General features: G+C 34.3%; 1 long non-coding RNA gene across 2 annotated transcripts; it reads right to left on the bottom strand.

The window, feature by feature from the left end:
• Positions 1–15,621: 15,621 nt before the first annotated feature.
• On the bottom strand, positions 15,622–50,312 carry LOC148956022 (uncharacterized). 2 transcript variants are annotated; one of them, XR_016141853.1, is made up of 3 exons: positions 50,269–50,312; positions 37,553–37,689; positions 15,622–20,868 (listed from the first exon to the last, which is right to left on the bottom strand). It is a non-coding gene; the product is annotated as an uncharacterized LOC148956022 (long non-coding RNA). The 2 variants fall into 2 exon arrangements; XR_016141856.1 differs by lacking the exon at positions 50,269–50,312 and adding an exon at positions 50,190–50,219.
• Between the last annotated feature and the right edge of the window lie 21,777 nt (positions 50,313–72,089).

A 72,089-nucleotide genomic window follows, 5' to 3' on the forward strand; every position in this document is an offset into this window, starting at 1 on the left:
TCAAGCTGCCCACCTGATCAATCTTTACATTAGCCAACTTCACCTTTTCATCTTCACTTATTCCTAGCCTTAGTGACTTAGGCTTCTTAACATTAATTTTCAAACCTATTCTAGCACCCTGAACTCGCAAAACCTCTAAAACTTCATTCATTTTACTCACTAAGTCCAGGAGACTTTTTCTTCCCCATTTGAGTCCGTGGTCTTCCATTGCCTTTCCTGTGCTCCTTAAGATAAAGTCCATCAAAATGATCCATATAAAGGGGGATAGAACACAAACCCTGCTTAACTCCTGAATTAATACGAAACCAGCTGCTAACCTCATTTCCTACCTTAACCGCCGCAGTGTTATTCTCGTACATAGCACTAATCACTTTAATGTATTTGTCTGGTATACCATACAAGGATAAAACCTTTGCTAAAGCTCTTCTATCAACGGAATCGAACTCTTGATCATAATCTATAAAATTAAGGACTAAAGGTGTTTAATAACTCAGGTACTTCTTAATTAATAGCCTAAGAGTGAAAATAAAGTAAAAATATCCTTCATACTTTTTAAAACCGTATTGCTCTTCTCTGAAAACTTTGTCTACGGCATCTCTCATTCTAAAAAGTATCATATTACTATGTAATTTACTACCTTCAGAGACCAGATTAATCCCTCTATAATTACCACACTCACTTTTATCACCTTTCTTATAAAGTGGCAGAGCCACCATATTTAAGGGGGAACAAAATGGAACGGTTCCCGGCTATCTCTTCCATGTTAAATATTTTTAACTTGTCTGGCGACAACAGACGCATAAAGGCATCAATTTTGGGTTCTATCTGTTCCCCTGATCTAGCAACATATTCTGAGTTTGTAATTTTTTTATTTTTTTTCTGGGCTTTCTAAATTAGGCTTTTTCGTGCAAATTCCATTTCAACTGGTCTAAAAGAACGGTACATACAAGTTTAATAAAATTAACATAGACTCGTAGAGGATTTTGAAAGGAACAACTTGACTTTTAATTTTTTTTCATAATTAATTCAAAAAAGACATTTTCATAAGTTTATTTGTTTCTACTAAAAGTTGTTACCATCAGTTTTACATTGGAAACTCCTGAGCAGTTGCATATCTAGTTTCAATAGGCGGGCATAAATACCAGTCTTCAGGTTATAAACGGTCAGGGTTTCAACTTGTCTCGGCTGGCATGATAAGTGAATGTTTCAACATATTATGCAAATGGAAATGCTCCGTCAAATTAGGTTGCAGTCCAAGATTTTGAAAGAAGAGAATGGCAAATAAAGAAGAACTTGGCCTAGTTAGTTCACAAAAGTACTTTTTGAAATACAAGGGCGCCGGCAGAATTTTTTCCGGGGGGGGGGGGCAAACGCCATAATATCAGTGGTGGTTGGGTGACATGGAATATATTCAGGAATCTTTTGTCGTGGGTATAAGTTTATTTTTAAATACTTATAGAAAAGAACGCTCAAATAAAAAGAGCAACTAAATTGCCTGCAAAATGAAACAAAATAGGCTACAGCAAATTTTAAACCGCAAGGATTCCTGGTAAAAGGATCACTTTGTTTAGTCAATAATATATTTAATTATTATGCATTTAATTTTAAAAGAAAATCAAACTCAAACCAAAATTACAGATAGATTGCTTTCGCATATTATAGGAGACACATGCCTTTACACAATTTCCTACGCCTTTAAGCTCTCTACACAAGGAGTAGAGATGTTCCAAAATCATCCTGCCAGCACAGATACCACGTTTTGATTTTATAACGGCCATGTAAAATATACCTCTTTCATAACAGTACAATTCTTCCCCTCAAACTTAAAACCGTTATATATTCATGCATTAAGAAAAAAGTAGAATAATGAAATAAAAACAAAATTTAAACTTACTATCCAGCTGTCAAATTGACCCTCTTTCTTTTTATTGATCTATTCAACTAAAAAAATGAACAAGTTCAAAAACATTTTCGTCACAAGGGAATCAAATAGTTTGTGAAAAAAAAGAAACTGGAAGTAAAGAGTGACTTGGATCAATATTCACCAAAACTAAATATTTAATTCTCGTGACAATTGCTACACCAGCATTATTGGCTTTTAATGCTAATTATAAATATGTATAGTTATTTTATTTTATTATTACCCACCCAAAACCAAAAATCTGAGGAAAATGGCCTTATTTTTTAAAAAAGGCCCCGCCCCCCCCGAAAAAAAGCAAGCAATCTTATTGAATAGCTCTTCATTGGGTAAATCATATCAGAGAAAAATTCAAATTCTGAGAAGCTAATTGATTAAAAAATATGAATAAATATATTTTAGGCTTTCCAGTTATAAAAAAAGTAATGCCACCCGGCGGCAGTACAGGATTTAACTAAGTTTATTTACTATATTAGTAATGAATTGAGGCTATGTTTGGTAATCTGTAATTCTGGATCAGTTATAATGAGGGGGGTGAGTCATTATATAGGTAGGGGTAGGGTAGATTCCTAAAAAGTGAGTTTTAATAGACAAACTGCTTACTCTAAACGAGGTTTCAGATAAATTTTGAAAGAGGTAGGGGGAGTAGGAATTAATTAAATTGTTTTGCTATACAGCAAAAATGTTACTTTCCCATTGCTACCAGCACAGAGGTGGATAGCAGGGCATGTAATCATCAGCCCCACCAGAAAATTTCTTTGGGGGTGGCAAATACTGCAAGGAACTTTTTTTCAGCAATTTTAAATTGTGTTATTTTCTTGTTCTAGTTCTATGAAGTACTTCAATGTATTGAAACAAATCTATGTAATGAATTTACAGATAAGAAAATCCTATTTTAGAAGTTGTGATGGCTTCAGTAATGTAGAAGATCAAAATTCTCACAGAATTTCCATCCACACAAATAATAATACTTCTGCTCTTCCAACCGAAATTATTTTGTAGCAAAATCAACAAGGACTTCTTACCGAAATTACTATTCATCGCTAATTTTTTAAGTAGCCTATATTCAAATTTTATCCAAAATCGAAATTAAAAATTTAAACGTAGGACGGTTATAATACACGTACAATTATGAATTACACATTTTAAAAGCAATTAACCAGGGATTTAAGGGACAGGTACCTTAAATTATATCTTGGTTAGGCCTGGGTATGATTTGGAAAACAATCAGAAGTTAAATAAAAAAAGAGCTTTTCAACTGAAAGTGAGAAACAGATTTGAAACCTATTTGAAAAGACTATTCTTTACATGAATCAGGCTGTTTCCTCCTTAGCTCCTTGCTCTTTACTGTGAAGTTTGGCATTTTTTCCAAATTTTAAAGAAAATTTGCAATTGGAAAGATAAGATTTTCAAAGCACTAAAAATACTTTTTTTTAATAAGCAAGGTGTTGAGAAGGGGGCAGTCCCGCTTATATACAAAGTAATTTATATTTGCTTTAAGTTTTAAACTTGGTCCTCACTTTAGTTGAACATTCTTTCCTATTTGTTTAATTACATTTCATGAAACTGTAAAGTTTATGAACACAGTACTTTTGGTAACGCAGAAAAAACGATCAATATTTCAATGATATATGTCAAACAGTTCGTGGTAATTAACTGTAAGTACGGAGCGACCCTGCTCAATAGTAACCGAAACTCTAAAAACTGAATTTTGATACCAATTGATATATCAAAAGAATTGGCTTATTATGCTGATTCCAAATATATACGCTTCATTAAGTTTAGTTTGACCCATCAAAAGCTACGAGCCTGGGAAAATTTGTGTGATTTTCAAAAAAGGGGGAAAGACCCCTTCGAAGTCATAGAATTTTAATGAAAATCACAACATCATGTCCGTCAAATTTTTGAAATTACTAAGATTTATGTAGTTTTCAGCAGAAAAAATGCAATTCCAAACGAAAACGGACTTTATTAATCAATATTGTTTGGATTTGTAAGCAAGATCAAATTTTCTAGAGTATCATATTGAATTTGACTAAGGTGACATTTAAAGTAGCATATCAAATAGTAACTCGAATCAAAGGTTCGAATTACGACACAAAAAGAAAATAATTTTCTATTTTGAGCAACAAAGAGAACATGAAATTTGGGTTGATTGAGTTGAATAAATTTTAATTTAAGCGTCTACAAAATGCGGACGCAAAAATTGTCTAGCAACATTATATTTGAATAAAACTATTATTGGCAAATTTGTTTCGTAATACATTTCTTTTGTGATTTTCCTTAGCTAGAAAATTTTTGAAGCTGCTACTCTATTCTTAAAAATACCAATGCTCAACATATGTGTTACCCACTGTATCTAATGTTTTCCCAACTGATACCAAATTCGCTTGTGTGATTTTTGTTGATACACATAACAAACATTTTTTGGTCAATCTCAAACAATTTTTTTCATAGTGCAGTGTATGTAAGAGTTGCCTTTATATCAGTTGAACCTCCCCCTCATCATGCCCTGAAAGTTTCAACCTAAAAGCCTAATAGCCAAGCGAACTTAGTAGCAAACTTTGACATCTTAGTATTTATTAAATAAAAAAAAAACAAGTTTCTTTTAACTGAAAGTAAGGAACGACGTTAAAACTTAAAGCTAACAGAAATTATTCCGTATATGAAAGGGGCTGTCCCCTCCTCAACGCCTCGCTCTTTGCGCTAAAGTTTGACTTTCTCACAACTCAATTTATTTAAAACAATAAAATTTTGTTTTAATTGCAAATTTTTTTGTTTTAATTGCAAGTTTTTTATTTTTCAAAAAAATAGAGTTGTGAGAAACTCAAACTTTGGCGTAAAGAGCGAGGCGTTGAGGAGGGGAAAGCCCCTTTCATATACGGAATAATTTCTGTTCGTTTTTAGTTTTAATATCGTTCCTTACTTTCAGTTAAAAAAACCTTGTTTTTTATTTAATTTTTGAACGTTTTTGAATGAATGCAGGTTTTGATTTTGGCTCACCATACATGAATAATTAAAACAAAATATGCATATTAATTTTACTTTTATTTGGTCAAATGGCTTTTTCAAAACTTGTTTAATTTTATTTACGAACGTTTTTATTAGTAATAAATATACGTAACTTACGAATTAACTTACGTAACGAACTTATATAATCATATATTTTTAATATGCATATTAGGGGGTTCGCCCCCTAGTCAATATTTTGCTCTTTAAGCTAAAGTTCGAATTTTGTTCCAATTCTTTAAAAATGACCCCTTAATCACAAAGGCCGTTAATTAGAATAAATAGCTCTTATGAAAGTAGTAGAAGATCTTTGGCTTAAAGAGCGAGGTATTGACTAGGGTGTGAACCTAATCATATACGTAACATTTTCTGTTCATTTTAAGTTTTGATGTTGCTCCTTACTTTCAGCTGAAAAACTTGTTTTTTTTATTTAATTTCTGATCTTTTTCTTTAATAATGCTGGGAAATCCGGCGCCCCCTTCATAGCAATGTTCCTTCCCCTATGAAAGCTTCCTTCATGGAAATATCCTCCCATATAACCACCGACCCCCCCCCCCCCACCTACCAGAAAAAATCCCCCTGAAAATGTCTGTATACTTCACAATAACCAATACTATATGCTAACATTGGGTAAAGTTCATAACTTTCAGCCCTCCGCCCGGGAACTTGGGGGGATTTAGTCGTCCTAAAAGACATGGTTATCATATTTTCGACCATGCTGAACAAAATGGCTATCTCAAAATTTTGGGAAAAAATGAGCGTGGGAGGGGGCCTAGTTGCCCTCCATTTTTTTGGTCACTTAAAAGGGGCACTATAACTTTTAATTTCCGTTCCAATGAGCCCTCCCACGGTATTCTAGGACTACTGAGTCGATACGATCACCCCTGGGAAAAAAAAAATAAACAAAAAAACAAATAAACACACATCCGTAATCTTTCTTCTGGCAAAAAATGCAAAATTCCACATATTTGCAGATAGGTGCTTGAAACCTCTACAGTAGGGTTCTCTAATACGCTGAATATGATGGTGTGATTTTCATTAAGGTTCTATATTTTTTAGGGGGTCTTTCCCCATTTTTTCTAAAATCAGCAAAATTTCTCAGGAGCGTAACTTTTGATGGGTAAGACTAAACTTGATGAAACTTATATATTTAAAATCAGCATAAAAATCTGATTCTTTTGATGTATCTATTGGTATTAAAATTTCGTTTTTTAGAGTTTCGGTTACTATTGAGCCGGGTCACTCCTTGCTTACGGTTCGTTATCACGAGCTGTTTGATTACCCTGATCCTTAGTCAAACAGTTCGTGGTAACGAACTGTAAGTAAGGAGCAACCCGTCTCAATGGTAACCGAAACTCTAGATAACGGTATTTTAATACAAATAGATACATCAAAAGAATCAGATTTTAATGCTGATTTCAAATATATAAGTTTCATCAAGTTTAATTCAACCCATCAAAAGTTAGGCGCCTGAGAAAATTTGGCTGATTTTTGAAAAAAGGAGGAAAGACCCCCTAAAAGTTATAAAAGATTAATGAAAATCACACCATCATATTCAGCGTATCAGAGAACCCTACTGCAGAGGTTTCAAGCCCCCATCTACAAAAATGTGGAATTTTGCATTTTTTTACCAGAAGAAAGATCACGGGTGCGTGTTTATTTGTTTGTTTGTTTGTTGTTTTTTTTTTTTCCAGGGGTGATCGTATCGACCCAGTTGTCCTAGAATATCGTGGGAGGGCTCATTGGAATGGAAATTAAAAGTTCTAGTGCCCTTTTTAAGTTACCAACAAAAATGGAGGGCAACTAGGCCCCCTCCCACGCCCAAAGTCACCTGATCAAAATTTTTAGATAGCCATTTTGTTCAGCATGTTCGAAAATATAATAAGCATGTCTTTTAGGATGACTTAATCCCCCGAAGTTCTCGGGGGGAGGGCTGAAAGTTATGAACTTTACCCAATGTTAACATATAGTATTGGTTATTTGGAAGTATACAGACGTTTTCAGGGGAGATTTTTCCTGGTAGTGGGGGGGGGGGTCGGGGGTTATGTGGGAGGATCTTTCCATGAAGGAAGTTTTCATGGGGGAAGGGACATTGCTATGAAGTGGACGCCGGACTTCCCAGCATTATTTAAAAAAAGATCAGAAATTTAATATAAAAAAACAAGTATTTCAACTGCAATAGCAGCAACATCGAAACTTTAAACGAACAAAAAATATTACCTATATGATTGGGTTCACCCCGTAGTCAATACCTCGCTCTTTAAGCCAAAGATTTTTTAGTACTGTCATAAGAGCTATTTATTCTAATTAACGGCCTTTGTGATTAAGCGGTCATTTTTAAAGAATTGGAACAAAATTCGAACTTTCGCTTAAAGAGCAAGGTATTGACTAGGGGCGAACCCTAATAAACGTATTAAAAATATATGAATATAGAAGTTCGTTACGTAAGTTAATTCATAAGTTACGTATATTTATTACTAATAAAAACGTTCGTAAATAAAATTAAACAAGTTTAGAGAAAGCCATTTAACCAAATAAAAGTAAATTAATATGAAAATTTTGTTTTAATTATTCATGTACGGTGAGCCAAGATCAAAACCTGCATTTATTCTAAAACGTTCAAAAATTAAATAAAAAAAAACAAGTTTTTTAAACTGAAAGTGAGGAGCGACATTAAAACTTAAAACGAACATAAATTATTCCGTATATGAAAGGGACTGTCCCTTCCTCAACGCCTCGCTCTTTACTCTACAGTTTGAACCTTTCACACAACTTCACTTTTTAAAACAGTAAAAAACTTTAGCGTAAAGAGCGAGGCGTTGAGGAGGGGTAAACCCCTTTCATATACGGAATACTTTCTGTTCGTTTTAAGTTTTAATGTCGCTCCTTACTTTCAGTTTAAAAAACTTGTTTTTTTTAATTTAATATGAAAAGAGGATAAACATAATAGCTAGGTCCTACTTGAGGACGTTTACAGAATTTTACCTCAGGAGACACTAACATCTCGTGAAAGGCAAAGATTTCAAGAAGGGCAAGAATACAAAAAAACTTGTGCCCTTGGAGAGGAACGATTCTTCTAATTCATCATCTTTCATAAAGCATGTTTTTGCTGAATGCTTATACTTACTCAAATGTTTTCCTAAAGCTAACTCTGTTGGGATACTTTCAACTGTAGGATGCTTGTGTACCCCTATTTGTCACCTTTTTTTGGATAAAGTTAAATTGGAAGCAAGTCTAAAATTCAATATATAAATTTTCAAAAGGTTATAAGAATTTTACTGGTAAAGTGTTTAGGTTAAATGTTTAGTGTAAGTTTCATATTTAGACCCTTACTATTTTGTGACACAACCAGGTTCGAACATTTTTCCCTTTCCTAATGACAAATCCTGTGTAAACAATCAAAAAATTGCATAATCTATAAATTGTCAAATAATTTACCCTAAATAATATGGGCACCAGAAGGGGGGCCATGCCCCCCCCCTGGAAATTTGGTACTATAAGTCATTATAAGGAAACCAAAGGAAAGAGAGCAGAATAAAGGAGCTATCGACGTTCGTTCCTGATAAAGCAAAGACCTTGCGATCAACTCGCCGAAGTACAGCTCGTCAGGACTACCTTGAGCATGGCACTCCCCGCCAAGAATATCTAAAAACGAGTTTCACCCGGCGGTCGGTTGCCACATAGAATAGATTGCCAGGAGAGGTAATCATGAAAAATCCTTCCCTTGACACATCCAAGAGAAGGTATAACAAGTGCCTCAGTGTTAGAAAATGAGGTAACTACCCCGACTAGCGGCAAATCATCATTTGTGACGGAGCCCAGAAGCCTGTAAAAAAGAAAAAGAAAAAAAGAAAGAAAACCCATGGAAAAAATGTGTACTGCTCCATTGTTGGCTGCATGCCAAAAGATTTTGACCCTTAATAAGGAAAACATAAGTTCTAATTTGTGACTGAGCTACCCTTTTCTAGTTTTCCAGAAACATTTTTGCTATATGATTTGGTTCGAGGAACAAAAAACAAAAAACACATCAAGTTCTTGATAGTAACGAATGGTAAGTAAATAACGATCCTTGTCAATGACGAAAGTATAAGAGCCTAACTAATGATAACACTAAATCAAAGAATCAGCTTTTATGGCGATCCTAAATATGTAATTGTTAATTATTAATTAGTGCAGTTATTAGTACACAAGAAAGTTTCTACGATTACAGAAAAAAACTGAATAAGAGGTAATTTCGGTAAACATATGCCTTCAACTTTTGCTCACTTTGCAAGAGCACCCATGAGCTAGTTTATACAGCCACCATAATCAAAAATGTTCTCATGAACGGAATAATGGTAATTATCCCCCCCTGAACGGATACGTTTTTTGGTTTTTTCCAGGAGTGATTGTATTTACCTATTTGCCACTTTGAAAAAGATTTAATTTTCTACGGCTATGAAGTATAAAGGTGTCAAATATATTGGTTTTTGGTATTCAAAATTAAATGGAAAATATCTAATAAAAATTTTGATTTTCTTAATCTTAGTTTCAACGTTTTACTTTGACCAAACTACTTTGATAATGCGTTACTTTTTATAAACATTGAGTAGTCTAAAGGTATTATATATTTTGGTGTTTGATAACCAAATTCAAAACTGTTGATATTGTTAAAAAATATCCGTCCAACGCTTCGACATTGCTCAACAGAACAGACATCTGGGAGTTTACATCTTAGCTTTTATAAGTAGGCTATTTTTCGTCTATTGTTTTGTAATTACTCACTTTTTTCATTTTCATATACTTTTACTTTAATTGATATACTTTTTCCATTGCCTTTAGAAAAATAATTGCCTCTAAGCATCATTAAATTTAAAAAAAAAAACAAGAATTTTCAACTGAAAGTAAGGAGCAACATTAAAACTTAAAACGAACAGAAATTATTATGTAGGCCTCTATGAATAGGGTTGCCCCCTCTTCAACACCTCGATCTTCATGCTAAGGTTTTTCGGCACTTTAAAAACAGTTATGTATGGCTCTAATTAAACGACCTTTGTGTTTCAGAAGTGGTTTTTAAAGAATTGGGACAAAATTTAAAGAACGAGTTGTTGAAGAGGGGGTAACTCCCCTCAAATACGTTATAATTTCTCCTTACTTACCGTCAGTTATCTAAAACTATTTGATTAACATCAAAATCCAAACAGAGATCATTGAAATATTGATCTTTTTTCTGCGTTACCAAAAGCATTGCATTCATAATTCTTCACAGTCTCATGAAATATAATCAAACAAATAGAAAAGATTTTTCAACTTAAGTAAGGAGCAAGTTTAAAACTCAAAACAAATTGAAATTACTTCGTATATTAGGGGAACTGCCCCCTTTTCAACGCCCTGCTCATTAAACGAAAGTTTTTTAGTGCTTTGAAAAATCTTTTTTTTCCAATTGCAAATTTTCTTTAAAAATTTGAACAAAAGCAAAACTTCACAGTAAAGAGTAAGGAGTTAAGAATGAGACAGACTTTTGATCTTTTACATAACTGAAACCATTACAAGCTCTGCAATAGGATGTTCTTATCGATAAATACATTGCATTCATTTGTTTAAATACATTGAAGTAATTCATATAAATAGAACAAGAAAAATAATACCATTTGAAATTGCTGAAAACTAAGTTCCTAGCAGTATTTGCCACCCCAAAGAAATTTACCGGCTAGGCTGATGGTGGCCTGCCTTGCTTTTTCCCCCCTCTGTGCTGGTAGATATGGGAATTTAATATTTTAGCTGTAGAGAGAAACATTTTAATTAATTCCGACTCCTCTCTATCTCTTTTAACGTTTATCTGAAGCCTCATGAAGAGTAAGCAGTTTGTCCATTAATATGTACTTTTTTAGAAATCTACCCTACCCCCACCTAAAGAATGACTCATCCCCCCCCTCATTATAGATGATACGCAATTACAGATCACCAAACGTAGCCTAATTTTATTACAAATAAAGTGAATCAACCTGGTTGAAGCCAGTACTGCCACCGTTTAGCATTACTTTTTTTGCAACTGGGAAGTATAAAATATAGTTATTGGTACTTTTAAACCAATTAACTTCTCATAATTTTAAGTTGATTGCAAATTCGTCCTCTTTGGAGTAAAGTCGTAGTTTGGTGCCATAAAATGGCAGAAAACTAGACTTTCCTCTGGCCCAACATGTATGGTCATTTAAAAAAGAGCTTTCAATTTACATTTGAATGAGCTCCCTCCCTATTGTCTTGGACATTCACTTTGATACAATCCCCCCTGGGAAAAAGCAAAACAAACAAACATCCATCGACGATGTTTCTTCTGAAAAACAAATGCGAAACTCCACATTTTGAAGATTAGAGCTTGAAACCTCTATCGAAGAGTTTTTTGACATGATTTTTTTATGAAGGGATTTTCAATAAGATCGCTCACATTTCTGGGGGTGTTCCCCTTTTTTTTCGAAACTAGCCACATTTTCTCAAATTTTTAGTTGTGGGTGGGTAACAACAAACTGAAATAATTTTATATATTTAGAATCAGCATAAAAAGCCAATACCGTTGGCCTAGCAATTGTCAAGAGAATTCCTTTTTTAATTTTGGTGGATGTTGGCTTAAGTCACTTTTTACTTCCAGTTTTTTTTTATCACAAACTATTTGATAAGATTCTCCTGAGACAATTTTTTTTTTAACCTGTTCATTTTATCTAGTTGAATAGGCTAATAAAAAGAAAGAGGATGACAGCTGGATAGTAAGTTTAAATTTAGTTTTCTTTCGCTGTTCTGTAAATTTTGTAAATGTCTGAATATAAAAGGGATTTAAGTTCGAGGTGGAGAATTGTCCTGTTATGAAAGAGGTACATTTTACATGAAAGATCTTAAGCCGAACTGGCCAGTTATGACAAAAAACCAAACAGAGAAAAATCTTAGTGAAAAAAAAAACAACAAACGAGACTGCAGCCAGTGGAGAGAAAAGAAACGACAAATGCAAAACAACGCGGAGCGGATATTTCGCCTGTATCCAAACAAGGCGTCTTCAGCACGAGAGAAACGGAAGAGAAACAATATAAAAAAAAACAATAAAACCACCACCAAAAAAAAAAAAATATATATATATATACAATTGGCGCAAACTGATCCGCGTAGGGAAAAGATGCTATTATAGAGACAAAAGTTGCTCTATAATAGCATCTTTTCCCTACGTGGATCAGTTTGCGCCAATTGTATATATATATATATATTTTTTTTTGGTGGTGGTTTTATTGGTTTTTTAGTTTTAGCTTGTTCTTTTTTTTTTTCTTGTTCCTCTTCTGTTTCTCTCGTGCTGGAGACGCCTTGTTTGGATACAGGCAAGATATCCGCTCCGCGGTGTTTTGCATTTGTCGTTTTTCTCTCGACTGGCCGCAGTCTCGTTTGTCTTTTTTTTTTCACTGAGAATTGTCTCTTTGTTTGGTTTTTTGACATTTTACATGGCCGGTATAAAATCAAGACGTGGTATCTATGCAGGCAGGATGGTTTTTTAGCATCTCTACTCTTTCTGTAAACTGTTCTAAGGAGTAGGAAATTGCATAAAGACAAGTCTACATCTGTTATAATCTATGGAAGCAATAAATCTTTCTGCCATTTTGATTTGAGTCTGATTTTCTTCTCAGATTAAATGCATAATAATTACATATATTATTGATTAAATAAAACGATCCCTTTGCCAGAAATCCTTGTTGTTTAAAATATACTGTATTTTGCTTCATTTTGAATGCAATTTAATTGCTCTTTTTATTTGAGTTTTTCACTAAAAGTGTTTATAAATGAACTTATTCCTACAAAAATAATTATCCTGAAATATATTCCCTGTCCCCCAACCACCACTGCTGTTTTGGCGTCTGCCCCCCCCCCCCAGACAATTTTCTGTCGGTGCCCTTGCTAAATAAGTGTATTCTTTCCTGTCAATGTTTTATCAAACGTCCTTACGTTTTTCTTTAATTGATCCTCCTTCTGTTTTAAATGCCTAGTCTTTTCTCCATTTTACTAAAGGCTAATGCTGAGAGAGAAAGAAAATTCTACATATTTGTCCGCTTTTTACCTTTTTTGCGATTTTGTCTTTTAAAATCAGGTGAGAGCTTGAAACCCTGCTATTCAAATTAAGGACCGCCTTCTAAACCCGTTTGCATTCATCAAAAGATAACCGCCCCATTTTTGCACAGTAAAAACTCTTTTGCATAGCTAATTTTCGGTTTTCATTCCGTCCTGCCTTAAGAAACTCAATTACCACCCTATCAGCACCTAGAGCCTTATTAATTTTTAGTCCCTTTAGTACTGTCACTAATTCCTCCTCACAAAATAAATCTTCTTTCACATCCAAGGTATTACAAACTTTTTCATTTCCCTCTATATATCTTCATGCAACTCTATCTCGGTTAAGCAACTTTTCAAAATATTCAGACTATCTCTCTTAAGTTTTGTACTTATCGGTAATTGTGGCCCCATTCCTATCTTTAACTGGGCCAAGTCCGCATTGACTATTCCCTCTAAATTTGTTAAGATGCCAGTACAATATTTTACCATTATACCGTCTGGCTGCATCTTCCAGATCCTCGGCAAATTTATCCATGGCCTCCACTTCAAACCTCTTTAGTTCATATTTTAATGCTTTCTCCACTTTCTTTACATTTCTTTTGTTTTCATATGATCTATAACTAAGGTAATTCTTGTACAAGTCCTTTCTCCTTTCTATCAAATATAAAGATTTTTCACTAATATTCTTAGCTGCAGTTCTAGCTTTCTTCCCTAAGACACCTTCAGCAACTTCACAAATTATTTTTCTAAAATTATTCCAACAATCTTCCCCATTATCAAATTTTAAACTCTCAAGTTTAGTATTCAACTGTTCCTGGAAATTGTCTCTCAAATTCTTATCATGGAGTCTACCAACATCATAACTTCCCGGGAGGTAGTTACTCTTCCGATATTTCAGCTTTAAATTAACTCTTGACACTACTAGACGGCGATCTTTACTTTTAACATCAATAACGACACTCCTATACACCCTAGTATCTTGTATTGATTCTGCCAGTCTTCGGTTTACAATAACATAATCAATAAGGTCTGCTGTCTTACCATCACGTGAATACCTTGTTAACTTATGAGGCATTTTATGACCAAACACCGTATTGGTTATAACTAGATTGTTATACCTACAAAACTGCAACAGTCTGTATCCATTACTGTTTTCTTTTCCAACACGAAATTTACCTAGGCTAGGATACCATCTATTCCTATTTCTACCAACCTGGGCGTTAAAATCTCCCAGTAAAAACATCATATTTCTACCTCAGACCCTGTCTATTTGGTCTTATAACTGCAAGTAAAATTCATCTGAGTCCCTAGTATCTCCGTCAGTCGGTTCTGCAGGGGCATATACTACTATAACTGATACCCTGAAAATTTTTGGTCATAAAATGAGCAAGTAGTATTCTATTATTAATACCTTCCCAGCCAAAGACAAGACTTGGCAGCTTCCTTATTCATCATGAGCCCTACTCCCCGTATATGTACCCCATCCTTCCTGCCTGAGTAAACAAATTCTATATCACCTAATTTCATACTTCCTACCACTGGGATATGATTTTCTGAAACTCATAATAAATCCAGTTCGAATCGTCTGAATTCGTCAGTCAAAATGTCGATACGATAGTCATTTTTTAGCGTCGTAACATTCCAAGTTCCAATTTTCATGTTCTTTAAATCATTGAAATTATTTTAGCCTCAGGAAAAGCAATGATCCCGGATACCAGTGCAGGACAGGGATCACATATCTTCTCAAGTCTACACCGAAGTCCTTAAGCCGGCTTAGAACCGGACAGCAAGAAGTCCCTGGGACCTCCATGAATGGGGGCTTTGTGCAATCCTGGGCCCATTTTGGTCACAACATGGTTTTCAGCACTTGGCGATGCTTTTCTATCAACAAGAGTCAAAATCCTGCACAATAAATCTCAAGCCTATTACCTCCGACTCATTATATATTCATGCCTACAAAAATTATGCTACTACGGGGAGGCAGCCCATAACAGATAAATTAGCTAGGAAGAGGTTTTTCAGCCCAAAGACGCCCGTCAAAACATACCAAGCCCAGAAGAATTATCCATTAGTCAAATCCCGTGTGAATGTTGTGTCGTTTACTAGGCTATAATTTCCTCGAGGGGCGCCACTCCTCATGCAAACCAACAGTTTCATGCAATCCATTTTAACTTGCTTTTGGGTTCTAATTTGGATATGGGTTTCAAACCAATCACAACCACAAATTTCTTGGTTAATTTTCAGGCCTTCTAAAATCCTCTTTGTTCTGGAATAAAATTTGAGGCCTCTTTGAGCCAGAAGAAAAAAAAACCTGGAAGTTACATTATGGTCCAATATGTTTCTTCCGTGTTTTAGAAAAATGTGTTCAAACAATGCGTCACCAATTTTTTTTTTCGCGCATTCTGTTAAGCAACGAGAATAAACTTTGTTTCTCAAGTGTTTATAGACGTAGCTTTCAAAAAGTTACAAAACTAAGCTTTTGAGCTTCGATTTAAGAGCAAAGCAATATTTTTCAGTTCGTTTTTTTTCTGTATTGGGGTCTCACGGGCCCAAGGACATATAAAGACGGAAATAGGACATTGTCATGTTGGAACCTTACTCCTACTGAACAAACTATCTTCTCAGTAGAAATCCTGGTTCTAAGAGTTTATTTCTCAAAGCACAGACATACAAAATCGGTGTTTAGCTTGATTTAGAATAGAGAAACTAAATATCCTTATTTTATGAAACATTTAAACGTCACATAAAATATCCTTAAGAAACATTTTAATATCACAAAAAAATAAATACTATATCTTAACTCAAAAGATAAACGAAGAATATAACACAAAAAGATGACAAACACTTTAACAAAAATAAAGTAGACCGTACAGAGATATTTGTTAATGTTCAACTTTTTTATTACTTTGGCCAAAACCCTTGACGACGTACACAAATAGTGACAGATTAGGTCTACTGAGGCATTACTAAATATCCTTAACAGTGAGTTAAAAAAAATTAAAATAGACTTCTGAGGAATCAATGGAAACTACGGAGGGCCGTTATATAAAAATTACTTTCAAAAATTTACACCATTTAAGACTGACATAGACGACAGAATTATTCATTATAACCTATCAAAACATAAAAAAAATTTCAAGCTTTTTTTATTACTATAATAACAATTATTCCACGAAACCAAATTTGAAATATCTTTCTTTCCTTTATGGTTAATTTATATGGGGTAGACAATGTAGATCCTAAAAATGCAATGCTTACCTTTAATTTATAATTGTAATTAAATATCTTTTCTAGTTTTTTTTTATTTAATTACGCTATTTTTTTCTTTACTATGGAGATAATGAATACTACAGTGTGCAACTCTGATGGCGTGGCTCAACCAAAACTCTTAGGGCCAAAACTAATTTTGGCCCTAATTGTTTTGGTGATAAAAAGCTGCCCGAGGAACAAACAGGTGGCATCTGGCGTTGCGGCTCCTGTGGAAAAGCAGAGAAATCATTTTTGATACTAGATCTTCATATATTCACCAGCTCTGAAAAACTTTCACCAATAGAGTGCGATGTCTGTCCTGCAGTAGTTCGTGATTACAGAAATTTTGTTGCTCATTTTATGATACACCAAATGGAAGTGACAAGAAGATGTCCTATTTGTTTACGAGAATGTTTTGGTGATATGAAACAACATCTAGTTTTACAAGGTCACTTTTCATCAAACGTGTCAAAATTGGACTTACAGGGGAATACAACAGTAGTTGTTTCACAGAATCCGCCTACAAGCGTTTGCTTAAATTCACTTAACCGGAATCTGAAGCAAAAGGCTTAGAAAATCAGAAAACATATTTGAACAGTCACTCGAACGGTAAAAAGCACAAAAAATTGGAAAGACATCAAAGAATACACAGGAAAAAACAACAACATACAAATACTGTGTTTGTGAGAGGGGCTTTTCTGTGATAGCCACTTCGAATAAGCACCAAGGAGTGCATACAGGTGAGAAACCATTTAAATGTGATGTATGCCAGAAGAGCTTTTCTGTATCGAGCAATTTGAATAGGCATCAAAGAGTACATACAGGTGAGAAACCCTTTAAATGTGATGTATGCAAGAAGCGCTTTTCTCAACTGACCTCTTTAAATGCGCATGAAAGGCTTCATACAGGTGAGAAACCGTTTAAATGTGATACATACAAGAGAGCATTTTCATTTAAATCAAACTTGAATTGTCATCTAACAATCCAGTCTAAGAAAAAAAACTTAGTTTATATTTTATGATAAAATATTATAAGAAAATAATTATTTTATAGACTGAGTCTTAATAGAAAGCTAAAGCTGTCCCTTTGAAACTAATTTTTAGATCTGAAGCAGAGCTTTGGCTATGCATCAATGAATATACATGGGAGACAAATGTAACAAGGGTGTGTATATACGATTTTCTCTCAAGTGTAATTTTGTCTTCAATCCAATAAGCCATGCATTTATAAAACTACACAAGTAGAAATTTATAAGTGCATAGTTTACAATAGAATATTTTCTTACAGGGGGGATAGGAAGGCAAGGGGAATTGAAGTTTAAGGGACAACTAGTCAAGACAGATAGAAAAATCCTGGAACAAACAAGTAAAGTGTTTTTCAGGGCAAATGAACCAATCATTGAGATGAACAAAATTAAAGAAGTCAGAAAACAAGAAACATACAATCATAACTACAGTATATCTGCCTAAATAACTCCCATGTAAAGGAATACATTTCAGAATCTAGTCCCCAATCCTAGACAATACCCCTCCTCTTCAGGAGATTAGCTGGCAACTGTCAAGGTTAGGTTAGTAGTGCTGTTACCATCCTTTTGTGATGGTGAGGATACCTAGCTTGATTTCGTCTTATCTATTCAAAATGACCTTTTATGGAAATAAACATATGTTAATACAAAAAACACTAATTAATTAAGTACAAATAAAGCAATTGAATATAATAATTCATTATAAAACATAAATTAATTAAATGAGATAACAATAGAAATTACAATATTTACTGGCATGTAAATTAAATGAACAAGAATGAAAACTGGAATTTCATATCTTAATAATAATATACTGCAATAAAAAGGTTTTCGTCTCTATAAAAATCATGAGATATATTGATAGGAAGAAATTCTCATGAATATTCAGAGAATCTTTTGAAAGAATAGCTATCTATTGTCTCAAACGTAATTACATGCAAAGCAGTCGGTGGTAAAACCAGAAAAAAAAATTCAAATTTTAAATAGCTGCAACATTTTGTTGCAGCTATCATCCATTTTGTTGTAGCAACAATATTTGATATTTTATTTCCCCAATCATACAATTGTATTTAATGTTTCAATTAAAGCTATGAAGTCCCTTATTAGAATATTTCTATTTATTTATCAAATTTTACATATTTGAATTCCTTTTAGAGACATGGCCTTGAATAAATACCTAACAAATTCGACAGCTACAAGCTTACATGTGCCTTCTTTATACACTTATTCTTATATATCTTATAAATATGAATTAAAATAACTGTAGGAATTAAAAAGCATTCAAAAAACACGTAAAATCCAATAAATGACTGAGTAGTAAAATTCAACCATAGAAGAATTAAGAGACTTAATAAAAAAAACTATATAAGTTAAGGGCCAATTTGGCTTCAGTCTAATGACTATCAATAAGAACACCCCCGAGCTCAACGCCAGGAGAATGATTCCAAGTTCAAGTATTGTTACTCTTATACACTCAAGGCTTGAGTCTCTTTCTTTTTTGTTTACTGTAGATGGATCCTTACTATTTGCTATAATATATCTTACTGAGTTGTCATTATTATAATCAAGCTATCATAATAACATAAAGATGGATATTCCTTATAACAAAAAAAGAAGAAGAAACAATTCACTGAAATAGTCTTGTCAGATACAGTAGAGCACACAACAGGAAAATGATATACAAAAACACTCACTTTTTTGCATTAAAAGGCATACTGGTTATTCAGGAAAAAAACTTTGTATTTATCATATTTTTCAATTATAAATTCTAATTGTTGCTTTTTTAATGACGGTAATGATATAGTTTTTAAAGAAAATGAAGACGGGATCAAAAGAAATATGGGAAATTAGATTAAATACGGATGATTATTACAGAAATTAAATAAAATAGAAGTTTCAAAGCAAAATCTAATTCCAAGTTAATTATTTCTATTTATTTATGAAGAATAACAACCACGAATCGATGAGTCACCAGGTTTAATGAGGACAATTTACTCCTTATTAAAACGCTTTTAACACTAATACAAACCTTCATTCAAAAAAGACAGGGGAACTAGGTGGCCTATTTTCTTTTGTTATAACAAGACGAAGTCAAAAACTAATTACAAATTAAGAAACTAAGACAACAAAACAAACAGACAAGCGCAAGTTTACATTTTCTAGACCTCAGGCCCAAAAGAGTTCCCAAAACAGGAAACTACTTTCGTCTACCATACTCATCCTTAGCAGTTAGTGGTACCAGTACTCTCAATAATAGATATTACAGCAAATCTGCTTTTTCTTTTGTTCCTTGTCTCTTCTTGCTTCAGACTTTTTCTTTTTGGTCACTTTAACAATGTTGGCATCTTTCAGAGCATTATTTGATGTTCCTAAGTTGTAAATTTTCGGATGAATGTCATGATAATCATGTGTTTTATTTAGACTCGTTTCTTCTGTCTCTGTCCAAATTGTCCACTTAAGAACTTATTTGTTGCTAACGAAGGACTTGTGTATTTCTGATTGTGTAGTTTCACAAAAACATGGCTTGTTGGATGAAATATTTATACACACACAATATTCCTTTCTAAATTCATAGATGCATAGCCCAAGCTCCAATATAAGAAGTAGCGTGTAGGACAGCTTTAATAAAATACCTAGTCTTGTTCTTTCTAAGAAAATAACTGATTTCTTAGAACTATTATTATCAACAGTAAACTAGTAGGTTTTTTCCTACAATGGCTTGTCAGACGACTCAAATTTCACTTAAATGCAAATACTCTCTTGCATATATCATATTCAAACAATATCTCACCTGTATGATATCTTTGATGCGCATTCAAACAGCTCACTTGAGAAAAGTTCTTCTTGCATTCATCACATTTAAAAGGTTTCTCACTTGTATGCACTCTTTGATGACAACTCAAATTGCTTGATATAGAAAAGTTCTTCCGACATACATCACACTTAAATGGTTCCTCCTCTGTATGCACTCTTTGGTGCTTGTTCAGAGAACTCATCACAAAAAGAAATTCTTACAAACATCACATTTATGTGGTCCCTTTCCCCTGTGTATTCTTTCATATCTTTCCAATTTTCTGTGCTTTTTACCATGCAAACATCTATTCAAGCATGTTTTCTGACTGTCTAAGCCTTTTGCGTCAGATTCCAATTCAAAAAAAATAAACAAACACTTGTAGACAGATTCCGCAAAACAACTAGGGAAGAATTCCCTTGCGAGTCTAATTCAGACACGTTTGGTGAAACGTGACCTTGTCAAATTACAGGTTGACTCATATCACCAATGCGTTCTTGTAAACAAATGTGACATCTCCTTGTTGCTTCCATTTGGTGTTTCACAAAATGAGCAACAAAATTCCTGTGTTCAGGAACTACTACAAGACAGATATCGCACGCTACTGGTGAAAGTTTTTCACAACTGGTGACTAGATGAACATCTAGCATCAAAAATGGTTTCTCCGCTTTGCCACATGAGCCGCAACCCCAGATGCCAAGTATTAATTCTTCTTTAACTTTCATGTCAGTATTTTCACCACAACTATAGGTTTTAGGCCTAAGAGTTTCGATTGAACTACATCTTCAGAGCAGCACACCGTAGAATGCATTATTTCTATAATAAAAAATAATATTATTTAGATTATATTCATTATCAATGAAAGCCAAGCATTTCATAACCCAAGCATGATTGGAACCTACAATGTCTACCCTTTGTAAATTAAACCCCCCCCTTGATTCATAAAGACGCTTCAAATTAGTTTCAGTAAAATTGAATCAGAATAAAAAAAAATTAATCAAGAAACAACTTTAACAGATTAAAACCAGCTAATTTTTAAAGCCATACTGAGTTAAAAACACATTATTCTTAAATAAGTTTTAATGGATAATATCCAATTCTATTTCCCTCCTCCTGGTTGCTCTGGTGTTAACTGTAGAATATAGCTTTTTTCTGAGACAAGTAGAGTGAAAATGAAACTTTCAACAAACAAGAAGTACAACAAGTATATTCAAGCATAAGTAGCGGGGGAGGATAATCAAACAGTTCGTGAAAACGAACTATAAGTAAGGAACGACGCGGTTTAATAGTAACCGAAACTTTAAAAACGGAATTTTGGAATCACTATATATGAAAAGAATCTGCTTATTATGTTGATTCCAAATATACAAGATTCATCAAGTTTAGTTTGACCATTCAAAGACTACGAGCCTGAGATTTATTTTCTCAGATTCAGGGTACTGTCAAGGTTTCAAGGTCTCACCTTCAAAAATGTGGAATTTTGCATTTTTCGTCAAAGGAAAGATCACGGATGTCTTCGATCAAGAAAGATCAGTTTAGAAACAAATTTCGGCTATATATTTGCACATTAGAGGGGTGAGGATAAAGCATAGCATATATTAAATACGTAACCTAACCTAGGTACCTTTTCGCCCCTAAACCCCAAAAAACAAAAGTTTAAACATTGTAAACGCAGTGACAAACCACGGTTTGCAATCCAATTCTCTATTGAAAAAAACCCGTTTGGCTCGTTTCTTAAGCATCTTCCCTATACAATATATCGCATGGGTTCCAGCTAATTGACAAGTACCGAGAAGATCCTAGAATCTAATCATATAAAAAGGCAATAGATCTTTAAAACATACAATTCCAATATAATAATGATCCTTTATGGTTTGACATTCATTTGTCAAAAAGTTTTTTTTAAGTACTAAAAAACTTTAGCGTGAAGAGGATGGTGTTGATGAGGGAGCAAACTCCCTTTATATTCATAATAATTTCTGTTCGTCATGAATTTTGATGTTTCCTTACTTTCAGTTGAAAAAATTTGCTTTCTTATTTTATGTTTTGCTACACACCTGAAAATTCGCAAAAACACATTGATTGGGCAAGAAAAAAAATAAAAAATCCGAGCTTGGAAAGAAAAAATTAGCACACCCTACTAGACTTGTCAGTCCCAAAATAAATTTTTTACCACAAGGACGAAATGATAAGAGCCCTTAACCATCTTTCGCCAATTGCCCTATAGAAACAGAAACAGAAGGGGTGTATATTAGCAGATTCCATTCAAAAATATGATTGTCTTGCATTTCAAGGATTAGGGCTAACCTCTAACCTCTAGAGAATTTTTATAGATATTTTCTGAATATAATAAAGAAATTTTTTTGTTATTATTATGTTTAATTAGGAAAAGAATCATTAATTAGGAGATTATCAAACGAAGACTACTGTAGAGTATAACTGTAGAAGTGTAGAACTTCACTTCATATTTACACTTCAACTACACTTTTACACTTCAGTTGTTTTAAGTACTAAAAACAACTAGCCTGTCTCTTAAATACCTACCCCTCCCTCTCGAATTATCAGCTTTAAGTTGGTCGGGAGGGGAGGGGCACCAATCTTCAGAACAGGATAAACTCGGGAAGACTTGTGAAAAAAAATCAGCATACAAAACTAGGATAGCTTGTCCCTGAAGATGTTTTTAAGACAAAAACAAAAGAACTGACCCCTTAACCGTTTTTCTGCGAATCTCCGGTAGTCTGTTAGCTCTGGGAAAAAGTGAACAAATTGTTATTAATTAAAACAATAATCTTTATTTTTTTAAGACTGGGGGCAATATAACTTTAAGCATATGGTTAAGGACGATGGCGATTTCAATAGCGCACATTTATTTCATTCAGATGTCAAGTACTTGCGGAAATTCAGACTTTTCTGGTATTCCTAAAAATAATTTTATATCAAGTTCCAGTCTCAATATACATTAAATTAAAATCCTAGAATCTAATCATACAAAAATCAATTGATCTGTAAAACATAAAATTTCAATATAATATTGTTCCTTCATGGTTTGACATTCATTTGTCAAAAAGTTTTTTTTATTTATTTCGTATCTCACTGTTGTTGGTATTTATTAATACCTCCATGCACCTAATTGAATTGGAATACACCATTTTCCCGTAGATGTCTACAAATAGAAACACATTTAAAGCTTTTTTTTTATCAGAACTTGAAAAACTCAAATATTATAAAACTGGAAATTAAGGTTTGGGATGGTCATGACACAGAAATTTGTCTTTGAATACTTTAATAACGACATTTATAAAATGTCATAGTCCACTTTTCCTGGCAGCCGTGTTTAACTTTTTGTACATTTAAAAAACACTTCAATTACTCTAGAAACGCTTTCAAAAGCTTTCAAATACATCTATTTGTTGAAAATTGAAGTGACCCTATTGTTATTAAGTTGATGTTTTCCTTGTTACAATATAAATTTATATGATATTCTATAATATTTTTTTTTACAAAAAATATTAGGCTAGCTCCGAGGATGCATATATGCAAGGGAATGGGCACCTTCTTCCCTTTTTTCTAATTTCTGGAAAAAAAACATATACTAAATTCCGCTTCTGTTGACACAAAAACATTTTTGGCGGGGTAAATAGACTTTCTTTCTTTTTCCGCTATTTTAGAAACTCCTTTCAGAGATATACATTTCCAATCATGGTTTCAGCAGAAAAATTCTCGTGATAGAGGTATACAAGATCACAATAGTCAAACATACCTATGTTAAAAAGCAGGTTCTCAGCACCACTTAGTTACACAGAAAAACATATATAATATTCATCAATTTTTGTTATATTATGACTCGAAACTAAGCATGGGTACTAAAAAAAAGATGACCCTTTTTTTTACCTTTTCTGTTTTTATAATAGATATTTCGTCCCTTTTCTGTTTTTTTTCTTCTATTTCTGATTTTATTTAAGTGCTACAAATATTGAGAACTTCAAACTTAAAAAATGTTTTTTTAATCATAACTTGAAATTTTGAAGAAGCATGGTTACGCCTCATGCGATTTTTAGAATTGGAAATAAGTAAAATGATGGAACTTAGTCTGTCAAACATCAAATAGAGCTGCTCGGTTGTTTCAGCTAGGCAGAATTAGGGACTAGGAGTCAGATGATAGTAGGTTTTTGCGTAAATATTAGCAGTGGCGGATCCAGGGGGCCCCGCTCCCCCCTCCAAGATTTTTCTGATGCCCTCATTCCTTATTTTTTACTCTTTTTTTAGAATAAATTTGTCAGTTTGGACAATTATTGCCACCTTTGTCACACCCCCTCCCAGATTTTGTTCATTGGCGCCCTTGTCAAATTAGGCCTCCCCAGAGATTTTGCTTTAGATCCGCCCCTGAATGTTAAGGACGGTAAAGGTGCAGTTTAATTTCACTAAAACGACGTATTTCTTACTATACATTATTCCGTCAATTGAGTAGGAAAATTGCACAGATACTGTCCAGGAGAAGCAGGATACAAACAAATCACTTATTACTCTATATCCTGGTTCTATTGATAGGGCCTCTGTCTCCTACATTACATGGGAAATAATCTGCACCTTTAGCTGGGAGAACTTCAATTTAACTGTTTTTATGGAATTTATGCTGCTAAACAACAGTGACTTGCTATGATTACCATACTCACCTATAGATGATAAATAATGATTATTAATTTGCAAATTTTCTTAAATGCTTAGTCAGAGATGAATGTAAATGTATTGAAGTCTTGTTAATTAGAAATATATGTTTTTGCTAGCAAATCTTTATTGCATCAACAAAACAAGATAAACCATCTTTAAATAAAATCAACAGAAATCCTGTCAAGGATAAGCCAGAGTTGAAAGTATCTGATTTTCTGGAAGGGCCAAAGTCTTATAAAATTCTGATATACTTTTCTCATTCAGTAGGATCTTCCGGTGAAAACAGTATTTGCCATACAGCAGAAGAAATTTAAAAAGATTAACATTTATTTATTTCTTGTATTATTGAATTATTTCTTGTATCTGTCTCTTCAATACCAATTATAGAAAGCAAATTCCCGTAAAAATTAATATTGTGCTTAAATCGTCTGAAGTTTTTAGGAAACCATAGTTGGGATCTGTCATTTTGCTTTTAAAAGCAGGCAGATTTTCTTGGCTTGTTGCGCCAACAATTGGTCTCTTTCCCCCTAGCTACGCCAGTAAGGTGAAAGAGGTCAGATATTTGGGTGGAGGTTCAATTTTCAAAATGGTAGGCTACTGGAAGGTGCTTCTAATTTTGTAAAAAATCCTAAAACGAAGCTTTGTGTTAAGAAAAGCATGTCATCTTCTGATGACGACTTGGATTTTCCAAGTAAAACTTCTAAGCTATCTCTCTGGGTATCCTACGGGAAAAAAGAAATCACAGTAAATATCAGGTGCGACTTCTGCAAAGTGTCTGAAGGATAAGGGAGTCTCTATCACGACATTTATATACAATCTTAAAAGAAAGCATATAATTGATGTACACAAAAATAAAGTATATGCGGCTGGTGCAGTAAATAACAAACCCAAAAAAAAAAAAAAATTACAACAAGTCAGGCTGTTTCCCTAAAGAAAGCTCCCGATAGCAAAGCAAGTGACAGAGAACAATGAATTAGTGAAATCTGGAAAAAAGAAGAGCAGACATACGACCATTTCTTATTCCTAATCAATCAAAACAAACTGCTCTGCCGAAGCTCTGTTACAAAACCCTGTTGAAGGACAAATTGCCACTTTCTGTGTTTGATAAGCCAGATATGAAACAGCTTATTTAAAATACAACAGGGGGCTTGAAAGCACCATCCTGGGGAACCATCCATCGTCACATAAATGTTGCTGCCAGAAAAAAAGTTAACCAGAAGACTGGTGAAAATGAATCAGACGGCCTTTCTGTTCCTTATTCAGAAAACTTCGTAAGTGAAGATACGTTTGCTGAAGAATCTGATTAAACTGATGCAGTGTCTACGGAAGAGGGTGGCGAAAGTAAAGAAGAAGAACAGTGGGGAGCTGGGAGTCTGTCAGAAAACGAGGTTGCAGCACAAGCTATCCTATGACATGTTACACTTGCTGAAACATTTATAAATCTGCGAAAATTATTTAAAAAACTAAAAGTTTCCAGTGTCCAAGCATGGTAACTTTAAAAGATGTTGTTTAGCAACTCTGCCGTAAAAGGCTTAAAATCTTTTGAGGAGAAACTGCCAGTCTATCTTTTAGAGTTGTAAAGCTTTCCTGTAAGCTTTTTCTTCTTCATTAATTTACATAAATACAGTAGTGTAAATTTATGCAAATCCTTGGGGGGAAGGGGGCAAATGTGCATTTTTCTTATATTACACCTTTGAAATATTAGCAGACCCAGATTTTCTGGAGGGGAGGGGGGCTCGACTAAGAAATAAAATTAGTATTCTTGGATTACGTAATTATAGTTAGTTATAGTGGAGGGTGTCACTTCTCCTTTGGGAATGGACCATGAATACGTGCCTACATAATCAAAATCATGTCCACTCGTATTCTTAAAACAAAAGTTTAAAGTAGTAACAATTTCTATGACAGAGCAAAACATGCGTTGGAGAAAGTATTTTTTTTGCCGCAAAGCAACGGAAATGTTCAAAATAAACTGTCAAAAAGCACAATTGTCCTTATATTTGCATCCCTTTTAAACCTATTTAAGAGAAGAGAATACTTAATTTGAGGATTTCACATTACTTATTTATTTCAGAATGAATTTGGTGGAGGGCCTCGAACAATATTTTCTAGCGCAAAGCACCGTAAAAGTGTGCGAAGTACCCTTAAACCATTTATTTTTCTTTTGAAAAATTTTCACACAAATCGGCTAGGAAATAATTAATCTTAAAAGGCAGCTTTAAGCTGCGAGGTAAAAAAAAAATTAATTGTTAGTAAGAAGTGTCATTTTCCCGTGCAATTTTCTTCTTTCATACTATTGTTTAAGATGGCTTCCAAACATCAGGATGGGGGGGAAGCATCTATGGAGGGGAAACGACCCCTCCCAAATCAACTATATGCTCTGATTAAATACTAATGACTTTGAGCTGACTGCGTAATTACATTCAGGAAATTATTTTATTTTCAAAATGTCTCAAATAACTAGTATGCATTTCCGGGAAATTTCAGTAGATGCTGTATAAACATAAAATGTGTATTCTTGGAACGGGAAAATGGAAGAAAATAACCACAAAGAAAAAAATGATGACGATATTTGTGTGCACAGACTATTTTTCGCCCCTTTATTAGAAAAACTGCTCTTTTTTGCGAAAAAAAATGCTGCAATAGTACTAGGTTTTCTCAAAAGTGTAACTGCCAGGGAAAAGCACTACCCGTGGCAAGTGGCAATCCTGACGAGAAGTTAATGAGAGACTTAAAGGTTAATGTTTTCATTTTGGGGGACCCATTCATTTTATGGACCCAAACCAAGAGATCTTTCTGGAGCTGCCCAAAACCGCTCTAAAGCCTCTTAGCGTACTACTACTAGTGTGTCTAGCGAACACACGTTTTTGATTTCAGATTATTTCGTGCGAAAGCAGTATACCCGGACAATGTCCAAACAAGGGGAAAGCACAATTTTTAAATGATAAGCTTTAAGGCTTGAACAACTGATGTTATAATTAACTTTACGTTGATAAGCCAAAACTGTTTAGGTGTTCGAAAAAAGCTGTTTAAACAGCTGTTTTTTTTTAAAAAACAACTGTTTTCTGTTTTTACAAAAAAAAAAACAGAAACAGGTCTTCTGTTTTTTTGTTGACCTGTTCTGTTTCTGTTTTGTCTCATTCAAGCCCTGTTTATTTTTTTTTTTCTGTTTCTTCAGAAAAAAAGAACAGTGGCTATGCTTGCTCGAAACCACGTTTCGGTTTTTCCCGAAGTCATTTTTTAAGAAGTGACAAAAGGTATCACAAAAACTATTCTGTACTTACTGGGCCTTTTAATCTTAATTTAATTTAACGATTTTCATCGAATTATATTTTTGCTGTAGGCTTTGTGTTCACTAAAAAACATCTACACTTCCCTCCAATATTTCCCATTACAAGTCTTCAACTATTCCTGGCGACCAACGCCCAACACTTCAGCTTGGAGTATTTCAACACTTTAACCTCACCATCCCTTTACTTAAAACAAAACTAATTTTCGAGGGATGGGATTTGCTTCTCCTACTTTTCTTAACCGTCAAATGTCTCAAGTGTTCAAATCTCTCATCCTCTATCTTTGTTTGAGGCTTCTGAAAATATTAATTCTAAAAAAAAACCTATTTTTCAAATGATAATAAAGAGCAGCATTAAAACAAATAAAAAGAATGTCATTTTGGGTTTTATACAACAATAAAAATTAAATTGTCAGTGTTTACTTAGAAAAGAAATCCTGCTGCTCTATTTCAAAAATTAGGAGGGCCTTTGTACCTATAAACTTGTAGTATCTTCATTTTTCACAAACATCAAGCATATGAAACAATTTTCTGAAGATACTTTTAGGACAGAAACAAAAGAATTGATCCCAAAGTTATCTCTCGTTTTGTTTTTGTGTAGCCTGATAGCATTGGGAAAATAAGGAGCCTAATCAGGGCTATCAAGGGCAACATAGTAAAGCAACTTAGGAGTTAACAAGAGTTAAAGTAGCGTACAGACATCAAACTCTGCCGGTTAATAAATATATAAAAGAAGATGAATAAATATAAGAAGTGCTAGAAATAACCTGTACCTAATACTTGAGATAAAGTGACCACAACACAAGGGTTAAAAAAGAGCTAAGGTTTTATTTCTAAAAGAATCATGGTTTTGGTTAATTGTATCGTTTTAAAAATAAATTCAAAAGAGATTTATAACTTGTAATATAAGTACAATCTTTGCATGATCTGTTTTAAAATATGGATTAAAGGTATTAAAATAAACCAATATCTAATAAGTGAGCAAAACAAGATGTTCCAGAGTATTTAAATTATAAAAGCGAGACTCAATGTCACGCTGTACATTCTGAGACTAAAAAGGAACAATTAATTTGTACTCACACCTAAGCCAAGCTACCAACACAGAGCAGCTCGCAACACCGACTGTAATTTCCAAATCATTTGCGTACCTCGTTTACAATATTGTTTTCACCTGGTACTTGTTGTTTAACATGAATCCATTCATACAAACAAAAACATCTCCAAGGCTATACCAAGAAGATAATCAATCCCTAGTAAATAAATCATACATCCAATAATAAGAAATTCTTATATAGTGAGGAAGAATCGCAATTTGAAGCTGATTAAGAAATGGTAACTATTATTTTGATTAATATTGCCGATAAAAAGTTTTGTTGTAAAAACTGGGGATTTCGATAAAGTCTGAAACTTATAAAAATGGTGTAGGACCAAACTGAAACATTAAAATCATTATTTATTATACATTATTAATTAATTATAGAAAAAATCATTATTAATTAAACATTAGTAAAATTGAAACAAGCGGATTTAGGAGAATTGAAGTTACCTAAGCAACAAGGAAAATCAATTTGTCATTGAAAGAAATCAATTTGTCACATAGGATGGTGTGACGTCTCTTTTTTTCTGTTTATTCTAGTGGGGTGCGGAAACATCAGATATTTGAGGGGGTAATTGAAAGAAAATTTCCAACGGCTTTTGTTATTAACAAACGATAATATTAAGTAAATTACAATTTTTGACCAAAATTGGATTTTCATATACAAGACAATACAACACATGTCTTTTGACAAACATTTACTTTGAGGAGCCACTGGGGTATAAGTGATAGCAAGAATATACAGTTTTTGACAAAGGGTAAATTTTTGGCGGCAAAACTATTATTGACAACTCAGGCACGTGCGCAGAAATTCTTTTTTTTTTGGGGGGGGGGGCAAATCCTTCAAATCCCTTATTCTGTGAGAAGTATCCAAAAATTATAGAAAAGAAATCGTGAGATTTCCGGGGGCGGGCCCGAAGCCCCCCCCCCTGCGAACGTGCCAGTGACAACTGTATTTGGTATATATAAAAAGAAATAGTATCCTTCTGACTAAAAATATATTCATTCTTGGTAGTGTAGTATTACATGTCCTTTCATAAAGTCCATTACATGTCCATTATAAAAATTTGTCAGAACATCGACAGTCACAATCACTACCCGTCAGTTCATCGACAGTCACAATCGCTACCCGTCAGAACGTAGAGTTATAACATCGACAGTCATAACATCATTTTTTTTCATAACGAAAATCCGTCAGAACCAAAAACCGTCAGAACGTCGACAGTCGTAAAATCGACACGTCATGACATCTAAAATTTTTAAACTTTGGTTTTTTGGGGTTTAGGGGAGAAAAGGTCCCTAGGTTAGGTTACGTATTTAGTATATACTATGCTTTACCCCCACCCCTTTGATGTGCATATATATAGCCGAAATTTGTTTCTAAACTATTATATACTTATTACTATTATATAAACTTAATAAATTTTTTTCATAACGAAAATTCGTCAGAACCACTAACCGTCGGAATGTCGACAGTCACAGCATCGACAAGTCATAACATCTAAAAAAATTTCATAACAAAAATCCATCAGAACCACTAACCGTCAGAACGTCCGACAGTCATAACATCGACACGTCATAACATCTAGATTTTTTTTATATGTTATGACGTGTCAATGTTAAGACTGTCGACGTTCTGACGGGTAGCGATTGTAACTGTCGATGTCCTGACGTGTTAATGTTCTGACGGATTTTCCTTGTCGACGTTTAGTGCTTGTAACGGTTAGATGAAATGGTAGCATCCCCTCATAAGCCCTGAAGGCTTATGTTCCCCCTGAAAAATTCAACTTTGCAACAGGCCTAGACTTGTAACTATCCTCAATGGGGCAAGATGCTTCCATTGTTCTGTTCATTTGTTTCAGATCGATCCCGTTCATTGATTCCGGATTATGGTATTACTTAAATCTTTTTCATAGAATAGACAAAACTGGCTTAAAAAATTTACCTTTTTCATTAATAAGTAAGTAATACTGCATTGAACTATCACAGTCCTTACCAGCGGTGCTTATCTTCCTTAAATGGCCCTTCGGCCAGGATGTGCAATGGGGGTTGGGGTCCAGCGAACCTTCCTGTTTACTTTCCCCAGATTTCTCCCGGAACCTAGAGTTGGGCTGACTCTGGCTGAACTTTAGAGCGACACCATTGATCCTCGTCCCCACAGTTCATATAATTATCCAGTATGACCAGTCCCTATCTTACCCATTATAAAAACCCGGACCGGGGTGCGAGTGCTCCAGAGAACGTAGAAACTTAAGCGGCGCCAAATCTTTTCACGGGTAGACAAGTCAGACGCGAAACAATCGGAAACAAGTGGAAACCCGCTATTAACAACTGCACGAAGAAGTGGGAGGAGCTTTTTGTTCGCACCGAGAACGAAGACCAGAAACGATCTGCGATAAGCTTACTGGATAATTATATGAACTGTGCTCGTCCCAAACCAAATAACCAGCGACACCAGGGATCGAACCCCCAGCCTTCGGAAAAAGGATTCCAATTCTAGCACGCTAGCCCCTCGGGTAGGACGGTACTTCTTTTCATTGAAATAAAAAACTCCTTCCCAAATTTTGAAAACAATCATCTTACCCCTCCCCTAGCATTTTTGTGAATTAACGCTCCTAATTACAGATTGCTTTCAAGACACAAAATTGAATAAATTAGATTTGATAAATTTATATTTGTTCTACAATTTGTTGTCTGTCTTATTTATATTTCAATTCAATGCATGAACCATTGACACTCTTGAAAAATGGAGAAATTAAAGAATTTATAAACTAACAAGTTGATCAGATGTGATCATAATATGTCTACGCATGTGCAATAGATTATTGTGAAACCTGGGCTTAGCATTGTATATGAAACTGAATCAAAATCTCGATTATGAATGTGAATTTTTATCTTAGTTTTACTTCGAAAAAGGAAAAAACACGGTGTTAATTTAAATTTTCAAAATAGGCTTTCTTTTATCTATGATTAATAGTCAATTGATATGTTTTGAATAATACAATTACATCTACTATTTATAGTACGTCAGGATAGATTTTAGCCTTTTTTCATTTATATAAATTATAAAAATTTAACACAAATGAATATTAATGAATAATTAGCTCAATTTACTGTTACAGATTGAAATTTCTTGTATAATTCTGATTAAAACATGGTATACATTTCCACTTTTCAATTGCATGTATGAGCTCTGTTCTATATTGACTACTCGCGTATTATGGAGCTCTTCTTCCTGAAGCCTTTTTTTTATCATATTACCCTAAAGCAGTGATAAGTAAACTTTTGGCAAGGATCCAAATATTGGTTTTTGACTAATTCAATTATAATGGCTAAAAGAATTTTTGAAAGTCAAATCGGTTCGTTAACATAATAGACCTGGTACTGGTATGATATTCTTCGTGAGTTTCTTTCAGGTTAGCGCGAGACAAGACAAAGACAAGTGACAGAATAGATAGGAAATATATAATTTGGGCTATATATTTGTACATAAGTGGGAGGGGGTAAAGTATTTGGACAGTTTGAAGTCAGAAAACAATTCTTACTTCATAATATGCAGTAATATTGTACCTAACACATTTTGCATGCAGACCCGCTATACTTCACCCACCCCCCTAATGTGCAAATATATAGCCCAAATTTGTTTCTAAAGTAACGAAGAAACTGACGATTAAAACTAACAAAGAAACCGGTTTGTTCTCGAGTCATCGTAAACTTGAGTGAGTGGCGCAATAATACACAAGTACCGGAATTTTTCATGGAGAAAGAGCCGGATTTCTCGGTATTATTTAAAAACGATCAGAAATTATTTTTTTTAAAACAAGTTTTCCAACTGAAAGTAAGGAGCAACAGCTTCCTCCTCAAGACCTCGCTCTTTAAGCTAAAGTTTATTGAATTTTAAAACAAAGCTTATTGTTCTAATTAAACAGCCATTTGTTTTTCAGGAATCGTTATTAAAGAATTAGGACAAAAAGTCAAAACTTTAGCGTAAAGAGCAAGGTCTTGTGGAAGGGGCAACTCCTTTCATGTACGTAATAATTTTTGTTCGTTTTAAGTTTTGATGTTGCTCCTTACTTTCAGTTGAAAAAGCTTGTTTTTTTTATTTAATTTCTGATCGTTTTTAAATAATACCGGGAAATCCGACTATCTATGAAAAATACCGGTACTTGTGTATTATACGCCACTCACTCAAGTTTACGATGTGTAAAACTCGAGAACAAACCGGTTTTTTTTTTGTCAGTTTCTTCTTTACTTTAGAAACAAATTTGGGCTACATATTTGCACATTAGGGAGGGGAGGGTAAAGTGTAACGAGTGCAGGCGATTTTTTCCAGCCTGACGTATTCTTCCCACTCCCTGAAAATTTCCCCCTCCGCATGCAAAATTGAGCAGCCAAAGAGCGTAACATTTAAAATAATGAAGCAGATAAAATTCAGGAATATTTAAACTATATTCTAAAATACTGGCAGTGTGTGGTGAAGAATACCCTATAGTACTTATTTTTACCTTTTCGTTTATTTTGTGTTTCTTTAGAGAGTTATCATAGCAGGGTAGTATAAACATTAATAATTGAGTATATGAAGTTGGTGGCAACTGTAGAAGAGTTGTCCTATGATGAAAGTGCACATATAACAGGCTGGGACTAAGAAGTACAAGTAACTACTTCCATTGGACTTGGTCTGGTACCGACCAGAGAGGTCACAAGCTTGACTGTGCGGGATGGGGGCAATGGAATTTGCCGACTGGCCGGTCACTTCTAACGACTGATTTGGGTGTTATTACTATTATTTCAATTTTTGTTCTTTACCAACCGAGACTTGACCTTCTTGCACTGATTTTTATGTCATTTTTTTTTGTCCAGGAGCGAATGCAAAACCGTTCGTTACTACTTCCTCCACAACTGAGGCTCAATTTTTAGTTTTCTGATACTTTTAAATCAATTGGCCGTTTCAGAATTTTTAATCAATTTCAATTTTGTCCTCCATGAGACGGAATTGTAGATTTGTGCCACAAAATAGCAGAACAACACATTCCCATGATACAGCCCTTTAGGTCACATTTAAAGGGCTCTAGAACTAGGTCCTCACCAGATCTTCTAGGGCCACCAGATCAATACAATTACCATGGAAAAAATTAGCAAACAGCCATGATCTTTCTTTTGGAAAAAGAAAATACAAAATTCCACATTTTGTATACAAGAGATTGAAACCTCTATAGCTGGGTTCTCTAATATGCTGAATTTAATGGAATGATTTTCACTAGGATTGCTTGTTTTCTTACTGTGTCCCCCATTTTCAAAAATCAGGCAAATTTTCTCAGGTTTGTAGAGTTTGAATCTTTATGTATTAATTGTTATCTGAATTCCCCTTTTTAGATTTAAGTTACTACTGGCCATACCACAAACTGTTTTAATCTATACCATATTAAATAAAGAGCCAATCCTCGTTATTTGCGACAAAGTTCTTCAAACATAAATATCATTCAAATTCAACAGTCCTTGTTTTTGAGTAATATTTCTTAAAGAATTGTGACAAAAAGTCAAACTTTAATGTAAACAGCAAGAATTGAGGAAGATGCAGCCCACCCCCTCATATGCCGAATAATTTCGGTTCGTTTTACGTTTTACTGTTGCTCCTTACTTTCATTGAAAAAAACTTGTTTTTTCATTCAATTTCTTATCGTTCAAAGAAATACCCCTCCCTCTCCCCTGTAAAGTTCCACCCAGAAACTCCTCTCCACGTAAAATTCACCCATAGAAAATCGCTAACAAAAATTTCAATTTACTTTCTAATAACAAATACTATATGTGAACAATGGGCAAATTGCATAACTTACAGCCCTTTCCCTATGGCCTATGCCATCCCCAAAGGCGTGGTTATTGGAACTTTCACCTATGCTAAATCAAATGGCTAACTCGAAATTTTGATCAGACGCCTAAGAAAAAGGAGCATGGGAGGGGGAAGGGGGTGCTAGTTTTCCTCAAATCCTTTTGGTTACTTAAAAAGGGCTTTAGAGCTTTTAATTTCTTATCAAAATAGCCCTCTCCTTATTTTCTAGGATCACTGATTCAATACAATCCCCTCTGAAAAACAAAGACGTTTCTGTGATCTTTCTTCTGGCAAAACATGGCAAATTCTACATATTGTATATATGAGCTTGAAACCTCTACAGCAGGATTTTCTGATATGCAAAATCTGATGGTGTGATCTTTATTAATTTTTAAAAAATCAGGGAAATTTTCTCAGTCTCTTACCATTTGACATGACACTTAACGAGCTTCGTATATTTTGAGACCAGCATAAAAAAAAAAACATTCGTTTGTTGTATCTCTCGTTCTCAAAATATTGTCTTTAAGACTTTTGGTTATTATTGAGCCGAGTTGGTCCATACCTAGTTTGTTACCGTGATCTGTTTCATATTCTACATTTACTCTGGAATATAGGTAGAATATTCCAGAATCCCTTATTTTCTTCATTATTTTTAGTTGTTTTTTCATATGTTTATTTCTCTTCGGCTGTCAATTCTACATGTGGAGAGAATTTTCCCCAGGGAAGGGGGGAATATGCTGGACTCTAAACTCAGTGACTCTGGACAACACACTGTGGCATGAAATACTCGTCCAACATCTTCCTCTTGAAGAATTCGCTACAGAATTCAATGGCCAAGCCACTTTCAGACACGTCTATACATGCTACTGGAATACTCATAGTAATAAAATTTAATTACCCACGCTAGTTACATAACAAAGAAGCATATAAGCAAATTACAAGCATGGTACAAACATAAGCATAATATAAGCACAAGCCAGGATCAAAAGCATGAATAAGCTGCATTTTTTGGCATTTGAACAGCCCACATTTCATTGATGCAAAACTAAGCAATCATTGATGCCTTGTTTAATAAAAGCAATTTATTTCCTTTACTTATCAGAAATGTTTAGCTGATATACTTCACGAAAGAAGTAGCATTCTTTACTTCTTTGAGCATTGGTTGTGAGTTTTCTCTGACTGCAGAAGTAACCTTGAGGTGGGCTATGACTAACAACATCTACTTCCTGTTTGAAATGACTCATGTATTGTGAAATGATTCCTGTTGAAATGATTTCCTCTTTAAAATTCCCTGTTTGAAGTAACTTTGAGGTGGGCTATGACTAACAACATCAATTTCCTGTTTGAAATGACTCATGTATTGTGAAATGATTCCTGTTGAAATGATTTCCTCTTTAAAATTCCCTGTTTGAAGAAACTTTGAGGTGGGCTATGACTAACAACATCAATTTCCTGTTTGAAATGAAACATGGACTCATGTATTCTGAAGAACTTGATACAACATTTTCTAAAGTTGAAGAATTCCGTCTATCTATGACTCTGCCTGATTTTTGTGGGCATTTTCATCCTCAAGTTTGGTATTGAAGATTTCTCTACCCTTTTCTACAGTCCATATTAGAAAGTAGATGAGTATGGACTGTTTTTCCACAGAAGGCTCCTTTGAACATGAGGTATGCATGTTCCTCAAATCAATTCTATTTCTCTGTATGGGAACTAGAATTCTAATTTATGTTTGGCTGTTAAACACCCATGGTAACCTGAAGAAACTCACTTCTGAGATCATGCAATAATAAGATCTAATGACCCACAAAACAGAGTAGCATGTAAGCAAGGTACAAGCACAGGGATAATATAAACGGAAGCAGAAAACGGAAGCAGAAAACAGAAGCAAGATAATTTTATCTCTACATAGAAGGAGTAGGGATAAAATATCCCAAGGATTCTATTCTATACTTTATTCATCTTAACCAAATTCTAGCGCCCTATCACCCCACAGTATTTCATTATTCTGTAAAGATCTCAAGCTAGGAGAGCAGAATTCAACCCCCTAGATCTTAAAAAAATAACTTCTTTTTTGTATTTTCTCAAAGATAAAATTCTGAAAATACAACAAAATTGCATCCCCCCAACATTAAAGAAAACATTTTACCATTCCCCTCATAATTTCATGAATCTGATAACATATTGCTTTCAAGCAATAAAATTCATTGCATTAAAATTTTATTGAAAGATTTGATGAATTAAATTTTTTTGAAAATTAGGATTTTATCTTAATTGTACTTCAATTCTGCCCTATACTGACAATTTTACTATATGACAGATAATATTGAAAAAAAAATTAAATTAAGATATTTATAAAAATACATTTTACTTAACATTTGATTTGAATCTATTAACGTGCAATTTATGACTGAAAAATCAGCCTTACAACTTTGAATTAAACATTTTTTTTTTAATTTAGTTCAACTTTTAAAAAGTGTAACTTAAAGGACTCTGTTAAGGGTTTAAAATAGATCTTATAGCAGTAGCAATTAGTATATCTACAAAAAGCAATAAAAGGTGCGTTTATTGGTATGCTCATCTTTTAGCTAGCAAATTAATCAGTGTACCAAAAATTTACCAAGTTTAGGAGCAGAAACACATTACAGAGACTGGGCGCAAAGGGGTCAACATCTGGACTGGAAAACCCATGAGTCCTCAACCAAACTTCGAAGTCATCACTGGCAGGTGTAATCCTAAGGAGCCACCTTTTCATGCCTGGATAATAGAATTTAAGGTGAAAAAAAAAAAAAAAAAGCAACAGTTTATCCTGAAAACTAGTAAGGCAGTTCCCAGTTTCTAAGCAGGGAAAATTACTCATAAAGACATCAATTTCCATCTGATCGTTCCAACTAGTCAAAAGCTACCACACATTTATTTGTAAGAAGACAATGAAAATAGGTTTTAATGAAGCCTACCATCTAGGGCCATACCCAAACCATCTAGGGTCATGCCCAAATTGGATGAGAGGAAGTCATAAAGAAAGATTTAAGAAAAACAGGAAATTCTGGGGGTGTGAAGAGGAAGGCTTCGAATAGATTAGGGTGGAGGAGGAATATATGTAGCTGTGTTGGCCTTAGATAGCTTGGTGCTGCATTGCTTTGTTAGTAGTATATAGGTTTTAGCAGGTGTCTCTTAGTTTAATTAAATAAAAAAAAACAAGTTTTTTAAACTGAAAGTTAAAGAGCGACATTAAAAGTTAAAACGAACAGAAATTATTCCGTATATGAAAGGGACTGTCCCCTCCTCAACGCCCTGCGCTTTTCGCTAAAGGTGTTTAATTGTTTTATAAAATAAAGTTGTGAGACAGAGTCAAACTTTAGCGTAAAGAGCGAGGCGGTTAGGAGGGGACAGTCCCTTTCATATACGGAATAATTTCTGTTCGTTTTAAGTTTTAATGTCGCTCCTTACTTTCAGCTTAAAAAACTTGTTTTTTTTATTTAATTTTTGAACATTTTTGAATAAATGCAGGTTTTGATCTTGGCTCACCGTACATGAATAATTAAAACAAAATTTTCAAATTAATTTACTTTTATTTAGTTAAATGGGTTTCTCGAAACTTGTTTAATTTTATTTATGAACGTTTTTATTAGTAATAAATATACGTAACTTACGTAACAAACTTCTATATTCATATATTTTTAATTTGTTTATTAGGGGGTTTGCCCCCTAGTCAATACCTTGCTCTTTAAGCGAAAGTTCGAATTTTGTTCCAATTCTTTAAAAATGACCGCTTAATCACCAAGGCCGTTAAGTAGAACAAATAGCTCTTATGCTCTTATGAAAGTACTAAAAAATCTTTGGCTTAAAGAGCGAGGTATTGACTAAGTGGTGAACCCAATCATATACGTAATATTTTCTGTTTGTTTGAAGTTTTGAGGTTGCTGCTATTGCAGTTGAAATACTTGTTTTTTTATATTAAATTTCTGATTTTTTTTTAAATAATGCTGGGAAGTCCGGCGTCCCCTTCTTAGAAATGTCCCTTCCCCCATGAAAACTTCCTTCATGGAAAGATCCTCCCACATAACCCCGACCCACCCACCCCCCACTACCAGAAAGAATCTCCCCTGAAAACGTCTGTATACTTCCAAATAACCAATACTATATGTTAACATTGGGTAAAGTGCACAACTTTCAGCCCTCCCCCCGGGAACTTCGGGGGATTAAGTCATCCTAAAAGACATACTTATTATATTTTCGAACATGCTGAACAAAATGGCTATCTCAAAATTTTGATCAGAAGACTTTGGGAAAAAAAATGAGCGTGGGAGGGGGCCTAGTTGCCCTCCATTTTTTTTTGGTCACTTAAAAAAGGCACTAGAACTTAATTTCCATTCCAATGAGCCCTCCCACGATATTCTAGGACAACTGGGTCGATACGATTACCTCTGGAAAAAAAAAACAAAAAAAAAACAAACAAAAAAATAAAAACGGATCCGTAATCTTCTTTAGGGCAAAAAATGCAGAATTCCATATTTTCGCCAATGGGAGCTTAAAACTTCTACAGTAGGGTTCTCTGAAACGCGGAATATGATGGTGTGATTTTCATTAAGGTTCTATAGTTTTTAGGGGGTCTTTCATCCTTTTTTCAAAAATCAGCCAAATTTTCTCAGGCGCCTAACTTTTGATGGGTTGAATTAAATTTGATGAAACTTATATATTTGAAATCAGCATTAAAATCTGTTTATTTTGATGTATCTATTTGTATTAAAATACCGTTATTAGAGTTTGGGTTACTATTTAGCCGGGTTGCTCCTTACTTACAGTTCGTTACCACGAACTGTTTGAAAACCAAATTATTATATTCATGTTTAATGAAACTTCTAATATTGGTTGTATCTATTATTTTGAAGTTAAGACTACAGGAACTCATTTGAATACAGAATCTATAATATATAATGAAAATCAATTAATGGGGAAACATATTATTAGGAGCTAGATGAAGGACATCAGAAAACTGCATGATGTTCAGAAATAATGTAAAACAAGAATTCTAATGGTACTACTTTTATTTGTTGAGCAATATTTCCTTTAAAAGTGACTAACAACTACATATAAAGTGGTCACAGAACTGGAAACAAAAGATCTCAATTCTGAAACTTGGTTCTGTCAGCAAACACTGTCAAAGTCAAAGGAATTCAAATTTCTGACAAGCTAGATATCTGTGCTTTTCAGGTGGTGCTTAAGCTAGAGCAGAATTCAGGAATAATTGACGCATGGTAGATGGTATAATCAGCTAAAATTTTTAGTTTGCTGTGTTCCTTGGGGCATATAAGAATCATGAATGAAAACTTTTGTAATCAATTATTTATACAATAAATATGGCATTAATCCCCACAAAGACTATTATTCTTCTTATTCACAGAGACGCCAACCTATCGAGAGGTGATAGGCATACCCCCCCCTCCCCCAGAGAACACCCCAGCTGAAAATTCCCCCTCATGTAAAATTGATTAGCCAAAAAGAAAGAATTAAAAATTAAATAAGAAGGAATTTGAGAATTTTCTACCTATATTCCAGAATTTTTACAGAAAGTATGGTAAGGAATATTCAATAGCACTGGACAGTTTGAAGTCAGAAAACGATTCTTACTTCATAACACGTAGAATAATTGTACCTAACACATTTTGCATGCAGACCCGCTATACTTTAACCCCCCCCCTAATGTGAAAATATATAGCCCAAATTTGTTTCTAAAGTAACAAAGTAACTGGTTTGTTCTCGAGTTTTACACACTGTAAACTTAAGTGAGAGGCATATAATACATAATATATGTTCATAATACCAGATATTTTCCTGGAGAGCCATACTTCCTGGTACCATTTAAAAACTATCAGATATTATATTAAAAAAACAAGTTTTTTTTAACTGAAAGTAAGGACCAACATCAAAACTTCAAATGAACAGAATAGTATGTATACGAAGGGAGTTCCCCTTCCACAAGATCTTGCTCTTTATGCTAAAGTTTTGACCTTTTGTCCTAATTCTTTAATAACAATTCCTGAAACACAATGACTATTTAATTAGAACAATAAGCTTTGTTTTAAAATTCTAAAAAAAAAACTTTAGTGTAAAGAGCAAGGTCTTGAGGAGGAGGCAACCCCTTTTATGTTTGTAGTAATTGCCGTTCGTTTTAGGTTTTGATGTTGCTCCTTGCTTTCAGTTGAAAAAAAGTTTTATTTTATTTAATTTCTGATTGTTTTTAGATAATACTGGGAAATCCAGCTCTCTCCATAAAAAATTAAGAATTCTTTCTGAGTTCAAACTGTCCAGATACTTTAGCCCCGCCCCCCTCCCTCTTATGTGCAAATATATAGCCCATCCAAATTATATATTTCCCATCTATTGTGTCAATTGTCTTTGTCTTGTCTCACACTAAGCTGAAAGAAACTAACAAAGAAACCATTTCCTTCTTGAATTTTACACAGCGTAAACTTGAGTGAGTGGCATACAATACACAAGTACCAAAATTCCTTCTCCCTATGGAAAATAAAAAAAAACAAAGCTCAAATAAAATTCATAAATTTGGAAAGCCTAATTTTCCACAGAGGGGGTATTTTCCAGGGGGGGGGGGGGTAAATGCCTAGAACCTTGTTAGGCTATTAGCCTACTTTTGTTGCTGTTTAGAAACATGATAACCTTGAATTGACACCATAAGCTATTTTGGCTGAGGTATGTTACTGTTCTAGCAAGCCAACTTGGAAAAATTACCATAGGCTAGAATTGACTAGAGCCATTTAGGCTACCAGAGATTTAACCATTGTTTCATAAAATAAACTAGGCTATGCTGTTGAGGGGCAAACTTTATCTGCCCTATTAAGATGATGGCACAGTTTTCATGTTACAATAGTATTGACAAGGGAATCTGATAGTGCCACTGTTGTTATCTAGATTAGTGTTTCCTTCTTAAAAAAAAAACTAAGTGAAATTCTAGTTTAGCTACTTTTTCCTTTGGAAAAGAGATAAGTTAAGAAAATAAAATTTTCAGCAGTGAATACAGGGTCAAAAATAGGGTAAAGGTACCATTGATTCTACAGTGCAATTTTGGAGCCCCTGTTTATATTTTCCGTCAAACGGAATAATTCTGCTTAGCCATGACTTGGAGCGCCATCTCTTGAAGTCGTTTTTGTGTTTCAATTATAGGAAACGTTAACAAAAAATACAGTACACTCAGATAAGAAAAGAACAGTTAATTCTGTTGGTTTCCTGTTTTCAACAAGGAAGGAGCTCCTGACAATTTTTCAGGTATGCAATGTTCAAACTTTGGTTACTTGGTTATTTATTGCAAAAAAAGTTGGGATTAGCACCAATGCTTCGACACATCTGATTTATCTGAATTCTAGTCACATTAGCTTTTTCTTGATATTAATTTAAAAAACTTTCCAAAAAATAAGTTTTTCAAAGAAAAGTAAAGGCCATTTTAAACTTAAGCGCAGCAGATACAAATACCTGTTGAAATTCAAACTCAAAACGAAAAGAAACTAAATAAACAACCATAGCAAAACACATACAAGCAATAATATAAATGAATAAATAGATCTTAAAGCAAGTAATATTTAGATTGAATATAAAAATCAAGCTTAAAATGAAAAAAAAATATTTTGCTATTGAAGTATATAAACATTTTTTTTGTACTTAATATTGAAAATAAACATTAAAATTATGGTAAAATTTTGAACTCATGAGCTTTCAGCAATTAATATCATCATACATCAAATATTCAGTTTTATTTATTAGTTCTTTCTAAAGTTGTTCAAGACAAATATAGTTTCACTACAAAACAGAGTTTGGATACTGCCCCCTTCCTTAACTGTAAATAAAAACCAAAGGCCTACTGCAACATTGGTGCTTAACTTAATTATAAGTTAATTAAATTAAATTATATTACAAATATTTACTTTTCTAGTTCCTACAGCAATAAAAATAAAATTAGTGAAATAAATTCTTGAACTGATGGATCTTTCAACAATTAATATCATTGTACATCAAATATTCAATCTGATGTTGTTTATACTTTCCAAGACTGTTCAAGACACATGGTTTTCAGTAAAGCGCCAATGACGCAGTAGGTTTTTGACTTTTACAGCAAGAGAAGGAGGCAATACCCAAACTCTTGTTTGTAGTGATTTTTGTTTGTTTCAAGCTTGATTTGCATATTCAATTTAAGTTTCACTCATTTTTAAGACTTATTTGTTCATTTACGTTAATGTCTATTGTATGTTTGTCTGCATTGATTGTTTATTAATTTCTGTTCATTTTAAGTTTCATTTATACTTCAAACGCAAAAATTTTTTTTTTCGTTTTGAGCTTGATTTTCTTATTCAATCTAAGCATTACTAGCTTTAAGATCTATTTTTTGATTTTTATTGTTACTTGTTGTATGTATTTTACTATGATTGTTTATTTAATTTCTGTTGGAATAAAAAAATTTATTCTTTAATAGTAATTTCTGGTCGTTTGAGTTTGAATTTTAAAAGGTATTTGTATCTGCTGAGCTTAATTTTAAAATGGCCTTTATTTTTATTTGAAAGACATTTTTTTGAAAGTTTTTTTTAATTAATTTTTTTTTTTATTTCAAAAAGATATAAGTTTTTTAAATTCTTTACTTCAAAATCAAAATTTTTTTTAAAAATCAAGTTTTCATCAAAATATCAAAACTAGTATCAAAGTAACAATATCAAAGTGAAAAAATGGGTTTGTGTTAACCTTGAGTTTTTATTATCTGATGTTTGAACTATTTTTAACAAAATGGCTATAAAATTTTTTATTGGATGGGTTTGAGGGAAAAAAGGGCACGGGGGGGGGGGGGGGCTAGTTGCCCTTGGAAATCTTTTGACTCTTAAAAAGTGAACTAGAACTTTCAATTTCCAATCAAATAAGCCCTCTCTGAAGTCTATACAAGTCTCCCTTTCATAAGAACCATACATGCATTTATGGTATAACTGAGAACTCTTTTGAGTTCTTTTGACTCCTAAAAAGTGAACTAGAACTTTCAATTTCCAATCAAGTGAGCCCTCTATGAAATTTATACAAGTATCCCTTTCATAAGAACCATAACTTAGAACTCCTTCCCCTGGGGGACTTTATTGACATTATAATTTTTCTTCTCCAACGTTTGAACTATTTATAACAAAACATCTATCTCAAAATTTTCATCAGATGTGTTTGGAAAAAGAAGGCAGGGGGGGACTAGGTGCCCTCGGATCTCTTTTGACTATTAAAAAGTGAGCTCGAACTTTCAATTTCCAATCAAATGAGCCCTCTCCGAAGTTTGTACAAGCATCCCTTTCATAAGAACCATATATGCCCAAGGGCTTAACTTACAACACCTGCCCTAAGCCCTGGGGGTTGTGTTGACACCTGAGTTTTTGTTATCTAATTTATGGGCAATTTTTAACTTAATGGCTATCTCAAAATTTTTATTGGATAAATTTAGGGAAAAAGGGGCGTGGGGGGGGGGGGCAAGTTGCCCTCCAATCTCTTTTGACTCTCAAAAACTGAACTAGAACTTTCAATTTCCAACCAAATGAGCCCTCTCTGAAGTTTTTACAAACAACCCTTCCATTAGAACCATATATTCCCCTAAGGCATAACTAACGCCTGCCCTCGGGCCCTGTATCAACCCCAGAGTTTTTGATATAAGGTCTTTGAACTATTTTTAAAAAAAATGGCTACCTCAAAGTTCTTAACAGATGGGTTTGAAGAAAAATGGGCGTGGAGAGGGGAGGGGCTAGGTTCCCTTGATTGTCTTTTGACTCTTGAAAAGTGAACTAGAACTTCAATTTCCAATCAAATGAGCACTCTTTGAAGTTTTAACAAGCATCCCTCCCATAAGAACCATATATACCCCCAGGGCATAACTTACAAAAACTTCTCCCAAGCCTTGGGGGGTTGTGTTGACACCATTTTTTGTTATTATATGATCTCTGAACTATTTTTGACAGAATGGCAATCTCAAAATTTCATTGGATGCATTTGGGAAAAAAGGAGGTGGGGGAGGGGGGGCTGGTTACCCTCCGATATCTTGACACTTAAAAAGTGAACTAGAACTTTCAATTTCCAATCAATGATCCCTCTCTGAAGTTTATACAAGCATTCCTTCCATAAAAACCATATATACCCCCAGGGCATAGCTTATAACCCTTGCCTTGAAGACTGTGGGGGGGGGGGGGGACTGTCCTGCTCAAAGATATAATTTCCAGAACTTTCGACTACGTTGAACAAAATCGCTATCTCAAAATTTTGATTGGATGTGTTTGGGAAAATGGTGTGCATGGAAGGGGTGTTAGTTGCCTTCCAATCACTTTCAACTATTAAAACGGGCACTAGCCATTTAAATTTCCAATCAAATAAGCCCTTTTTGAATTTTCTATGACAAAACTTTCTATAAAAAAAACCTTATATGCCCCCCGGGCATAGCTTACAACCCTGGCCCTGAGGGGTTGTGAGGGGGCGGGGGGGGGTGTCATCCTAAAAGACCTAATTTCCAGAATTTTCAACTATGTTAAACAAAATGGCTATCTCACAAATTTGATTGGATGTGTTTGAGGAAATGGTGGGCATGAGAGGGGGGTTAGTTGCCATCCAATCACTTTTGACTATTGAAAAGGGTAGTAGCCCTTTGAATTTCCAATCAAATGAATCTTTTTTGATTTCTGCAACAAAGCTTTCTATAAAAACCTTATATGCCCCCAGGGCATAACTTACAACCCATGCCCTGAGGGTTTTGGGGGGATTGTCCTCCTCAAAAACATAATTTCTATCTAGAAATCAACTATGTAGAACAAAATGGCTATCTCAAATTTTGATTGGATGTGTCTGGGGAAATGGTGGGCGTGGAAGCAGTGTTAGTTGCCTTCCAATCATTTTTGACCCTTAAAAAGGACACTGGAACTCTCAATTTCCAATCAAATGAGCCCTCTTTGAAGTTTATACAACAACCCCTTCCATATAAAGTGCCTTTGGGAAAAAAAATAAATAAATGATAATTATAAAACATTGGAGCTGTATGGCCTTTACTATAGGCAATGCTATAGTGTTGCCTCTGAAAATTAAATTATAATGGCAACAAATATCACTTTGTCAGAAACTAGGTTCCAAGCATCAAAAATTCTTGTTTAATGTAGTAGAATACCAAGCACACTAAAAATGTTCCTTTAGTCAAATTCATATGTAAATTATGGCTTCTATAAATTGATTGATTTCTTTTTCAAATATCTTGTAAAAATTTTCAACAGACAGCATCAGGCCCTGTCATAATATAGGTGACTCTATTGAAACTTCACTGAACAAGTAAAACAAATGAGAAATAATTGGTATCAAAATTCCAGGGTCCACTGACAAAAATACAGCTTTTAAATTTTTGGGTGCCCACTACTGCCAAAAATTGCAGAGGTTCAAATGGATGTCATTTTTCTCTTTCCTTAGCACTTATCAATGAAACTAGAAAAAAAAATCTCAAATTTGGGTTGGAAGTTGAACTGCAGCTTGATGCTGTTTTCTTTAGCAACAAAAAAGCAAGGTGGCATATTTCGTTGGTCGGATTCCAAACTTTCCTGACAAAGGAAAGTACAAACTAAAAATTTTCAAGTGGATTAGAATCATACTTTGAAATGGCCAAATGTTGATGACATTTATACTGTCAACAATGAAAAAATCTTTGCTGGGCCATTAAAACTGACAGAAAGTGGGCCATTCCAGATAGCGTTTGGAGATACTATCCCTGTGGCATATATGCAACACTTAGAAAGAAGAAGATTTATGTGATCTAGGTCACAATGTTACAATGCTTATGATTAACCAATTTTGTTATACTAAATACTACATACTTGAAACAATTTTGTTAGTTTTATTACTTCTACTTTTTGAATAGTGTTTTATACTTTTATACATTAAATGAAGGTGAAGAAAAACAAAGAAACAAGAATACATGTCAAATCCACCAGGTTCTGCCCACAGCTATTCCCCAAGTATTTCAACACATGTCAAATTGGGTTCTGACTTGCATTGAAAACAGGTAACTTTATTGTTGTGTCAAATTTGTTAGTGAAAATATTCTAATTTTTGAAAATTGGAGTTTTGTACCCTTTTCAGATAAAACTTCAAACTTCTCATTAAACAATTAGATTCCTAGATCTTCTTCCTACATATTGAAACTCATTTCAAACCAGTCCTTGAATTAGTCCTTAAATTAGGACTTCTGGAGTAGAAAAAGTGTCTTTTTTTACAAAAACTATTGAATCATTGGCACTCTAACCTTATAGGTACTTGTGTTATACAATACACACTCAAAAAGTAAAGTTTGGTGAATGCTAATGAAATAAAACAAAATATGATGAAAATATAATACTTTATTAACAAAATTGTGAAAACAACAAAATTGTGAAAACACAAAGAATTATGGAAGGGGGGCCTGCCCAGGGTGCTAAACTAACCTAACCTAACAAAAATACCAACTAACATTTAATTAGAATATAGCTTCAATGTTTTTTCTAAGCCGGCTGAAGCTAATTGTCTGGTGTTAACACCTTTAAAAGTGGGCAGTGTCTCATGTTTGCAATAGAAGTTCTCAAGTTTGTATTAAAAAACACATAAGTACCAAAATTTACTCTGTTAACGCTTCTATGTTAATCCTCTTCTGATTTTTTAGGTCTTTAAAAGTAGCCTACTTGACAGGTCTATATACCTATTCTAATTTTGGTACATTAGCAGGTGGTACAATAATTTAGCTAGGATAAAAGTGAAAATGTCATTTGATGCCTTTTTTATGCTCTTTCATAATACAATAATCACTTCTGCTTCAAATTGCATCTTGAGCCCTCAAAGGGGCCCTGAAGATATTTCATTTTGTAACCACACAAAGACATTATCAACAATAGTTAAGTTATTGAAAAATGGTTAAAAACATATCACTTGTTTATATAAGTTGATCAAGAGTAATATATTCCAAAAATAATTATTTATAACAATTCAAACCTCATTTATTAGGCAACATAATTCAAACCATTTTCCTACCATTTCAAGTTTTTCAAATGCCACTGACAAAAATAGTGCTGAATTTTGTAATTCAAAACTTAGCTGGGTACTCCTGTACTAAACAGACTCTTTTATACAGTGCTAGTTTGGTCAATGCTAATGAAATAAAATAGGATGAATATATAATAGCTTAGAAACAAATTTTGGCTATATATTTGTACATTAGGGGGGGGGGGGGTAAAGCATAGCATATATCATTACATAACCTAGCCTAACCTAACCTAGGTACCATTCCCCCCTCCCCCCTAAAGACCAGAAAACAACAGTTTAAGTATTACATACATAATGAAAAACATGCTATACATTGCATTACTCTACAGCAGTGTATTGAATTAACCCGTCAAAAACAGGTTTTTTGTGACTGGTTTCCATTGCAGTAAATAAAAGAGTCCATTTAGTACAGGAGTACTCTTTACTGTTGACAATTCAAGGTATATATTTGCACATTAGGGGGTCAGGGTGTTAACTGCAAGGTAAATTTGCAGTGGGCCATATAATGTAGCTACAATGAAAGTGAAAACATCATTTGATGCTTTTTTATGTTCTTTCATGACTAATATAAAATAGCCTACCTTCAGGGCCCTTTTAAGGGCTCAAGATACAATTTGTGACAGAAGCAATTATTGTATTATGAAAGAGCATAAATAAAGGCATCAAATGACATTTTCACTTTCATCCTAACTAAATTATTGTGCCACCTGCAAATTTACCATAATTTTAACAGATCAACATTTGGTAAAATACTAATTTAGATACTTTTTGCTTTTCTTGGAAAGGGATTAGGTTTGGGAAATGCAACTTTCACAAAAGGTCTACAGGCTAAAGTTTGTCATTGGAAGGTATTTTGAAGTAACTACCTCTTCTCTTCCTCTCTCTGGAGGGCTGTGACCTGGATGACCTTTGAAATCTTCTTGTTATAAAAGAAAAACCTTGCAAAGTATATCTTCAGCTTAAATGAAGTAGGCTACAACAAAACTGATTTCAACTTTGCTCAATCCCAATTTATAAGGTTTCAAAGATCCACAAATACATTTCCTAAATTTTGAAAAAAAACCCCTTGATATGGCTTAAAATTCTACATAAATAACATGAATTGCATTTTCTCACTAAAACCAGAGAAAAGAAACAGATAAATGTAAATTAACATTAAATATTGTTTTGTCAAAATTTCAATAGACCTGTCAAGTAGGGACATCCACCAAATGGCTAATATGGGAGTAAAGTTCATTTGTGATGCAAATGTATGTTATATTTAGATTGAGGAATGCAATTCTAGGTATATATTTACACATTAGGGGGGTGGGGGCATACAGTGGTCAATATATACCAAGTCATATTATTGAGTTAGGACTAAAGTGAATACACCATTCGATGCCTTTTTTATGCTGATTACGAATATAATAAGCATTTCTATCAAAAATGAATTTCAGCCCCCCCCCATATATATGCCATTTCAGGGTTAGGTATAGCCTATATAGGGGGGGGGGCTGAAATTCATTTCCGATAGAAATGCTTATTATATTCATAATCAGCATAAAAAAGGCATCGAATGGTGTATTCACTTTATTTGAAACTCAATAATATGATTTGGTATAGGCTATATTGACCCATATAGTCTGTGAATATAGGCCTATAGGCTCTTAAGAAATTCATGAATTTCTTACAAAAACTGGAAAAACAAGCAAGGAAGTGAAGATAAAAATCTTGGCAATACACTAATTCTTATATTTGTATTTTCCCAACCTAACCCCTTAGCAAAATAACAAAAAGTACCTAAACTAGAATTTTACCTTGATTTCCTATTTCTTTTTCTCTAGTTTTGGTTCTGAAAATACAATTCCTGTTTTATTGAGAAGAAATTTAAGCCATATCAGTGGGTTTTTTTTTTATTTAGGAAATGTATTTACTGATCTTTGAAACCTAATTAGGCCTAATTGGAAAGTAAAGTTGTGAAGCTGAAAACAGTTATATTGCTTTATTTAAGTAAAAGGTCCAATTTTCAAGATTCCACTTCCATTTACACATTTTATAAAAGCTCATTGCCCTATAGAAGGAGTGGAAGAAGGTACTTCAAAATACCTTCCCTGTATATACTTTAGTTTGAGGACCCATCTCTGAAAGTTTCATTTTCCTAATCTAACCCTTTTCCCATATAAAAGAAGAGTAGTTCAGCTAGATTTTACCGAGATTAGGCCTCTCTTCATAGCTTTTTTTTAACACCTATACCAACAAGAACAAGTACAACTGTAACAATTAATTTACCAGTTGTGTGTCTTCATGAAAAATGGCCGTTCTGCAAATCGGAAATGATGAAATATTTATTCTTTTCTTCGAGTTGCTACAGTTTTCGTCTATAGGCTACGTTCATTTTGTCCAGCGTTTCTTCTATTCGTGTTCAGTTTAAATATTTAAAGGCTATATCGCCAAGGAAATTCAGTTTTAAGGTCACTCCTTCTCATCCACACCATCACTTCTCCTATAGCCTATTTTTCTTCATAATTTTTTAACCACATTCCATGAATTCAACATTGCCAAAAAATTATCTGAATTGTGCTTCAACGTTATTTCCAACCATAACGATCGTTGCTGGCACACATTCCATAAATAAACCATAAATAGGACTAGTTATAGTCATTTTCACCCAGTGTTGCTATTCCTTGAAATATATATGATTTTGGTCATAACCACAATACATAGCATATTAAAATATAATTTATTCGGCAATTAGATCATAAGTTTAATAAAAAGAAGTCCTTCCACAATTTCTATACTTTAGGTCTTTTGGAATAAGTCTGACTTCTCTAACAGAAACTGATTAAAAGTCAAAGAAAACAAAACTTTCCTTAAGAATTAATTAATAAAGTCAATTGGTTATCACTCATTTTTGACATTGTTTCCAATTTGGTTGCAATATTTTGTAGCGAGATATAGAAGAAAGCAATCATTGCGTACTCTAACGAATGAACCGGTTTCACAACAAGTTTCCAACCAGTGGGGATTCAGCGTATGTGTTCCAAAATTGAGCTGGAATAAAATAAAAAATATTTGGAATACTATAACATTTATAGTTGGGTTTCAAAATAGTAATTCAAATTAAAAGAGAGGCATGATTAAGGTTCGAAATAGTTTTGACTGGTGGATCAAATGGTAGTTGTTTCTTTCAGCTAGTGGACCAATCTATGATTCGAATATATTTACTTTAAAATAAATTGAATTGAAAAAAAAAAAAATTAAGAATGCGTTTTATCTTTTATGAGGCGAGTTTTAATGTCTAAAATTAAGACTAATTGCCGCGGAAATGGAAATATTGTAACAGTTGCTTGAGAAAAATGTGTTACCACATTTTTCTAGTTCCACAAACTGAGATTTTCTGGGAATTGGAAGATAGTGACTATTGTCTGACTAAATTGTAATTATGGAAGGTATTTTGTACATGTATTAATTAATCTTATATAAAGTTTCTTGAATAGGAATATGGAATTTGGTTTTATTTTTGTTTTGTACGTTTTTGAATTTGGTTTTATTATATTCCGCAATTTCTTATAGTTTTTTTTCCACAATTGTTTATATTTTTTTTACAGAATTTCCCATCGTTTTTCGATTTCGTCATTATTTTACAAAAGAGGCAACTTTTTTGTAATTAAGGTAGAAACTACTTGGAAAATCAATTGTGGTTTAAATTCACATCAATGGGAATTTTCCGAGTTAACCTTTCATTTAAGTTCCAACATGCTGAAAGAAAAACAACTTGATCTAAGCCAAGCTATGCATTTTAATTGCTAAAAAAAAAACAAAGCAAATAAGAAATTACAGGCTTAAAAAATTGTAGACGCAGTAGAGAAAAGTGACAAATAGGTATAGTCTTACTCTATCTTGAAGAATATTAGTTTCAATCCTTTTTATTGCTGCTGAACTTCTGGCTAGGCTATTTCTAGCCTAGTGAATAATAAGCGAAAACTCACGAATTTTTATATCATATATAAGAAGGAAGGATTCATTAGTGAAATACATAAATGAGATAAAAAACTTACTTTCCCCGGTTGTCCCTTAGGACGGTAGAGAAAAAAAATACTGAGAAGAATGAAAATGCTCAGTCTAAAAACAGTTTATCATCAAAATTCATAATGAAAATAAATATCTAGATTATTTAAGTATTTATTAGGCTAGATAACAAATCAAAATTAATTTTCTAAAGAACAATCCTTAATATAGTTAATAAATGAATGTGGATCGTCAATATTCTTTAAAATCACTTTTTAATCTATTGATTATAAAAAGTATTTCAGAAAAGCTAATTTGTCAAAGAAAAAAAAGGAGCTATATCATAGGCAACGCAATAGCGCTGCCTATGCAAAGAACGATTTGGACACAATATATTATTATTATTGTTATATTTTTGTTTGTTTGTTTCTTTTAAACCAGGGCATTTCGTATCGAAGGAGTTGTCACAAAGACTTCAAAAAGGGCTCATTTGACTTGGAATTGGAAGGGCTTATGCCCTTTTTAATAGCCGAAAATGATTGGAAAGTACCTAACACCCCTTCCACGCCCACCATTTCCCCAAACACATCCAATTAAAATTTAGAGATAGCCATTTTGTTCAACGTTGTTGAAAGGACCAGAAATTATGTCTTTGAGGATGACAATCCCACTCCCACCTTCCCCCACAACCCTCAGGGCAAGGGATGTAAGTTATGCCCTGGGGGCATATGAGGTTTTTATAAAAAGTGTTGTCGTAAGAAACTTAAAAAAGGGCTCATTTGATTAGAAATTGAATGGGCTGCTGCCATTTTGATAGTCGAAATGATTGAGGGGCAACTAACCAACCTTTCACGCCCACCATTTCCCCAAAACACATGCAATCAAAATTTTTAGATAGGTATTTTGTTCAACGTAGTTGATAGGTAAGGAAATTATGTCTTTGAGAATGACAATTCCCCACAGCCCTCAGGGCAAGGGTTGTAAATTATGCCCTGGGGAAATATTAGGTATTTTATAGAAAGCGTTGTCGTAGGCAAGGGTTGTAAATTATGCCCTGGGGAAATATTAGGTATTTTATTGAAAGCGTTGTCGTAGAAACTTTAAAAAGGGCTCATTCAATTGAAAATTGGAAGGGATAGTGCCCTTTTTAATGTTCGAAAGTGATTTGAGGGCAACTAACCCCCCTCTCATGCCCACTATTTCCCCAACCACATCCAATCCAAATTTTGAGATAGACGTTTTGTTCAACGCTGTTGAAAGTTCTGGAAATTAGGTCTTTGAGGATGGCGAACCCCCCCCCCCCCCCCCACACACACACCCACCCCTCTGAAAAAGGTTTGTAATTTATGCCCTTGGGGCATATAAGGTTTTTTTTTTATAGAAAGCTTTGTCGTAGAAACTTAAAAAAAAGGCTCATTCAGCTGGAAATTGAAAGGGTTAGTGCCCGTTTTATTAGTCAAAAGTGATTGGAGGGCAACTAACCCCCCTCTCACACCCACCATTTACCCAAGGACATCCAATCAAAACTTTGAGATTGTCATTGTGTTCAACGTAGTTGAAAGGTCTGGAAATTATGTAGGAGGATGACAAATTCCCAAGAACTGGTTGTAAATTATGCCCTGAGGGCATATAAGGTTTTTATTGAAAATTTAAAAAGGCTGTCGTAGAAAATTTAAAAAGGGCTCATTCGATTGGAAATTGACAGGACTATGGCCTTTTTTATTAGTCAAAAGTGATCAGAGGGAAGATGAACCCCCCCCCCCCCCCGCCCATCATTTCCCCAAACACTTCCAATCAAAATTTTGAGACAGCTATTTTGTTCAATGTATTTGAAAGGTCTGGAAATTATATCTTTGAGGATAACAAATCCCCCCAGCAGTGAGGGCAAGGGTTGTAAGTTAAACCCTGGGGGTATATAAGGTTTTTATAGAAAACATGGCCGTATAAACTTTGGAGGGGGTTCGTTGGATTGGCAATCAGAAACTCTAGTGCTCTTTTTAAGAGGCAAAGTGATTGGAGGGCAGCTAAAAACACACACGTCGTATTGTCCCGAAATGCACCTAATAGAAATTTTATGATAGCCATTCTCATCACTATTGTCTAAATATGATATAACAAGGATTTTGTGGTTGAAACAAACCCCAGAGATTAGGGACAAGTGTTGTAAGTTATGCCAAGGGGATATTTAAAGTTTTTATGGAAGGTTGTTTAACTTTAGAAGAGGCTCATTTGGTTGAAAATCGATAGTTCTAGGTCCTTTTTAAGCATCAAAAGTTATGGACAGCATTTAGCCTCCCCCTCCATCTCATACCTCCCATCCCATTTGGTTGGAATTAGAAATTCTGGTTCCCTTTTAAGAGTCAGTAGTGATGGAGGTCAAGTAGCACCCCCACCCAATTATCCCTCTTCTCACCAAATCCATCCGATTGAAATTGTGCGATGGCCATTTTGCTTAAAATAGTCCCAAAAACATATAACAATGCTTCCAGGGTTGGCGCAGCCCTCCAGAGCACTAGCTAAGGGCTTTAATTTATGCCCTGGGGGCAGATAAGGTTTTTATGGAATGGGTGGTCGTATTAAATTCAGACGGGTCTCATTTGATTTTAAATTGGAAGTTATAGTGGCTTTTTAAGAGTCAAAGTGCTTTGAGAGAAACCTCCCCTCCCCACGCCCATCATTTCCCATAACAAATATCCAAAACAAGTTTTGAGACGCCAAATTTTTTCAGCATTGTTGAAAGGTTCAGTAATTATGTGTAGCAATAGTTGTAGTAGCAGTAATAGCATTAGTAGCAGTATGCAAATTACACTTTTTTTTAACACCCCCTTCAACACGCGATGAAATTTTTAACTTAATATCATCAACCAGTCTTGGAACATTACTGTTACGTCCTCTTGAAAACCTATATGGGCATAGTGTGTTTTGATTTATTTCAATACAGTTACAATATTGCCCAAATTGTTCGTCTTAATACCCTTAGTTTTATTAGTTTTGGTAGTAGCACAAGTAAATATAGCAGTAGAAGTAGGAGTACAGTTACTAGTAGCAATAGTAATAGTAGCAGTAGTTGTAGGAGTAGAAGAATTAGTATTATGAAACAAATATTGTCTTTTGGTTAGTTCGACATCCCCCACAACAAGCGTTGCAAGTTTTAATTTCACACACGAGACTGTTCCTAAGATATTGCTGATATGCCCTTTTGAAAAATTGCATACGGATGGCAGGTTGTCATCCGTACAACGGAAATATTCTCTGAAAACTTCACCTTCATACCTTCATAGGTTGTGGATTTTGAGCTAGTCAGAATACACTGTGTGCATTCATTTAATACCGCTTCTACGGTTACTGTAACTAACGACACTAATGGTATTAAGTTGAAACTTTTAGGGAATGTTTAGGAAGAGTTTCAAATTAAATGAGAAATCTAAGTGCATGCAGGTATTAAAAGGGCATATAAGCACTATAGAGCATATAAGGACATAGGTAACGATGCTCTATCATAGATAGTAATATCATTTGAGCTGATTTGATTGAAAATTACAAGTTCTAGTGCCTTCTTAAGAGTCAAAAGTGATTGGAGGGAAATCAGCCCTCCTCTTTAGCTCATAATTTTTGAAACACTTCCAATTAAAATTTTAAGACAGCCGTTTTGTTCAGCATAGCAGAATGGTCTAGTAACTATATCTCTAGGGTTATCGGGTAGGTCAACCCCCCACAAATATGTAATTTGCCCATTATGCTTAATAACTAAATGTTGCTTCACGATTAAATAAAAACATACTGTTTGTATGCTGGTTGCCAATAAGACATCTCAGCAATATACCAAGAATGACTGAGGGTATTAAGTTCAAATTTTGGGGGCTACCTCTATTACTACATCTGCTCTTAAAATTTTTACTAAATCAAAAGAGTGTAATTTTATCCAGGCTGTAAAAGAGCATAGATATAATTTTTTGGGAACGGTATTAACTTTTATTTGTCAAATCAAGTAAAGTATGTATATGACTAAATTAAACTATACTATTTGTGCCATGATTTACGAAAGAGTTTATGTTGTTAAAAATTGCTGAAAATTTCTCCAGCATATAAATAGCAGACCAAACTATAAATTCTTAAGAGAAAACCGGAAAGATTCAAACTATTATTTTTTTTCCCTGAAAAAGACTATGTCAATATAAATCGAACAGAAATTAATTTAAAAAAAAATTCCACAAATAAAAAGGAAAGAAAATAAAAATAAAAAGGAAAATAAATAAAAAGGTTTCTAAAAATAAAAAGGAAAGAACTCCATTACACCATAAATAGAATCAAGTAATCTACCAAGCATACAACTTCCACAAATCAGTATCAATAAATAAATGACACCCAAAACGACCAGAAATCAAAGTAAATAACAGGTTCAAAACCTCAAAACCTCTATAAGTGTACCGGGAGCAAAATGCGATATATCTAAAATACAAGATTTGTTCCTTCTAAAGATGATTAAGACAGAAATTAAACGTCCCCTAATTGAGTTTAAATACCGCTTCCAAGAGTCTAAATTCTTAATCAGCAAAAAGAGAAATTGCATTCTAGCTTCAGTCAAGCAACGACGCTAGTCGTTCGAATTTCGCTAAAATAATTAGTAACAAAAAAAATGCTACGCACAATATTTCTAAGGAAGTTTAAATGGTAAGAACCGTGTGAACGCTTGAATCATCAGAAATATTTAAAAGAATTTATTGGACGAAAGGTTCGCATCCTTGAACCACTCGGGCCAATTATGAGCCAGTTCTTACAGCACAGGACTGAAGAGCTACCTATGATAGTGGGGTAGAAGTGCTTTTTGAGGAGATTCGTAAATCAGATTCACGACCATTCAGACAGAATTCTTATATTTTTTCATCGTTGTCACCGTTATTGTCATTTCACATGACCCATTGCGTGTACACCTAAATATGTAAGTCCCAGTAAACTTATTGCTTTTTTATCTTTTTTTATTTCATTTCATATATCTGTATTTACCCTAGTGACAAGCAATTAGTTTGCAATATATCCAGGGTAACACTCCCCTGGACTCGGATGTTCAGATAGCTCAAAAAAAAAAGGTCACGTTTATGTGGTTGTACATTTGATTTTCACCCAATCATTGAGCGTGGTGTATGCCTTTTTGACACAATCTTCAGCACTATAAGCGGCGCTGTTGGAGAAATTACAAGGTGTAATTTCACGACCTTTGGGCATAATATCGTCTTTGACGCGGTCAGTATTTAGTACCACATTTAGTATAGCCAACCAATTTTTCATCGCTAATAATACTAATTTTTTTCATCGCTACAAATGGCGCAGTTGGAAATCCGAAGAAAAATCGTGAACTAATTCCGCTATAAACTTTGTAATTCGAAATTAATTATTGGAGAGATACAGACATATAAGTAAAGTGATTAGGCCTATAACCGCTAGGCTACGACAGGAAACCACTTATATCTCATAGGAGATAATAGCCTCCCCCAGATTAAGTTAAGTGAAAAAATAAAATTTATTTTACGTTGATTAAAACGCAAAAAAAAAATATATCGGACGACCTTAATGACTTAGTAATAGTGCAGAAATTAGTCGCTAAAAATATAGAAATAGCAAAATCTATCCCGGAGTACATTGGTCAATCAGATATTGACGAATTTAATATCCAATTGACCCAGTTTGTACAACTAACAAAAACAGACCTAGGAGCGTTAGTCGACATGCTCCTACTACGATTAAAAGGCCAGGCCTTAACCTTCCTAAAACAGATACAACATACCATAGGCAATAACGCCAACTTGCCAATAAATACGGTTGATAACTTGTTAAAAGCATTCAAAGATAGGTTTATAGACACCAGTTCCATAAACAAATTAAAACACGGAACAGTGAGCTTTGACTTTTCACAGAATATAAGAGAATACCTTGATAATATACGCAGTTCTGTAGAGGCAAAATACGGAAGTAGTTCGGGGCAACTGTATGAAAAAGTCATACTAAATACCTTTTTGCAAGGGCTACCCCCAAAACTATATAGAGTGGTAATATCCAAAAATATTCAGACGTTTGATCTTGCAGTTCAGGAGGTAGAGCGATTGATCGAAGTTGATAAGATGGTCGCTAATCATAATATAGCAAAAATAAAGAGCCTAGGTGCTTCAAACATGAACCTAATCTTCAAGGACGATCAGCAACCCCCCAATTTATTTTCAAGGTATAACTCTCCAATGCCCCGAAGACATGAAACGCAAGAACCCACTAAGCAGAAAACAGTACATTTTCAGCCTATTAAACAACCTAATTACGGAAATAACCCTAAAATAATAAGGTGCTATAATTGTAATCGTGCTGGCCATATTGCGAGGAAGTGCCGTTATGTCCCCAATCGCATACCAAGAATTGCTGTCGGTAATGCGCAAAATTACGGCAACCATTTGTTCGGAAGAACAAATTTTAGCACCGGTCGTGCAATAGGCTAGAGCCAGGGGGGATTGCGCCAATCAGTACCTAACAACACGTACCAACCAAACATGTATAACCCTACCCCCAACAGACAAATTAATTACCGATTTGAAAACCCAAATACTCGCCAAAGCCAATATAATGCGAGAATGCAATATAGAAATCACAAAAATTCGCCGACGGGAAATGAAAACTTTGCAAGCCAACGGCATTGGCAGTCAACGCCAGCAAGCAGTACCGACACGAGACATCCACGTTACCATAATAATAAATGGCGAAGACAAACAGACGTAAATCAATTAAATATGGCTACGGAACCTAATACGTCTGAATATGTATTACATGCACCGACACTTGAAATAAATTCTCAGGGAAACATTTCAGGCCCCTCAGAAATATAAATTGGACCCAGAGAATGGCCGGAATATTTAATAGGTCCAAGACAATATTAGTGCCGTCTTGTAGTGATATTAATAACAAGTTACCTATATTTAATGATTTTTGTGTAGAAAATGTTTATTTTAAAGCTTTGATTGACTCCAGTGCAACAATTAGTATCATAAACTCTTGCGTATTTAATTTGTTGCCTCTGCATATTAGGCGACAGAGGAACCCTAATAATCCTAATTTAACGAGTGTGACAGGCCATAAAATGAATGCAAAAGGTTCAATTTACCTAAACGTAAAAAGAGACAATAGGACCTTTATGACAAATTTTATAATATGCGATAACTTTCCATATGAGGCTATTATAGGCAAAAATTTTCTAAGGTCTAATAGAATACGATTAGACGTAGCAAATGAGAGGCTTGTCTACCCAACTAAGGTAGGGGAAGAAATTTCTACCCTAAGAAGTCGTAACAGAGGTTACAAAGACAACGTAACAGTAAACAGAATTTCTGGTGGTATAATTTCGCAGTATTTTGAACCTCATGTATCGCAAGGACATGGCATAATTGGAAATTTGTTCAATTACCCTGAGAGACATTGCAGAAACGAAATAAATTTTAATAACAAAAGTATTGAATCTGCGAAAATAGAAACAGGAGTTATGTGACAGTACAGGTCAAGCGAAATTAAGAAAATAGTAGAATTATGGAAGAACATAGTAAAACCCAACTTGACGCCGCAAGATGCCGCCATGGCGCAGCATAGCGCCAGTATGAATCTAATAAACAATGAAAATAACGAGAAATATTACGGATTCGCGATAAGGAAAACAAAAGTCCCTCCCAAAACGATGCAAAAAATTCAAATATCACAGATCATAAAGCCAGTGATTCCCAAATGAGAAATATGGTTTGCAACCCCATCGGAAATACCCGAAAATCGGTTATGTGAGGAACACACTGTACTTTATGTCAAAGGAGACGGTTTAATTTGAATATCTAATAACCATGAAAATTATACAATTACAATTAAAAAGGGGACGTGTTTAGTTCAAATCCAGGTTTTAACGGAGAATGATTTAAATAGATGGGAAAATTATAAAAGAAACCTAGTTAACGGTATTAAAACTTCAAATAACAATTATTCTTTAACTTTTCGCAATTTTTAAACAAATTTAATATGGATAATATTAAGGACATGTAAATTAAGAGAAAAGTATGCTAATTTTTTTATAATGTTAAATTTTTTTTTCAGGTTTCTAAAGATGACATGGGGATTATACCTTATTATTAAAATTAATTTTTAACTACTGGTAATTCTGTAACAAAACAGTAATTTCGTGTGCCATATAAACACAAAGAGTGGTTAAAGAATAAAATCCATGAATTAGAAAAAAAAATGAAATTATACGCCCAAGTATAAGTCCGTATAGTGCACCAGTGATCTTAGTACCAAAAAAGAATGGAGATCTTAGACTCGTAGTAGATTATATAGCCCTCAACAAACAACTAGTTAGCGATAAATTTCCTCTACCAAGAATAGATGAAATTCTTGACTCAATTTCAAGCAAAAACAAAATTTTTTACTTCTTTGGACCTTACCCAAGGCTACCACCAAGTGAAAATAGCCGAAATGGATGTCCATAAAACTGCATTTTCAGCATCTGAATGTGGTTCATATGAATACTTAAGGGTACCATTCGGACTGAAAACAAGTTCAAGCGCGCTATGTAGACCCCTATTGCACCTGTTAAGAGGATTAAAGAATATAATTCATTTTGTTGATGATGTTATTTGCGTGGGAGAAAACACTGAACAACACTTAGCAACGTTAGCTAAGGCGTTCGAGAAGTTCAGGCAAGGCAACTTAAAATTCCGGTCTGAGAAAGTAAATTTATTTCAACCTAAAATTAAATTTTTAGGAGTAGTAGTAACCCAGGGAGAGATATCCCCAGACCCTGGTAGAATAAAATGTGTTGAAAACCTCAAGCCCCCCAGAACTATGAAAGAATTAAGGGGAATTTTAGGTTTTACTGGCTACTTTAGAAAATTCGTACGCAATTATGCCCAAATTGCGAAACCCCTCACAGAATTAACTAAAGGGAACTCCCATAATGTTACCTGGTCCCAGGAAGCTCAAACTTCCCTAGACCGTCTCAAAAAGGCACTCACTTCTGAACCAGTATTATCACTCCCTGATTTCGAAAACGGAAAATTTATAGTTACAACCGATGCTAGTACAAAAGGCATTGGGGCAATTCTTTCGCAAATAATCCCGGTAGAAAACCCCAATCCTCTTGAGGGAACGCCTAAACAAAAACAAATAGAAAAAGTCATATGCTATTCAAGTAAAGCTTTATCAAAAGGCGAAAGTAGTTATTCCGCCACAAACTTAGAATTATTATCTGTTATCTACCACTTGGACAAGTTTAGACATTATTTAATTGGTAGAAAATTTATACTACGATCAGACCATAAAAGCTTGCAGCATCTGCGCACATTTAAAAACCCCACGGGCTTTCTAGCTAGATGGATTATGAAAATCCAAGACCTAGATTACGAATTTGAACATTTAAAAGGTAAACAAAATGCAGCTTGTGACTTTTTGAGTAGATACCCAGAAAATATTCCGTCGGAAACTGAGGAAAATGAAGTTAACGCTATAAATGCTAAGAGCAAACATGGATGTAAGAAAAACAAAGTCAAACACACGGTAAAAGAAAATAAAATTAACTATTGTCCCTTGCCTTTGGAAAATATAAAAAGAAAGCAAAAAAAAGGACGAAATGTGTGTAGCACTAATTGATTATTTTGTGAATGATGATGCGTTACCGGATAAAATCAAAACTCTTAGAAAAGAGATAGATAATTTTTACTATGATCTGGATGAAGAAATACTGTGTAGAATTCTGACTGCTGAGACAAATAGAAACCAAACCTCGATAATACCTGTATTACCACAAAACTTAATAGTGCCTGCATTTGAATATTTTCATTCAGATACAGGTGGACATTTAGGGGTAATGAATACGTTCCATAAATTGAAACAATATTTTTACATGCCGTCTTCACTGACAAAACTTAAAGAAATTATAAGTACATGCGAAGCATGTAACTTAAGAAAAATCCCCCCAGCTTACCCTGCTCCTCCACTGGAGAGGATCCCGATAGCAAAATACCCCTTCGATATTATCTCATTTGATCAATACGGAACATGCAAAGCCTTACCTGTTTCTAGCATAGGCCATACTTGTATTCTTTTGATTATAGATCATTTTTCCGGATTTACTTTTGCAAAAGCATTAAAAAATCAAGGTGCTTATGCCACAAGTAAGGCGTTAGCAAAATTATTTTTACAATTTGGCATTCTTAGTAAAATTTTGAGTGACAACGGGAGCAATTTTGTTTCGAAAGTAACAAAAGACTTAATGAGTTTTCTTAATATAGAAAAAATGGTGACAGCCCCGTACCACCCACAAGCTAATGGTAAAATAGAAAACAGGCATAAAATATTTTTGAACGCATTAAGTATTTATACGAAAGACAATAGGAGCGACTGGGATAAATTTTTACCTTATTTAACTAACTTAATAAACACTGCCTATTCAGAAACAACCAAAGACAATCCATTTTATTTACTTTTTGGTCGTGATTTCAGAATCCCGTATAATGAGATTATTGAATCTCGGCAGTATTATAATAACTCGGAAGATTACAAACAAGAATTCATAAATAGGATGAGGAAAACTTATAAAATAGTTAGGCAAGAGTTGGAAAAATGTAAAATAAACCAAGAGCTAAGAAACCAACCCAAAGTCAAGGGGAGTATATATTTCAAAGTAGGAGACTGCGTCTACCTAAAGAATGAGGCAAAAACGGAAGGCAAAAAACTTTCCAACAAATATTTTGGACTGTAGAGAATAGTCAAAAAGTACGATAACGAATATACTTTTAAAATGGAAAACCCCGATAGTGGAAGAACTTACAAGGCGTATGTTAGCCGAATAATAAAAGCCAAATTTTCAGAGAGATGGGTATCAAATCCCTCCTCCACTGATTCGTCAGAAGCAGAAAATGAGCCCCATAGGTCAATATTGACAGAGCTCAAACCTTTTATTTTCAAGCTAGTCTATTTTGAGAATGACCGTGACGAGGAGATCTTTAAAGAATTTTTAGCAGCGAAAAATCTAGTTATTCCAGAGAAAAAATCCCTTATACCAGTAAGAATAAAAACGCCAAAAAGTCCAAAAAGTTACTCATCGGCGAGCGCAGGAGATTTAGATTATACAATATTTCCAAAAACCCAATTTTTCCCCGATAGAAGTTTGACCCCATGTCCCCCCCAAAAGATTTCCAGACGATATGGTTTCCCCTGCAACACCGATAGAAAGGCCCCTGTCTTTACAGGAAGAATTAAACAGAGCTGTAGAAACCCCCGGTATTACTGTAAAGTAAACTCCTCCCAAAGATTAAACTAAAACAAACCTGCGAGAAACTATGGATTTAATAAATTTTCCCATAAAAACGAATCAAAGTACATTGCCCGAGAATAAAACTCCAAAGGAAGACCAGCAAGGTCAATATCATGATATAACTGTGTCCAAGGTCAAACCTAAACAGTGGACTTCATGGAGGGAAACCCTAGTGCAAAAAATGCCCCATCCCCCTGAGGACATGGCATTCAAACAATGGAGGAACCCCGCAAAAACTCTTGATTCCTCCCAAAGCTCTCAAGAATCTTTCAAATCTCCCGAGTTGAAGACTCAAGACGAGGACGTAGGGAATAAACCTTCTACTTCCAGAGGAGTAGAAACTTACGAAGGAAGGGCAGGTGATACCTTTAAAAGTGCCATCTCTAAAAATTCTAATCCGGTTCGTCGGAAACTAGTTCCAAAGAGTCTGACGGCGCATCAGACCATATATTAGCTAAAGAAATAGGGAAATCAAGACCAACCTCAGCAGCCACACACGGGAAACAAACGAAATTAAAAGGGCAGGAATTTTTGAAAAAACAATACAAAAGTTTGACCTTATTTCGCTAGAAAAACCGAAAAAGAAAAAACCGCAAGAAACAGCGGAGAAAATAACGACACAGTCAGGCAAAACGGTTAAAAACCTGACAGATGGAAATATCCCTAATTAATGTAAAGAAGAATTTCAAATCCCTTATAAAAATCAACTTGTGATCCACCATAATAAATTTAACAGTGTGCAAGTAAAGTTAACCAAGTCAATATTAATTAAAAAAAATAACAATAATACGAGTGATATCAAAACATTGGTGATTAGAGAGAAAGGTAGGATCAGAAAACAACAAAAGGTAGGAAGCTAGTGGTCTACTGAGAACGACAACTGGCGTTGGACCATATTTCGTGGGAAGCTTGTGGAGAAAACAAGTTTAAGACATCATTACGTTAAACATAGACCGTTTTAATGATTTAGATAATTTGAGTTTGAATAAATTGAGCTATATTTAATTTTTTTTCAAACTTAATTAAATTTTATTAAAAACGGTTTAATTATGATAAACTGAGATAAATCTACTACAAAAGAATCATTCATATATTTGATGTAAAGCTCAAAAGTGATGCTTAAATTTTGAAATCATTTGATTGATCGAAGTTTGCATAAGAAAACCCTATATACATCAAATGGTAACTAAGTATGACTCATTAGGGTTACACATTATAAGCTGGAGAATGTATAAAGTCAGTCCTAATATATGGACCATACAGTCAATATTAGGGGCAAAAATACTTTTAAACGGAGGGATACAAAAATCCGATCCGAACTTTATCTATAGTTGGCTATTGGTACGTTTATATGTAGAATTTCACGGCGGATATGGAATTGTATCTCAATAATAATATATAAAATTTTAAAACCATTTGATCAGTTAAGATATATGGATTGAAACCCCGTGCATGTCCAATGGCGACTAAGTAAAACCCACAAGGAATTCCCTATTAATGTGAAGGTGTTTTTCGCTTAACGGATTCTAATAAGACTTTAATATCATATTTATTTATTTAGTGCTAAAGGGTTTGCTCAAACAATAGCCTTCTGAAAAGATATTGATGTCAATTCTTCATTACGCTTATATTCTTTGCCAAGCATCAACCGGAATCTACGCGGGCAAACTTGGAAATCCTGCTTCTAATTACCTTATTCGAAAGGCGAATATGAGGCACCAATGTTGACTTGTAATTACAAAAAATTCTAAGACTATGAAGGCGAAAACCAAGAGAAGTACAAGGAGAAATAGCAGAAATGCAGAGGCTAAACTCGGAATCCAATGAGAACGTCTAAGCCAAGAAATAGGGAAAACATTAGAAAACGAGTGGGTATAGAGGTCTCCACTCGTCCTTGTTATGTCTTGTTCCCTCATTGTAGTATCGTTTACGTAAAACCGTGTGGTTATAACGCTGCAAAAGGCGTTTCTTAAACAGCATGGACGTGCGTGAACAATGCAGGCATGAAATACGTTGTAAAGTTTGACCTCAAAATTAACCATGTAGCATACACTCTGTTTAAATGATTATTTTAAATCGAATGTAAAATTAACTAAGTGTTGAAAGAACTTAAAATAAAGTGTATGTAGTAGTGTATATTAGAAAGTATAATAAGAGACCACACTTAAAGTTGAAGAATTAATATTTTATAACGTCGTTAGGTTATAACAACTTAGATGAAACTTCTAAGTATTGAATTTCCCCATGGGAACCATGTCGTTTTATTATAACCCAATCAATACATGACTTATTTGTACTATAAGTATTTAATTCAAAGAACGTGTGATTCTGCCTCGTTATTTTTATTACAGGAAGTGGATGGACACATTTGATATTGAGCATTACAATGAGTTGCCCAGTACAGATACAGCCTAGTAGCATCTATTTTCATCAAATCTCAACCAACGAAGAGTACTCACCATAGACTCCAGGCAATTTTCATCCCAGCTTCGTCTACAAAAACAACAGTTACCTTTGATCGTTGTTTCTTCGACCATGAACCATATCACGTATCAGGTAACACTATATTTGAATCTCAGTATCCAGTGCTTTATTGAACTATATAATCACATAAATGCTGAGAACCCCATCGGTCAGTACAAGATATAAATACATAGATATCGCCATTGATACTCATTATGTACCCCAGAACCATTTGACTGTATAGTGATGATATTTGAAGTTAAATGATATTTAACGATATTTGAAGTTAAATGATATTTAAAGACATTTGAAGATATTCGAAGTTGAAGTTAAAGACAATTTGAAGTTTAATGCTGAGAACCCCATCGGTCAGCACAAGATATAAATACATAGATATCACCATTGATACCCATTTTCGGCCCCAGAATAATTTGACAGTCTAATGATGGTATTTGAAACAAAATTATACATAGCGATATTTGAAGTTAAATGATATTTAGACATTTGAAAATATTTGAAGTTGAAGTTAAAGACATTATGAAGTTTAATTCTGAGAACCCCATTGAGCAGTACAAGATAAACGATATTTAACGATATTTGAAGTTAAATGATATTTGAAGATGTTTGAAGTTGAAATTAAAGACAATATGTTAAAAGAGTCACTATAGTTGGATGTCAACCCAATCCAAATCCAAACTTCAATTCCCCTGTGATTAACCTAGGAATCACCGCAAGGGTTAATCGACACAAGCCATGAGCGAACAATTTTATGAAAGGCACAAATGAACAATTTTACGCGAGAATACATTCTCTATGGGCCTCAAAATATCCTAAAAATGATATGCTGAGAAGAAAATAAACGCACGCCTAGTGTTCGACCCCTTAATGATAAGGCACCCTATGAACTATCAAAGGAAAAGCAGGTGAGAGTGAACCTTGATACCGTAAGCCAACACCTGTAGTTGGAAGCATCATTTCCCATTTGAAAATTAGAGGAGGCTCATCATAAGCAATCGTGCTTTAACTGTCCCATGCACAAACCATATTTTAAGTGCTTTATAGAATTTTGCCAAGACGAAAAAAGTGAAGGACAATAATTTACAACAGGAGGATTGAGTACACTAAGGACTCGAAGGTAATAAAATAGATGTGAATTTACATATGTTACTTCCTAATAACTTTGACAACTCAAAAATCCCAATAGTGAAAGTATTTTCATGTTACCAGTGAATATGGTAAACCCAATATTGTTTGTTATAAATCATTCATGTATGTACCAAGAGATTCACGTATAATTAGGTTTAATATTATTATTTTATCCCTTTACCGTAGTTTATATGTAATGGATTATGTCATATAAACAGCAAAATAAAAAAAAAACCTTTTAAAAATCGAAAAAAAAATCTTTAGTATATTAGCTAGCCTATAACCATTAATAATCTTAGTCCGGGAGATGAATTTTAGATAGGGATGTAGAATAAAACAAGAAAAGCAATAGAGAAAATTTTTAGCACTCCTGCTTAAGCCATAACATAAATATAAAATAATTATGTAGAAGAAATAGAAGAAATACGACGGGTGATATGTACTGGGAGCAAAATGCGATATATTTAAAATACAAGATTCTTTCCTTCTAAAGATGATTCGGACAAGAAATTAAACGTCCCCCAATTGAGTTCAAATACCGCTTCCAAGAGTCTAAATTCTTAATCAGCAAAAAGAGAAATTACATTCTAGCTTCAGTCAGACAACGAAGCTAGCCGTTCGAATTTCGCTAGGATAATTAATAAAATAAAAATGCTATGCACAATATTTCAAAGGAAGTTTAAATGGTAAGAACCGTGTGAACGCTTGAATCATCAAAAGTATTTAAAAGAAGTTATTGGACGAAAGGTTCGCATCCTTGAACCACTCGGGCCAATTATGAGCCAGTTCTTACAGCGCAGGACTGAAGAGCTACGTTTGATAGTGGGGTAGAAGTGCTTTTTGAAGATATTCGTAAATCAGAATCAGGACCATTCAGACAGAATTCTTATATTCTTCCATCGTTGTCACCGTTATTGTCATTTGAAGTGACCCATTGCTCTGCACCTAAGTATGTAAGTTCAATAAATCTATCTCTTTTTATCTGTGTTTATTCCATTTTATATGTCCGTATTTAGCCTAGCGACAGGTAATTAGTTCGCAAAATCTCCAAGGTAATGCTCCCAGGGAATTGGATCTCCAGATAGCTCAAAAAAAAGAGGTCACGTTTACATGGCTGTACATTTTATTTTCACTCAATAATTGAGTGTGGCGCAGGCCTTGTTGACACAATCTTCAGCGCTATAAGCGGCGCTATCGGAGAAACTACAAGGTGCAAGTTCATGACCTTTGGGCATAGTACTACCTTTGACGCGGTCAGTATTTAGTACCACATTTAGTATAGCCAACCAATTTTTCATCGCTACAAATACTAATTTTTTCATTGCTATATAAGGGGAAAAATTGCCTGGTGAAAAAAATTGCCATCTGACACTGATTCAGGAATGGTAACTATTGTTTCGGTTAATCTTAAAAGTTTATTGCAAATAGAAATTTATGGTGATTTCGAAAAAGAGCCTGATACCCCTTGAAAATGGCGACAGATGAAAATAAAAAGTACACCATTGGAATCAGCATAGTCGGATGCAATTAGTAGGACAATTACAGTCCTCCACCTTGAACAGCAAGGAAAATCACTTTTTTGAGTGGGTAGCACTGATGCGTCTCCTTGTTTTCTTTTTTTTTTCACCAGGGTTAACGAATTACCAGAACATCATAGAGAGATGTTTAATGGCTCATTTGAATGGAAATTAAATTTGCTAGTGCCTTTTTTAAGTGACCAAAAAGATTGGGGGGACTACCCCCCTCCCAATAGCCCCCCCCCAAGCTATCCAATCAAAATTTTGAGATAGCCATTTTGTTCAACATAGTTTAAAACTCCGCTATCTGTGGTTTTGGTGATGATATGATCCTCGATAGTCCCTGGGAAAAGGGCTGTACGCTCTATGGGTATCGCACGTGTCGACATCACACGTACCGGTATAGGCGCATTTGTATCTCGGGTGGTATTGCAAATCAGAGCGTTTTGCGTTTGATCCTTGCTTGTTTTTTTTTTAATCACGGTCTTATCCCTTCTATATGGTCATTTTCAGATAATTTCAGTGTTTTTGCAAATGTGACGAACTCATTTTTAAAGTATGTCCCGTGAAGGTATTTTGTCAAGCATTTTGACTCAAAAGGGAATAGAGGTAATCCAGTTCATGGTTTGCAACAGCATTCTTAGTAGATTACTAAATCCATGCCAAAAACGAATGGCGTAATTTTTTTAAAATTCTATGAGGGGGGGGGGCAAAGTTAAAGTCAATTTTCTCAAATCAGATAAAAATAACAGAGAAAACTGAAAAATGAGCCATATAGTAATAAAAAGGTAAAGATGTAATAAAGAAAACTGACCTGTTTCAGTGGATATTTGAAGTATGCAGGCTTATCTAGTTTTGACAACATTTTTAGAGAAACTATATTTCAGCAGGGGAGGGGAGGGGGAGCAAAATGGGGTCTGGGGGAAACTGAGGTCTGGAAGGGGCAATTGCCCCACTCTGCTCCATAAGAAATTACACCCCTGACCCCAACCCCTTGCCATTTAGTGGTTGGAAAATTGTAGGCATGGGGTTCTGGAACTACTCAAACTTGTGTATTAAAAGAATGATTACTTATCATTATACTTACTTATTCAAATTATATACTTGATAATTCCACCGTAATATTCTAACCATACGCAAGATTGTGCATTCAAAGAAGAAGAAAGACAAACGAACACAGTTCTATATGAGAATTCAGATAATTCTTCCGAAATTTTTGAAATGCAAACAACCAAATTTGTATAACCCTCCCCCCAACAGACAAATTAATTACCGATTTGAAAACCCAAATACTCGCCAAAGCCAATATAATGCGAGAATGCAATATAGAAATCACGAAAATTTGCCGATGGGAAACGAAAATTTTGCAAGCCAACGGCATTGGCAGTCACTGCCAGCAAGCGACACCGACACGAGACATTCACGTTACCGTAATAATACATGACAAAGGCAGGCAGATGTAAATCAATTAAATATGCCCACGGAGCCTAATACGTCTGAATACCTATTACAGGCACCGACAAACGAAATATATCCTTAGGGAAACGTTTCAGACCCCTCAGAAATATAAATTGGACCCAGAGAGTGCCCGGAATATTTAATAGGTCCAAGACAATATTAGTGCCGTCTTGTAGTTATTTTAATAACAAGTTACCTATTTTTAATGATTTCTGTGTAGAAAATGTTTGATTTAAGGCTTTGATTGACTCCGGTGCAATAATTAGTATCATAAACTCTTGCGTATTTAATTTGTTGCATCGGCATATTAGGTAACAAAGGAACCCTAATAATCCAAATTTAACAAGTGTCACTGGTCAGATATTGAATGCAAAAGATTCAATTTGCCTAAACGTGAAAAGAGACAAGATAACCTTTATGAAAAATATCATAATATATAACAGTTTTACATATGAGGCTTTTATGGGCACAAATTTTTTAAGGTCTGAAAGAAGATTATGAGACGTAGACAGGGAGAGGCATGTCTACCAAGCTAAGATACGGGAAGAAATTTATACCCTAAAAAATCGTGACAGAGGTTACAAAGACAACATAACAGTAAATAGAATTTCTGGTGGTATAATTTCGCAGTATTTTGAACCTCATGTATCGCAAAGACATGGCATAATTGGAAATTTGTTCAATTACCCTGAGAGACATTGCAGAAATGAAGTAAATTTAAATAATAAAAGTATTGAATCTGCGAAAATAAAAATAGGAGATATGCGACAGTACAGGTCAAACAAAATTAAGAAAATAGCGGAATTATGGAAGAACATAGTAAAACCCAACGTGACGCCGCAAGATGCCGCAATGGCGCAGCATAGCGCCAGTATCAATCTAATAAACAATGAAAATAAAGAGAAATATTACGGATTCGCGATAAGAAAAACAAAAGTCCCTCCCAAAACGATGCAAAAAATTTAAATATCACAGATGATTGAACCAGTGGTTAGCAAATCAGAAAGATGGGTTGGCGACCCCATCTGAAATACCCAAAAATCTGCTATGCGAGGAACAGATTATATCAAACAGTTCGTGGTAACGAACTGCAAGTAAGGAGCAACCCGGCTCAATGGTAACCGAAACTCTAGAAAACGGGTTTTTGATACCAATAGATATATCAAAAGAATCAGATTTCAATGTTGATGTCAAATATATAACTTTCATTAAGTATAGTGCTACCCATCTAAAGTTACGTGCCTGAGAAAATTTGGCTGATTTTCAAAAAAAGGGGGAAAGACCCCCTAAAAGTTAGAGAACCTTAATAAAAATCACACCATCATATTCAGCGTATCAGAGAACCCTACTGTAGAGGTTTCAAGCTCCTATCTACAAAAATGTGGAATTTTGCATTTTTTGCCAGAAGAAATATCACGGATGCGTGTTTATTTGTTTTTTTTCCCTCAGGGGTGATCGTATCGACCCAGTGATCCTAGAATATCGTGGGAGGGCTCATTAGTAGAAGTGACCCTAGTACTCGTGACAGGACCACGTGGTCATGTCAGCATTTTTAATACTGACGGGAGTCCATATATGGGCATAGAGTCCCTAGGGAGAAAGATTGCGTAATCGGTCAATGACCTCTTTTTCCAAGGTCGATTTATTTGATATTTCTATGTGTAATAACTCCGGAACGAAGGTTGCACATGCGCATTGAATTCTAACGGAAACAGTGTTATTGATCTAGGACTCGAGGGGGAAGTGAATTTCCGAGAATTTGATTGCGTAATCGATTTTGAATGTTATGATCCAGAAATAGTATTTGTTGTTGTTGCTCTCGCCAAATGCTATCACTTTCCAGGAAACAGTTAGATCACGTGTTTCCCTTCTCAGCCAATCAAAGGGTCGGATACATCTCCCGTCTTAGCCAATCAGAGGGCTGGTTACATATTGTTTCCCCGTCACATAACAATTCGCTCGTGAGATTTTGTATATAACGGACATGCAATGTGATTAAATTATCAGAAAGTATTTTGACACTGTGTAAACAACAATGGATAAATTTAACTCTTTAGAAGCATTGACAGTCGCAATTAGCAATGTAAGTGCATTTTTATTTTCAAACGAATCTTCCTTGGACATCCTCCAGTATATTCATCTAAAACGTAAATATATTCCTTTACCCCAACCCCCCCCCCCCCAAACCATAC

This window comes from Artemia sp. Qi Xiang Cuo, chromosome 1, assembly GCF_049724085.1.
Source record: "Artemia sp. Qi Xiang Cuo chromosome 1, ASM4972408v1, whole genome shotgun sequence".
Lineage (NCBI taxonomy): Eukaryota > Metazoa > Arthropoda > Branchiopoda > Anostraca > Artemiidae > Artemia > Artemia sp. Qi Xiang Cuo.